Below are 72,089 nucleotides of genomic sequence, written 5' to 3'. Positions count from 1 at the left end.
GAACTACTTTATTGTGTCAAGTTTCAAAGAGCTAGCACAAATCGTCTTTGATTTAGAGTTCCATCTACATATACCCATACAGGAGAAAACAGAGTGAAACCTAAAAATTAAATCTGTTACTGCCAACGTAAGGTTTAACCTAGAAGAACCAAATTTGGTGAGCCAAGTGGGATTGGGGTACTGATCATTACCTGAAAGTGTCATCAAGATTGGGTGAAAAAACGTGTGCTGAGATTTCAGGAAACTCCTAGTTTTTTGGAAGCTTGGCAACCCCTTTCCATGAAAGTGATTTGCGCCAGTCTCTGCTTAGGGCTACATCAATAGGAAACAAACCATAGAGATAGAACTTGGAACTACTTTATTGTGTCAAGTTTCAAAGAGCTAGCACAAACCGTGTTTGATTTAGAGTTCCAACTACATGTATCCATATAGGAGAAAACAGAGTGAAAGCTAAAAATTAAAACTGTTACTGCCACCGAACTGTTTAACCTAGAAGAACGAAATTTGGTGTGCCAAGTGGGATTGGGGTACTCATCGTTACGTGAAAGTGTCATCAAGATTGCGTGAAAAAATTTGTGCTAAGATTTCAGGAAACTCGTAGTTTTTTGGAAGCTGGGCAACCCCTTTCCATGAAAGTGATTTGTGCCAGTCTCTGCTTAGGGCTACATCAATAGGAAAACACCATAGAAATAGAACGTGGAACTACTTGGTTTTGTCAAGTTTCAAAGAGCTAGAACAAACCGTGTTTGATTTAGAGTTCCAACTACATGTATCCATATATGAGAAAACAGAGTGAAACCTAAAAATTAAAACTGTTACTGCCAACGAACGGCTTAACCTAGAAGAACGAAATTTGGTGAGCCACGTGGGACTGGGGTACTGTTCATTACCTGAAAGTGTCATAAAGATTGGGTTAAAAAATGTGTGCTGATATTTCAGGAAACTCGTAGTTTTTTGGAAGCTGGGCAACCCCTTTCATTGAAATTGATTTGCGCCAGTCTCTGCTTAGGGCTACATCAATAGGAAACAAACCATAGAGATAGAACTTGGAACTACTTGATTGTGTCAAGTTTCAAAGAGCTAGCACAAACCGTGTTTGATTTAGAGTTCCAACTACATGTATCCATATATGAGAAGCAGAGTAAAAACTAAAAATTAAAAGTGTTACTGCCAACGAACGGTTTAACCTAGAAGAACGAAATTTGGTGAGCCAAGTGGGATTGGGGTACTGATCATTACCTGAAAGTGTCATCAAGATTGGGTGAAAAAATGTGTGCTGAGATTTCAGGAATTCGTAGTATTTTGGAAGCTTGGCAACCCCTTTCCATGAAAGTGATTTGCGCCAGTCTCTGCTTAGGGCTACATCAATAGGAAACAAACCATACATATAGAACTTGGAACTACTTTATTGTGTCAAGTTTCAAATGGCTAGCACAAACAGTCTTTGATTTAGAGTTCCAACTACATATACCCATACAAGAGAAAACAGAGTGAAACCTAAAATTTAGACAGTTACTGCCAACCAATGGTTTAACATACAAGAACGAAATTTGGTGAGCCAAGTGGGATTGGTGTACTCATCATTACGTGAAAGTGTCATCAAGATTTGGTGAAAAAACGTGTGCTGAGGTTTCAGGAAACTTGTAGTTTTTTGGAAGCTTGGCAACCCCTTTCAATGAAAGTGATTTGCCCCAGTCTCTACTTAGGGCTACATCAATAGGAAACAAACCTAGAGATAGAACTGGGAACTTCTTTATTGTGTCAATTTGCAAAGAGCTAGCACAAACCTTGTTTGATTTAGAGTTCCAAATACATGTATCCATATAGGAGAAAACAGAGTGAAACCTAAAAATAAAAACTGATACTGCCAACGAACGGTTTAACCTAGAAGAATGAAATTTGGTGAGCCAAATTGTATTGGGGTACTGATCATTACCTGAAAGTGTCATCAAGATTGGGTGAAAAAATGTGTGCTGAGATTTCAGGAATTCGTAGTTTTTTGGAAGCTTGGCAACCCCTTTCCATGACAGTGATTTGCGCCAGTCTCTGCTTAGGGCTACATCAATAGGAAACAAACCATATAGATAGAACTTGGAACTACTTTATTGTGTCAAGTTTCAAAAAGCTAGCACAAACCGTGTTTGATTTAGAGTTCCAACTACATGTATCCATTTAGGAGAAAACAGAGTGAAACCGAAAAATTAAAACTGTTACTTCCAACGAATGGTTTAACCTAGAATAACCAAATTTGTTGAGCCAAGTGGGATTGGGGTACTGATCATTACCTGAAAGTGTCATCAAGATTTGGTGAAAAAATGTGTGCTAAGATTTCAGGAAACTCGTAGTTTTTGGAAGCTTGGCAACCCCTTTCCATGAAAGTGATTTGCGCCAGTCTCTGCTTAGGGCTACATCAATAGGAAAAAAACCATAGTGATAGAACTGGGAACTTCTTTATTGTGTCAAGTTTCAAAAAGCTAGCACAAACCGTGTTTGATTTAGAGTTCCAACTACATGTATCCATGTAGGAGAAAACAGAGTGAAACCTAAAAATTAAAACTGTTACTGCCAACGTACGGTTTAACCTAGAAGCATGAAAATTGGTGAGCCAAATGGGATTGGGGTTCTGATCATGACCTGAAAGTGTCATCAAGATTGGGTGAAAAAACGTGTGCTGAGATTTCAGGAAACTCGTAGTTTTTTGGAAGCTTGGCAACCACTTTCCATATAAGTGATTTGCGCCAGTCTCTGCTTAGGGCTACATCAATAGCAAACAAACCATATACATAGAACTTGGAACTACTTTATTGTGTCAAGTTTCAAAGAGCTAGCACAAATCGTCTTTGATTTAGAGTTCCATCTACATATACCCATACAGGAGAAAACAGAGTGAAACCTAAAAATTAAATCTGTTACTGCCAACGTAAGGTTTAACCTAGAAGAACGAAATTTGGTGAGCCAAGTGGGATTGGGGTACTGATCATTACCGGAAAGTGTCATCAAGATTGGGTGAAAAAATGTATGCTGAGATTTCAGGAACCTCATTGTTTTTTGGAAGCTTGGCAACCCCTTTCCATGAAAGTGATTTGCGCCAGACTCTGCTTAGGGCTACATCAATAGGAAACAAACCATAAGGATAGAACTTGGAACTACTTGATTGTGTCAAGTTTCAAAGAGCTAGCACAAACCGTGTTTGATTTAGAGTTCCAACTACATGTATCCATATAGGAGAAAACAGAGTGAAACCTAAAAATTAAAACTGTTACTTCCAACGAATGGCTTAACCTACAAGAACGAAATTTGGTGAGCCAAGTGGGATTGGGGTACTGATCATGACCTGAAAGTGTCATCAAGATTTGGTGAAAAAATGTGTGCTGAGATTTCAGGAAACTCGTAGTTTTTTGGAAGCTTGACAACCCCTTTCCATGAAAGTGATTTGCGCCAGTCTCTGCTTAGGGCTACATCAATAGGAAACAAACCATAGAGATAGAACTTGGAACTACTTTATTGTGTCAAGTTTCAAAGAGCTAGCACAAACCGTTTTTGATTTAGACTTCCAACTACATGTATCCTTATAGGAGAAACAGAGTGAAAACTAAAAATTAAACTGTTACTGCCAACGAACAGTTTAACCTAGAAGAACGAAATTTGGTAGCCAAGTTGTATTGGGGTACTAATCATTACTTGATAGTGTCATCAAGATTGGGTGAAAAAATGTCTGCTGAGATGTCAGGAAACTCGTAGTTTTTTGGAAGCTTGGCAAACCCTTTCCATGAAAGTGATTTGCGCCAGTCTCTTCTTAGTGCTACATCAATAGAAAACAAACCATAGAGATAGAAGTTGGAACTACTTTATATTGTCAAGTTTCAAAGAGCTAGCACAAACCGTGTTTGATTTAGACTTCCAACTACATGTATCCATATAGGAGAAAACAGATTGAAACCTAAAAATTAAAACTGTTACTTTCAACGAACGGTTTAACCTAGAAAAACGAAATTTGGTGAGCCAAGTGGGATTGGGGTACTTATCATTACCTGAAAGTGTCATCAAGATTGGGTGAAAAAATGTGTGCTGAGATTTCAGGAAACTCGTAGTTTTTTGGTAGCTGGGCAACCCCTTTCCATGAAAGTGATTTGTGCCAGTCTCTGCTTAGGGCTACATCAATAGGAAAAAAACCATAGAGATAGAACTTGGAACTACTTGGTTGTGTCAAGTTTCAAAGAGCTAGCACAAACCGTGTTTGATTTAGAGTTCCAACTACATGTATCCATATAGGAGAAAACAGAGTGAAACCTAAAAATTAAAACTGTTACTGCCAACGAACGGTTTAACCTAGAAGAACGAAATTTGGTGAGCCAAGTTGTATTGGGGTACTGATCATTACGTGAAAGTGTCATCAAGATTTGCTGAAAAAATGTGTGCTGAGATTTCAGGAAACTCCTAGTTTTTTGGAAGCTTGGCAAACACTTTCCATGAAAGTGATTTGCGCCAGTCTCTGCTTAGGGCTACAACAATAGGAAACAAACCATAGAGATCGAACTTGGAACTACATTATTGTGTCAAGTTACAAAGAGCTAGCACAAACCGTGTTTGATTTAGAGTTCCAACTACATGTATCCATATAGCAGAAAACGGAGTGACACCTAAAAATTAAAACTGTTACTTCCAACGAACGGCTTAACCTAGAAGAATGAAATTGGGTGAGCCACGTGGGACTGGGGTACTGTTCATTACCTGAAAGTGTCATAAAGATTGGGTTAAAAAATGTGTGCTGATATTTCAGGAAACTCATAGTTTTTTGGAAGCTGGGCAACCCCTTTCCATGAAAGTGATTTCCGCCAGTCTCTGCTTAGGGATACATCAATAGGAAACAAACCATAGAGATAGAACTGTGAACTTCATATTGTGTCAAGATTCAAAGAGCTAGCACAAACCGCGTTTTATTTAGAGTTCCAACTACATTTATCCATATTGTAGAACACAGAGTGAAACCTAAAAATTAAAACTGTTACTGCCAACGAATTGTTTAACCTAGAAGAACGAAATTGGGTGAGCCAAGTGAAATTGGGGTACTGATCATTACCTGAAAGTGTCATCAAGATTGGGTGAAAAATATGTGCTGAGATTTCAGAAATCTCGTAGTTTTGGAAGCTTGGCAAACCCTTTCCATGACAGTGATTTGTGCCAGTCTCTGCTTAGGGCTACATCAATAGGAAACAAACCATAGAGATAGAACTTGGAACTACTTTATTGTGTCAAGTTTCAAAAAGCTAGCACAAACCGTGTTTGATTTAGAGTTCCAACTACATGTATCCATTTAGGAGAAAACAGAGTGAAACCTAAAATTAAAACTGTTACTGCCAACGAACGGTTTAACCTAGAAGAACCAAATTTGGTGAGCCAAGTGGGATTGGGGTACTGATCATTACCTGAAAGTGTCATCCAGATTGGGTGAAAAAATGTGTGCTGAGATTTCAGGATACTCGTAGTTTTTTGGAAGCTTGGCAACCCCTTTCCATGAAAGTGATTTGCCTCAGTCTCTGCTTAGGGCTACATCAATAGGAAACAAACCATAGACATAGAACATGGAACTACCTTATTGTGTCAAGTTTCAAGGAGCTAGCACATACCGTGTTTGATTTAGCGTTCCAACTACATGTATCCATATGGGAGAAAATATAGTGAAACCTAAAAGTTAAAACTGTTACTGCCATTGAACGCTTTAACCTAGAAGAACGAAATTTGGGAGCCAAGTGGGAATGGGGTACTGATCATTACCTGAAAGTGTCATCAACATTGGGTGAAAAAACGTCTGCTGAGATTTCAGGAAACTCGCAGTTTTTTGGAAATTTGGCAACCCATTTCCATGAATTTGATTTGCGCCAGTCTCTGCTTAGGGCTACGTCAATAGGAAACAAAACATAGAGATAGAACTTGGAACTACTTTATTGTGTCAAGTTTCAAAGAGCTAGCACAAACCGTGTTTGATTTAGAGTTCCAACTACATGTATCCATTTAGGAGAAAACAGAGTGAAACCTAAAAATTAAAACTTTTACTGCTAACGAACGGTGTAACCTAGAAGAACCAAATTTGGTGAGCCAAGTGGGACTGGGGTACTGATCATTACCTGAAAGTGTCATCAAGTTTGGGTGAAAACATGTGTGCTGAGATTTCAGGAAACTCGTAGTTTTTTGGAAGCTGGCAACCCCTCCATGAAAGTGATTTGTGCCAGTCTCTGCTTAGGGCTACATCAATAGGAAACAAACCATAGACATAGAACATGGAACTACTTGATTGTGTCAAGTTTCAAAGAGCTAGCACAAACCGTGTTTGATTTAGCGTTCCAACTACATGTATCCATATGGGAGAAAATATAGTGAAACCTAAAAATGAAAACTGTTACTGCCAACTAACGCTTTAACCTAGAAGAACGAAATTTGGGAGCCAAGTGGGATTGGGGTACTGATCCTTACCTGAAAGTGTCATCAAGACTGGGTGAAAAAATGTGTGCTGAGATTTCAGGAAACTCGTAGATTTTTGGAAGCTGGCAACCCCTTTCCATGAAAGTGATTTGTGCCAGTCTCTGCTTAGGGCTACATCAATAGGAAACAAATCCAAGAGATAGAACTTGGAACTACTTTATTGTGTCAAGTTTCAAAGAGCTAGCACAAACCGTCTTTGATTTATACTTACAACTACATGTATCCATTTAGGAGAAAACAGAGTGAAACCTAAAAATTAAAACTTTTACTGCCAACGAACGGTGTAACCTAGAAGAACCAAATTTGGTGAGCCAAGTGGGACTGGGGTACTGATCATTACCTGAAAGTGTCATCAAGTTTGGGTGAAAAAATGTGGGCTGAGATTTCAGGAAACTCGTAGTTTTTTAGAAGCTTAGCAACCCCTTTCCATGACAGTGATTTGCGCCAGTCTCTGTTTAGGGCTACATCAATCGGAAACAAACCATAGAGATAGAACTTGGAACTACTTTATTGTATCCAGTTTCAAAGAGCTTGCACAAACCGTGTTTGATTTAGAGTTCCAACTACATGTATCCAATTAGGAGAAAACAGAGTGAAACCTAAAAATAAGAACTGTTACTGCCAACATACGGTTTAACCTTGAAGAACCAAATTTGGTGAGCCAAGTGGGATTGGGGTACTGATCATTACCTGAAAGTGTCATCAAGATTGGGTGAAAAAATGTGGGCTGAGATTTCAGGAAACTCGTAGTTTTTTAGAAGCTTGGCAACAACTTTCCATGACAGTGATTTGCGCCAGTCTCTGTTTAGGGCTACATCAATAGGAAAAAAACCATAGAGATGGAACTTGGAACTACTAGGTTGTCTCAAGTTTCAAAGAGCTAGCACAAACCGTGTTTGATTTAGAGTTCCAACTACATGTATCCATATAGGAGAAAACAGAGTGAAACCTAAAAATTAAAACTGTTACTTCCAACGAATGGCTTAACCTAGAAGAACGAAATTTGGTGAGCCAAGTGGGATTGGGGTACTGATCATTACGTGAAAGTGTCATCAAGATTGGGTGAAAAAATGTGTGCTGACATTTCATGAAACTCGTCGTTTTTTGGAAGCTTGGCAACCCGTTTCCATGAAAGTGATTTGTGCCAGTCTCCTCTTAGGGCTACATAAATAGGAAACAAACCGTAGAGATAGAACATGGAACTACTTGATTGTGTCAAGTTTCAAAGAGCTAGCACAAACCGTGTTTGATTTAGAGTTCCAACTACATGTATCCATATATGAGAAACAGAGTGAAAACTAAAAATTAAAAGTGTTACTGCCAACGAACGGTTTAACCTAAAAGAACGAAATTTGGTGAGCCAAGTTGTATTGGGGTACTGATCATTACCTGAAAGTGTCATCAAGATTGGGTGAAAAAATGTGTGCTGAGATTTCAGGAAACTCGTAGTTTTTAGGAAGCTTGGCAACCCCTTTCCATGTAAGTGATTTGCGCCAGTCTCTGCTTAGTGCTACATCAATAGGAAACAAACCATAGAGATAGAACTTGGAACTACTTTATATTGTCAAGTTTCAAAGAGCTAGCACAAACCGTGTTTGATTTAGAGTTCCAAATACATGTATCCATATAGGAGAAAATAGAATGAAACCTAAAAATTAAAACTGTTACTTCCAACGAACGGTTTAACCTAGAAGAACGAAATTAGGTGAGCCACGTGGGATTGCGGTAATGTTCATTTCCTGAAAGTGTCATCAATTTTGGGTGAAAAAATGTGTGCTGACATTTCATGAAACTCGTAGTTTTTTGGAAGCTTGGCAACCCCTTTCCATGAAAGTGATTTTTGCGAGTCTCTGCTTAGGGCTACATCAATAGGAAACAAACCATAGAGATAGAACATGGAACTACTTGATTGTGTCAAGTTTCAAAGAGCTAGCACAAACCGTGTTTGATTTAGAGTTCCAACTACATGTATCCATATAGGAGAAAACAGAGTGAAACCTAAAAATTAAAACTGTTACTTCCAATGAACGGTTTAACCTAGAAGAACGAAACTTGGTGAGCCACGTGGGACTGGGGTACTGTTCATTACCTGAAAGTGTCATCAAGATTGGGTGAAAAAATGTGTGCTGAGATTTCAGGAAACTCGTAGTTTTTTGGAAGCTTGGCAACCCCTTTCCATTAAAGTGATTTGCGCCAGTCTCTGATTAGGGCTACATCAATAGGAAACAAACCATAGAGATAGAACATGGAACTACTTTATTGTGTCAAATTTCAAAGAGCTAGCACTAACCGTGTTTGATTTAGAGTTCCAACTACAAGTATCCATATAGGAGAAAACAGAGTGAAACCTAAAAATTAAAACTGTTACTGCCAACGAACGGTTTAACCTAGAAGAATGAAATTTGGTGAGCCAAGTGGGATTGGGGTACTGATCATGACCTGAAAGTTTCATCAAGATTGGGTGAAAAAATGTGTGCTCATATTTCAGGAAACATGTAGTTTTATAGAAGCTGGGCAACCCCTTTCCATGAAAGTTATTTGCGCCAGTCTCTGCTTAGGGCTACATCAATAGGAAACAAACCATAGAGATAGAACTTGGAACTACTTGGTTGTGTCAAGTTTCAAAGAGCTAGCACAAACCGTGTTTGATTTAGAGTTCCAACTACATGTATCCATATAGGAGAAAACAGAGTGAAGTCTAAAAATTAAAACTGTTACTGCCAACGAACGGTTTAATCTAGAACAACGAAATTTGGTGAGCCAAGTGGGATTGGGGTACTGATCGTTACCTGAAAGTGTCATCAAGATTGGGTGAAAAAATGTGTGCTGAGAATTCAGGAAACTCATAGTTTTTTGGAAGCTTGGCAACCCCTTTCCATGAAAGTGATTTCCGCCAGTCTCTGCTTAGGGATACATCAATAGGAAACAAACCATAGAGATAGAACTGTGAACTTCTTTATTGTGTCAAGTTTCAAAGAGCTAGCACAAACCGCGTTTTATTTAGAGTTCCAACTACATGTATCCATATTGTAGAACACAGAGTGAAACCTAAAATTTAAAACTGTTACTGCCAACGAACTGTTTAACCTAGAAGAACGAAATTGGGTGAGCCAAGTGAAATTGGGGTACTGATCATTACCTGAAAGTGTCATCAAGATTGGGTGAAAAATATGTGCTGAGATTTCAGAAATCTCGTAGTTTTGGAAGCTTGGCAAACCCTTTCCATGACAGTGATTTGTGCCAGTCTCTGCTTAGGGCTACATCAATAGGAAACAAACCATAGAGATAGAACTTGGAACTACTTTATTGTGTCAAGTTTCAAAAAGCTAGCACAAACCGTGTTTGATTTAGAGTTCCAACTACATGTATCCATTAGGAGAAAACAGAGTGAAACCTAAAATTAAAACTGTTACTGCCAACGAACGGTTTAACCTAGAAGAACCAAATTTGGTGAGCCAAGTGGGATTGGGGTACTGATCATTACCTGAAAGTGTCATCGAGATTGGGTGAAAAAATGTGTGCTGAGATTTCAGGAAACTCGTAGTTTTTTGGAAGCTTGGCAACCCCTTTCCATGAAAGTGATTTGCGTCAGTCTCTGCTTAGGGCTACATCAATAGGAAACAAACCATAGACATAGAACATGGAACTACCTTATTGTGTCAAGTTTCAAGGAGCTAGCACATACCTTGTTTGATTTAGCGTTCCAACTACATGTATCCATATGGGAGAAAATATAGTGAAACCTAAAAATTAAAACTGTTACTGCCAACGAACGCTTTAACCTAGAAGAACGAAATTTGGGAGCCAAGTGGGAATGGGGTACTGATCATTACCTGAAAGTGTCATCAACATTGGGTGAAAAAACGTCTGCTGAGATTTCAGGAAACTCGCAGTTTTTTGGAAATTTGGCAACCCCTTTCCATGAATTTGATTTGCGCCAGTCTCTGCTTAGGGCTACGTCAATAGGAAACAAAACATAGAGATAGAACTTGGAACTACTTTATTGTGTCAAGTTTCAAAGAGCTAGCACAAACCGTGTTTGATTTAGAGTTAAAACTACATGTATCCATTTAGGAGAAAACAGAGTGAAACCTAAAAATTAAAACTGTTACTGCCAACGAACGGTTTAACCTAGAAGAACCAAATTTGGTGAGCCAAGTGGGATTGGGGTAATGATCATTACCTGAAAGTGTCATCCAGATTGGGTGAAAAAATGTGTGCTGAGATTTCAGGAAACTCGTAGTTTTTTGGAAGCTTGGCAACCCCTCCATGAAAGTGATTTGCGCCAGTCTCTGCTTAGGGCTACATCAATAGGAAACAAACCATAGACATAGAACATGGAACTACTTGATTGTGTCAAGTTTCAAAGAGCTAGCACAAACCGTGTTTGATTTAGCGTTCCAACTACATGTATCCATATGGGAGAAAATATAGTGAAACCTAAAAATTAAAACTGTTACTGCCAACGAACGCTTTAACCTAGAAGAACGAAATTTGGGAGCCAAGTGGGATTGGGGTACTGATCCTTACCTGAAAGTGTCATCCAGACTGGGTGAAAAAATGTGTGCTGAGATTTCAGGAAACTCATAGATTTTTGGAAGCTGGCAACCCCTGTCCATGAAAGTGATTTGTGCCAGTCTCTGCTTAGGGCTACATCAATAGGAAACAAATCCAAGAGATAGAACTGGGAACTACTTTATTGTGTCAAGTTTCAAAGAGCTAGCACAAACCGTCTTTGATTTATAGTTACAACTACATGTATCCATTTAGGAGAAAACAGAGTGAAACCTAAAAATTAAAACTTTTACTGCCAACGAACGGTGTAACCTAGAAGAACCAAATTTGGTGAGCCAAGTGGGACTCGGGTACTGATCATTACCGGAAAGTGTCATCAAGATTGGGTGAAAAAATGTGGGCCGAGATTTCAGGAAACTCGTAGTTTTTTAGAAGCTTGGCAACCCCTTTCCATGACAGTGATTTGCGCCAGTCTCTGTTTAGGGCTACATCAATCGGAAGCAAACCATAGAGATAGAACTTGGAACTACTTTATTGTGTCCAGTTTCAAAGAGCTTGCACAAACCGTGTTTGATTTAGAGTTCCAACTACATGTATCCAATTAGGAGAAAACAGAGTGAAACCTAAAAATAAGAACTGTTACTGCCAACGTACGGTTTAACCTTGAAGAACCAAATTTGGTGAGCCAAGTGGGATTGGGGTACTGATCATTACCTGAAAGTGTCATCAAGATTGGGTGAAAAAATGTGGGCTGAGATTTCAGGAAACTCGTAGTTTTTTAGAAGCTTGGCAACCCCTTTCCATGTCAGTGATTTGCGCCAGTCTCTGTTTAGGGCTACATCAATAGGAAAAAAACCATAGAGATGGAACTTGGAACTACTAGGTTGTATCAAGTTTCAAAGAGCTAGCACAAACCGTGTTTGATTTAGAGTTCCAACTACATGTATCCATATAGGAGAAAACAGAGTGAAACCTAAAAATTAAAACTGTTACTTCCAACGAATGGCTTAACCTAGAAGAACGAAATTTGGTGAGCCAAGTGGGATTGGGGTACTGTTCATTTCCTGAAAGTGTCATCAAGTTTGGGTGAAAAAATGTGTGCTGACATTTCATGAAACTCGTAGTTTTTTGGAAGCTTGGCAACCCCTTTCCATGAAAGTGATTTGTGCGAGTCTCTGCTTAGGGCTACATCAATAGGAAACAAACCATAGAGATAGAACATGGAACTACTTGATTGTGTCAAGTTTCAAAGAGCTAGCACAAACCGTGTTTGATTTAGAGTTCAAACTACATGTATCCATATAGGAGAAAACAGAGTGAAACCTAAAAATTAAAACTGTTACTTCCAATGAACGGTTTAACCTAGAAGAACGAAACTTGGTTAGCCACGTGGGACTGGGGTACTGTTCATTACCTGAAAGTGTCATCAAGATTGGGTGAAAAAATGTGTGCTGAGATTTCAGGAAACTCGTAGTTTTTTGGAAGCTTGGCAACCCCTTTCCATGAAAGTGATTTGCGCCAGTCTCTGATTAGGGCTACATCAATAGGAAACAAACCATAGAGATAGAACATGGAACTACTTTATTGTGTCAAGTTTCAAAGAGCTAGCACTAACCGTGTTTGATTTAGAGTTCCAACTACAAGTGTCCATATAGGAGAAAACAGAGTGAAACCTAAAAATTAAAACTGTTACTGCCAGCGAACGGTTTAACCTAGAAGAATGAAATTTGGTGAGCCAAGTTGGATTGGGGTACTGATCATGACCTGAAAGTTTCATCAAGATTGGGTGAAAAAATGTGTGCTCAGATTTCAGGAAACTTGTAGTTTTATGGAAGCTGGGCAACCCCTTTCCATGAAAGTGATTTGCGCCAGTCTCTGCTTAGGGCTACATCAATAGGAAACAAACCATAGAGATAGAACTTGGAACTACTTGGTTGTGTCAAGATTCAAAGAGCTAGCACAAACCGTGTTTGATTTAGAGTTCCAACTACATGTATCCATATAGGAGAAAACAGAGTGAAACCTAAAAATGAAAACTGTTACTTCCAACGAACAGTTTAACCTAGAACAAAGAAATCTGGTGAGCCACGTGGGATTGGGGTACTGATCATGACCTGAACGTATCATCAAGTTTGGGTGAAAAAATGTGTGCTGAGATTTCAGGAAACTCATAGTTTTTTGGAAGCTGGGCAACCCCTTTCCATGAAAATGATTTGCACCAGTCTCTGCTTAGGGCTACATCAATAGGAAACAAACCATAGAGACAGAACTTGGAACTACTTTATTGTGTCAAGTTTCAAAGAGCTAGCACAAACCGTGTTTGATTTAGAGTTCCAACTACATGTATCCTTATAGGAGAAACAGAGTGAAAACTAAAAATTAAACTGTTACTGCCAACGAACGGTTTAACATAGAAGAACGAAATTTGGTGAGCTAAGTTGTATTGGGGTACTAATCATTACTTGATAGGGTCATCAAGATTGGGTGAAAAAATGTGTGCTGAGATGTCAGGAAACTCGTAGTTTTTTGGAAGCTTGGCAAACCCTTTCCATGAAAGTGATTTGCGCCAGTCTCTGCTTAGTGCTACATCAATAGGAAACGAACCATAGAGATAGAAGTTGGAACTACTTTATATTGTCAAGTTTCAAAGAGCTAGCACAAACCGTGTTTGATTTAGAGTTCCAACTACATGTATCCATATAGGAGAAAACAGATTGAAACCTAAAAATTAAAACTGTTACTGCCAACGAACGGTTTAACCTAGAAGAACGGAATTTGGTGAGCCAAGTGGGATTGGGGTACTTATCATTACCTGAAGGTGTCATCAAGTTTGGGTGAAAAAATGTGTGCTGAGTTTTCAGGAAACTCGTAGTTTTTTGGAATCTTGGCAACCCCTTTCCATGAAAGTGATTTGCGCCAGTCTCTGCTTAGAACTACATCAATAGGAAACAAACCATAGAGATAGAACTTGGAACTACTTGGTTGTGTCCAGTTACAAAGAGCTAGCACAAACCGTGTTTGATTTAGAGTTCCAACTACATGTATCCATATATGAGAAACAGAGTGAAAACTAAAAATTAAAAGTGTTACTGCCAACCAACGGTTTAACCTAAAAGAACGAAATTTGGTGAGCCAAGTTGTATTGGGGTACTGATCATTACCTGAAAGGTTCATCAAGATTGGGTGAAAAAATGTGTGCTGAGATTTCAGGAAACTCGTAGTTTTTTGGAAGCTTGGCAACCCCTTTCCATGAAAGTGATTTGCGCCAGTCTCTGCTTAGTGCTACATCAATAGGAAACAAACCATAGAGATAGAACTTGGAACTACTTGGTTGTGTCCAGTTACAAAGAGCTAGCACAAACCGTGTTTGATTTAGAGTTCCAACTACATGTATCCATATATGAGAAACAGAGTGAAAACTAAAAATTAAAAGTGTTACTGCCAACCAACGGTTTAACCTAAAAGAACGAAATTTGGTGAGCCAAGTTGTATTGGGGTACTGATCATTACCTGAAAGGTTCATCAAGATTGGGTGAAAAAATGTGTGCTGAGATTTCAGGAAACTCGTAGTTTTTTGGAAGCTTGGCAACCCCATTCCATGAAAGTGATTAGCGCCGCTCTCTGCTTAGGGCTACATCAATAGGAAACAATCCATAGAGATAGAACTTGGAACTACTTTATTGTGTCAAGTTTCAAAGAGCTAGCACAAACTGAGGTTGATTTAGAGTTCCAACTACATGTATCCATATAGGAGAAAACAGAGTGAAACCTAAAAATTAAAACTGTTACTGCCAACGAACGGTTTAACCTAGAAGAATGAAATTTGGTGAGCCAAGTGGGATTGGGGTACTGATCATTACCTGAAAGTGTCATCAAGATTGGGTGAAAAAATGTGGGCTGAGATTTGAGGAAACTCGTAGTTTTTTGGAAGCTTGGCAACCATTTTCCATGAAAGTGATTTGCGTCAGCCTGTGCTTAGGGCTACATCAATAGGAAACAAACCATAGAGATCGAACTTGGAACTACTTTATTGTGTCAAGTTACAAAGAGCTAGCACAAACCGTGTTTGATTTAGAGTTCCAACTACATGTATCCATATAGGAGAAAAGAGAGTGAAACCTAAAAATTCAAACTGTTACTTCCAAGAACGGTTTAACCTAGAAGAACGAAATTTGGTGAGCCACGTGGGATTGGGGTACTGTTCATTTCCTGAAAGTGTCATCAAGATTGGGTGAAAAAATGTGTGCTGACATTTCATGAAACTCGTAGTTTTTTGGAAGCTTGGCAACCCCTTTCCATGAAAGTGATTTTCGCCAGTCTCTGATTAGGGCTGCATCAATAGGAAACAAACCATAGAGATAGAATTTGGAACTACTTTATATTGTCAAGTTTCAAAGAGCTAGCACAAACCGTGTTGATTTAGAGTTCCAACTACATGTATCCATATAGGAGAAAACAGAGTGAAACCTAAAAATTAAAACTGTTACTTCCAACGAACGGTTTAACCTAGAAGAACGAAATTTGGTGAGCCACGTTGGACTGGGGTACTGTTCATTACCTGAAAGTGTCACCAAGATTGTGTGAAAAAATGTGTGCTGAGATTTCAGGAAACTCGTAGTTTTTTGGAAGCTTGGCAACCCCTTTCCTTGAAAGTGATTTGCGCCAGTCTCTGCTTAGGGCTACATCAATAGGAAACAAACCATAGAGATCGAACTTGGAACTACTTTATTGTGTCACGTTACAAAGAGCTAGCACAAACCGTGTTTGATTTAGAGTTCCAAATACATGTATCCATATAGGATAAAACAGATTGAAACCTAAAAATTTAAACTGTTACTTCCAACGAACGGCTTAACCTAGATGAACGAAATATGGTGAGCCACGTGGGACTGTGGTACTGTTCATTACCTGAAAGTGTCATCAAGATAGGGTGAAAAGATGTGTGCTGAGATTTCAGGAAACTCGTAGTTTTTTGGAAGCTTGGCAACCCCTTTCCCTGAACGTGATTTGCGCCAGTCTCTGCTTAGGGCTACATCAATAGGAAACAATCCATAGAGATAGAACTAGGAACTACTGGGTTGTGTAAAGTTTCAAAGAGCTAGCACAAACCGTGTTTGATTTAGTGTTCCAACTACATGTATCCATATAGGAGAAACAGAGTGAAAAGTAAAAATTAAAACTGTTACTGCCAACGAACGGTTTAACCTAGAAGAACGAAATTTGGTGAGCCAAGTTGTATTGGGGTACTGATCATTACCTGAAAGTGTCATCAAGATTGGGTGAAAAAATGTGTGCTGAGATTTCAGGAAACACATATTTTTTGGAAGCTTGGCAACCCCTTTCCATGAAAGTGATTTGTTCCAGTCTCTGCTTAGGGCTACATCAATAGGAAACAAACCATAGAGATAGAACTTGGAACATGTTTATTTTGTCAAGTTAAAAAAGCTAGCACAAACCGTGTTTGATTTAGAGCTCCAACTACATGTATCAAAATAGGAGAAAACAGAGTGAAACCTAAAAATTAAAACTGTTAATGCCAACGAACTGTTTAACCTAGAAGAATGAAATTTGGTGAGAAAAGTGGTATTGGGGTTCTGATCATGACCTGAAAGTGTCATCAAGATTGGGTGAAAAAATATGAGCTGATATTTCAGGAAACTCGTAGTTTTATGGAAGCTGGGCAACCCCTTTCCATGAAAGAGATTTGCGCCAGTCTCTGCTTAGGGCTACATCAATAGGAAACAAACCATAGAGATAGAACTTGGAACTACTTGGTTGTGTCAAGTTTCAAAGACTAGCACAAACCGTGTTTGATTTAGAGTTCCAACTACATGTATCCATATAGGAGAAAACAGAGTGAAACCTAAAAATTAAAATTGTTACTGCCCACGAACTGTTTAACCTAGAAGAACGAAATTTGGTGGGCCAAGTGGCATTGGGGTACTGATCATTACATGAAAGTGTCATCAAGATTTGGTGAAAAAATTTGTGCTGAGATTTCAGGAAGCTCATAGTTTTTTGGAAGATTGACAACCCCTTTCCATGAAAGTGATTCGCTCCAGTCTCTGCTTAGGGCTACATCAATAGGAAACAAACCATAGACATAGAACTTGGAACTACTTTATTGTGTCAAGTTTCAAAGAGCTAGCACAAACCGTTTTTGATTTAGAGTTCCAAATACATGTATCCTTAAAAAAGAAACAGCGTGAAAACTAAAAATTAAACTGTTACTACCAACGAACGGTTTAACCTAGAAGAACGAAATTTGGTGAGCCATGTTGTATTGGGGTAGTAATCATTACTTGATAGTGTCATCAAGATTGGGTGAAAAAATGTGTGCTGAGATGTCAGGAAACTCGTAGTTTTTTGGAAGCTTGGCAACACCTTTCCATGAAAGTGATTTGCGCCAGTCTCTGCTTAGGGCTACATCAATAGGAAACAAACCATAGAGATAGAACTTGGAACTACTTTATATTGTCAAGTTTCAAAGACTAGCACAAACCGTGTTTGATTTAGAGTTCCAACTACATGTATCCATATAGGAGAAAACAGAGTGAAACCTAAAAATTAAAATTGTTACTGCCAACGAACTGTTTAACCTAGAAGAACGAAATTTGGTGGGCCAAGTGGCATTGGGGTACTGATCATTACATGAAAGTGTCATCAAGATTTGGTGAAAAAATGTGTGCTGAGATTTCAGGAAACTCGTAGTTTTTTGGAAGCTTGACAACCCCTTTCCATGAAAGTGATTCGCACCAGTCTCTGCTTAGGGCTACATCAATAGGAAACAAACCATAGACATAGAACTTGGAACTACTTTATTGTGTCAAGTTACAAAGAGCTAGCACCAACCGTGTTTGATTTAGAGTTGCAACTACATGTATCCATATAGGAGAAAACAGAGTGAAACCTAAAAATTAAAACTGTTACTGCCAACGAACGCTTTAACCTAGAAGAACGAAATTTGGTGAGCCAAGTTGGATTGGGGTACTGATCATTACCTGAAAGTGTCATCAAGATTGGGTGAAAAAATGTGTGCTGAAATTTCAGGAAACTCGTAGTTTTTTGAAAGCTTGGCAACCCCTTTCCATGAAAGTGAATTGCGCCAGTCTCTGCTTAGGGCTACATCAATAGGAAACAAACCATAGACATAGAACTTGGAAGTACTGTATTGTATTAAGTTTCAAGGAGCTAGCACAAACCATGTTTGATTTAGAGTTCCAACTACATGTATGCATATAGGAGAAAACAGAGTGAAACCTAAAAATTAAAACTGTTACTGCCAAGGAATGGTTTAACCCAGAAGAACGAAATTTGGTGAGCCAAGTGGGATTGGGGTACTGAAAATGACTTGAAAGTGTCATCAAGATTGGGTGAAAAAACTTGTGCTGAAATTTCAGGAAACTCGTAGAGTTTTTGGAAGCTTGGCAACCCCTTTCCATCAAAGTGATTTGTTGCAGTGTCTGCTTAGGGCTACATCAATAGGAAAGAAACTATAGAGATAGAACTTGGAACTTCTTTATTGTGTCAAGTTTCAAAGAGCTAGCACAAACCGTCTTTGATTTAGAGTTCCAACTACATGTATACATATAGGAGAAAACAGAGTGAAATCTAAAAATTAAAACTGTTACTTCCAAGGAACGGTTTAACCCAGAAGAACGAAATTTGGTGAGCCAAGTGGGATTGGGGTACTTATCATTACCTAAAAGTGTCATCAAGATTGGGTGAAAAAATGTGTGATGAGATTTCAGGACACTCGGAGTTTTTTGGAAGCTTGGCAACCCCATTCCATGAAAGTGATTTGCGCCAGTCTCTGCTTCAGGCTACATCAATAGGAAACAGACCATAGAGATAGAACTTGGAACTACTTTTTTGTGTCAAGTTTCAAAGAGATATCACAAACCGTGGTTGATTTAGAGGTCCAAAAACACGTATGCATATAGGAGAAAACAGAGTGAAACCTAAAAATTTAAACTTTCACTTCCAACGGACAGTTTAACCTAGAAGAACAAAATTTGGTTAGCCATGTGGGATTGCGGTACTGTTCATTACCTGAAAGTGTCATCAAGTTTGGGTGAAAAAATGTGTGCTGAGATTTCAGGAAACTCGTAATTTTGTGGAAGCTTGGCAACCCCTTTCCATGAAAGTGATTTGTGCCAGTCTCTGCTTAGGGCTACATCAATAGGAAACAAACCATAGAGATAGAACTTGGAACTACTTTATATTGTCAAGTTTCAAAGAGCTAGCACAAACCGTGTTTGATTTAGAGTTCCAACTACATGTATCCATATAGGAGAAAACAGAGTGAAACCTAAAAATTAAAACTGTTACTTCCATCGAACGGTTTAACATAGAAGAACGAAATTTGGTGAGCCACGTGGGACTGGGGTACTGTTCATTACCTGAAAGTGTAATCAAAATTGGGTGAAAATATGTGTGCTGAGATTTCAGGAAATTCGTAGTTTTTTGGAAGCTTGCCAACCCCTTTCCATGAAAGTGATTTGCGCCAGTCTCTGCTTAGGGCTACATCAATAGGAAACAAACCATAGAGATAGAACTTGGAACTACTTGATTGTGTGAAGTTTCAAAGAGCTAGCACAAACCGTGTTTGATTTAGAGTTCCAACTACATGTATCCATATATGAGAAACAGAGTGAAAACTAAAAATTAAAAGTGTTACTGCCAACGAACGGTTTAACCTAGAAGAACGAAATTTGGTGAGCCAAGTTGTATTGGGGTACTGATCATTACCTGAAAGTGTCATCAAGATTGGGTGAAAAAATGTGTGCTGAGATGTCAGGAAACTTCGAGTTTTTAGGAAGCTTGGCAAACCCTTTCCATGAAAGTGATTTGCGCCAGTCTCTGCTTAGTGCTACATCAATAGGAAACAAACCATAGAGATAGACCTTGGAACTCCTTTATTGTGTCACGTTTCAAAGAGCTAGCACAAACTGTGTTTGATTTAGAGTTCCAAATACATGTATCCATATAGGAGAAAACAGAGTGAAACCTAAAAATTAAAACTGTTACTTCCAACGAATGGTTTAACCTAGAAGAACGAAATTTGATGAGCCACGTGAGATTGGGGTACTGTTCATTTCCTGAAAGTGTCATCAAGATTGGGTGAAAAAATGTGTAGTGACATTTCATGAAACTCGTAGTTTTTTGGAAGCTTGGCAACCCCTTTCCATGAAAGTGATTTGCGCCAGTCTCTGGTTAGCGCTACATCAATAGGAAACAAACCATAGAGATAGAAATTGGAACTACTTTATTGTGTCAAGTTACAAAGAGCTAGCACAAACAGTGTTTGATTTAGAGTTCCAACTACATGTATCCATATAGGAGAAAACAGAGTGAAACCTAAAAATTAAAACTGTTACAGCCAATGATGGGTTTAACCTAGCAGAATGAAATTTGGTGATCAAGTTGTATTGTGGTACTGATCATTACCTAAAGTGTCATCAAGATTTGGTGAATAAATGTGTGCTGAGATTTCAGGAAACTCGTAGTTTTTTGAAAGCTTGGCAAACCCTTTCCATGAAAGTGATTTGTGCCAGTCTCTGCTTAGGGCTACATCAATAGGAAACAAACCAAAGTGATAGAACTTGGCACTACTTGATTGTGTCAAGTTTCAAAGAGGTAGCCCAAACCGTGTTTGATTAGAGTTCGAAATACATGTATCCATATAGGAGAAAAAAGAGTGAATCCTAAAATTTAAAACTGTTACTTCCAACAAACGGTTTTAACCTAGAAGAACGAAATTTGGTGAGCCACGTGGGATTGGGGTACTGTTCATTACTTGAAAGTGTCATCAAGATTGGGTGAAAAAATGTGTGCTGAGATTTCAGGAAACTCGTAGTTTTTTGGAAGCTTGGCAAACACTTTCCATGAAAGTGATTTGCACCAGTCTCTGCTTAGGGCTACATCAATAGGAAACAAACCATAGAGGTAGAAATTGGAACTACTTTATTGTGTCAAGTTACAAAGAGCTAGCACAAACCGTGTTTGATTTAGAGTTCCAACTACATGTATCCATATAGGAGAAAACAGAGTGAAACCTAAAAATTAAAACTCTTACTGCCAAAGAACGGTTTAATCTAGAAGAACGAAATTTAGTGAGCCAAGTTGTATTGGGGTACTGATCATTACCTGAAAGTGTCATCAAGATTAGGTGAAAAAATGTGTGCTGAGATTTCAGGAAACTCGTAGTTTTTAGGAAGCTTGACAAACCCTTTCCATGAAAGTGATTTGTGCCAGTCTCTGCTTAGGGCTACATCAATAGGAAACAAACCATAGAGATAGAACTTGGAACTACTTGGTTGTGTCAAGCTTCAAAAACTAGTACAAACCGTGTTTGATTTAGAGTTCCAACTACATGTATCCATATAGGAGAAAACAGAGTGAAACCTAAAAATTAAAACTGTTACTGTCAACGAACGGTTTAACCTAGAAGAACGAAATTTGGTGAGCCAAGTTGTATTGGGTTACTGATCATTACCTGAAAGTGTCATCAAGATTGGGTGAAAAAATTTGTGCTGAGATTTCACGAAACTCGTAGTTTTTTGGAAGCTTCGCAAACCGTTTCCAAGAAAGTGATTTGTGCCAGTCTCTGCTTAGGGCTACATCAATAGGAAACAAACCATAGAGATAGAACTTGGATCTACTTGATTGTGTCGAGTTTCAAAGAGCTAGCACAAACCGTGTTTGATTTAGAATTCCAACTACAATTATCCATATAGGATAACAGAGTGAAAACTAAAAATTAAGACTGTTACTGCCAACGAACGGTTTAACCTAGAAGAACGAAATTTTCTGAGCCAAGTTGTATTGGGGTACTGATCATTACCTGAAAGTGTCATCAAGATTGGGTGAAAAAATGTGGGAAGAGATGTCAGGAAACTCCGAGTTTTTTGGAAGCTTGGCAAACCCTTTCCATGAAACTGATTTGCGCCAGTCTCTGCCTAGGGCTACATCAATAGGAAACAAAGCATAGAGATCGAACTTGGAACTACTTTATTGTGTCAAGTTACAAAGAGCTAGCACAAACCATCTTTGATTTAGAGTTCCAAAGACATGTATCCATATAGGAGAAAACAGAGTGAAACCTAAAAATTAAAACTGTTACTTCCAACGAACGGTTTAACCTAGAAGAACGAAATTTGGTGAGCCACGTTGGACTTGGGTACTGTTCATTACCTGAAAGTGTCATCAAGATTGGTGAAAAGATGTGTGCTGAGATTTCAGGAAACTCGTAGTTTTTTTGGAAGCTTGGCAACCCCTATCCATGAAAGAGATTTGCGGCAGTCTCTGCTTAGGGCTACATCAATAGGAAACAAACCATAGAGATAGATCTTGGAACTACTATATTGTGTCAAGTTACAAAGAGCTAGCTCAAACCGTGTGTGATTTAGGGTTCCAAATACATGTATCCATATAGGAGAAAACAGAGTGAAACCTAAAAATTAAAACTGTTACTTCCAATGAACAGTTTAACCTAGAAGAACGAAATTTGGTGAGCCAAGTTGTATTGGGGTACTGATCATTACCTGAAAGTGTCATCAAGATTGGGTGAAAAAATGTGTGCTGAGATTTTAGGAAACTAGTAGTTTTTTGGAAGCTTGGCAAACCCTTTCCATGTAAGTGATTTGCGCCAGTCTCTGCTTAGGGCTACATCAATAGGAAACAAACCATAGAGATAGAACTTGTAACTACTTCATTTTGTCAAGTTTCAAAGATCTAGCACAAACCGTGTTTGATTTAGAGTTTCAACTACACGTATCAATATAGGAGAAAAGAGAGTGAAACCTAAAAATTAAAACTGTTACTTGCAACGAACGGTTTAACCTAGAAGAACAAAATTTGGTGAGCCACGTGGGATTGGGGTACTGTTCATTACTTGAAAGTGTCATCAAGATTGGGTGAAAAAATGTGTGCTGAGATTTCAGGAAACTCGTAGTTTTTTGGAAGCTTGGCAACCCCTTTCCATGAAAGTGATTTGCGCCAGTCTCTGCTTAGGGCTACATCAATAGGAAAAAAACCATACAGATAGAAATTGGAACTACTTTATTGTGTCAAGTTACAAAGAGCTAGCACAAACCGTGTTTGATTTAGAGTTCCAAATACATGTATCCATATAGGAGAAAACAGAGTGAAACCTAAAAATTAAAACTGTTACTTCCAACGAACGGCTTAACCTAGAAGAACGAAATTTGGTGAGCCACGCGGGACTGGGGTACTGTTCATTACCTGAAAGTGTCATCAAGATTGGGTGAAAAGATGTGTGCTGAGATTTCAGGAAACTCGTAGTTTTTTGGAAGCTTGGCAACCCCTTTCCATGCAAGTGATTTGTGCCAGTCTCTGCTTAGGGCTACATCAATAGGAAACAAACCATAGAGATAGAACATGGAACTACTATATTGTGTCAAGTTTCAAAGAGCTAGCACAAACCGTGTTTGATTTAGAGTTCCAACTACATGTATCCATATAGGAGAAAACAGAGTGAAACCTAAAAATTAAAACTGTTACTTCCAACGAACGGTTTAACATAGAAGAACCAAATTTTTCGAGCCACGTGGGACTGGGGTACTGTTCATTACCTGAAAGTGTCATCAAGATTGGGTGAAAAAATGTGTGCTGAGATTTCAGAAAACTCGTACTTTTTTGGAAGCTTGGCAAACCCTTTCCATGAAAGTGATTTGCGCCAGTCTCTGCTTAGGGCTACATCAATAGGAAACAAACCATAGAGATAGAACTTGGAACCACTTTATTGTGTCAAGTTACAAAGCGCTAGCACAAACCGTGTTTGATTTAGAGTTCCAAATACATGTATCTATATAGGAGAAAACAGAGTGAGACCTAAAAATTAAAACTGTTACTTCCAATGAATGGTTGAACCTAGAAGAACGAAATTTTGTGAGCCAAGTTGTATTGGGGTACTGATCATTACCTGAAAGTGTCATCAAGATTGGGTGAAAAAATGTGTGCTGAGATTTCAGGAAACTCGTAGTTTTTTGGAAGTTTGGCAACTCCATTCCATGAAAGTGATTTGCGCCAGTCTCTGCTTAGGGCTACATCAATATGAAACAAACCATAGAGATAGAACGTGGAACTACTTGATTGTGTCAAGTTTCAAAGAGCTAGCACAAACCGTGTTTGATTTAGAGTTCCAACTACATGTATCCACATATGAGAAACAGAGTGAAAACTAAAAATTAAAAATGTTACTACCAATGAACGGTTTAACCTAGAATAATGAAATTTGGTGATCAAGTTGTATTGTGGTACTGATCATTACCTAAAGTGTCATCAAGATTTGGTGAATAAATGTGTGCTGAGATTTCAGGAAACTCGTAGTTTTTTGGAAGCTTGGCAAACCCTTTCCATGTAAGTGATTTGCGCCAGTCTCTGCTTAGGGCTACATCAATAGGAAACAAACCATAGAGATAGAACTTGGAACTACTTTATTGTGTCAAGTTTCAAAGAGCTAGCACAAACCGTGTTTGATTTAGAGTTCCAACTACATGTATCCATATAGGAGAAAACAGAGTGAAACCTAAAAATTAAAACTGTTACTTCCAACGAACGGTTTAACCTAGAAGAACGAAATTTGGTGAGCCAAGTTGTATTGGGGTACTGATCATTACCTGAAAGTGTCATCAAGATTGGGTGAAAAAATGTGTGCTGAGATTTTAGGAAACTCGTAGTTTTTTGGAAGCTTGGCAAAACCTTTCCATGTAAGTGATTTGTGCCAGTCTCTGCTTAGGGCTACATCAATAGGAAACAAACCATAGAGATAGAACTTGTAACTACTTCATTTTGTCAAGTTTCAAAGATCTAGCACAAACCGTGTTTGATTTAGAGTTCCAACTACAAGTATCAATATAGGAGAAAAGAGAGTGAAACCTAAAAATTAAAACTGTTACTTCCAACGAACGGTTTAACCTAGAAGAACAAAATTTGGTGAGCCACGTGGGATTGGGGTACTGTTCATTACTTGAAAGTGTCATCAAGATTGGGTGAAAAAATGTGTGCTGAGATTTCAGGAAACTCGTAGTTTATTGGAAGCTTGGCAACCCCTTTCCATGAAAGTGATTTGCGCCAGTCTCTGCTTAGGGCTACATCAATATGAAACAAACCATACAGATAGAAATTGGAACTACTATATTGTGTCAAGTAACAAAGAGCTAGCATAAACCGTGTTTGATTTAGAGTTCCAACTACATGTATCCATATAGGAGAAAACAGAGTGAAACCTAAAAATTAAAACTGTTACTGCCCATGAACGGTTTAACCTAGAAGAATGAAATTTGGTGATCAAGTTGTATTGTGGTACTGATCATTACCTAAAGTGTCATCAAGATTTGGTGAATAAATGTGTGCTGAGATTTCAGGAAACTCGTAGTTTTTTGGAAGCTTGGCATTCCAAAAATTAAAGTGGTTTGGCCAGTCTCTGCTTAGGGCTACATCAATAGGAAACAAACCATAGAGATAGAACTTGGAACTACTTTATTGTGTCAAGTTTCAAAGAGCTAGCACAAACCGTGTTTGATTTAGAGTTCCAACTACATGTATCCATATAGGAGAAAACAGAGTGAAACCTAAAAATTAAAACTGTTACTGCCAACGAACGGTTTAAACTAGAAGAACGAAATTTGGTGAGCCAAGTGGTATTTGGGTACTGATCATTACCTGAAAGTGTCATCAAGATTGGGTGAAAAACTGTGTGCTGAGATTTCAGGAATTCGTAGTTTTTTGGAAGCTCGGCAACCCCTTTCCATGACAGTGATTTGCGCCAGTCTCTGCTTAGGGCTACATCAATAGGAAACAAACCATAGAGATAGAACTTGGAACTACTTGATTGTGTCAAGTTTCAAAGAGCTAGCACAACCGTGTTTGATTTAGAGTTCCAACTACATATACCCATACAGGAGAAAACAGAGTGAAACCTAAAAATTTTAACTGTTACTGCCAACGAACGGTTTAACCTAGAAGAACGAAATTTGGTGAGCCAAGTGGGATTGGGGTACTGATCATGACCTGAAAGTGTCATCCAGATTGGGTGAAAAAATGTGTGCTGAGATTTCAGAAAACTTGTTTTTTTTTGGAAGCTGGAAACCCCTTTCCATAAAAGAGATGTGCGCAAGACTGTGCTTAGGGCTACATGAATAGGAAACAAACCATAGAGATAGAACTTGGAACTACTTTATTGTGTCAATTTTCAAAGGGCTAGCACAAACCGTCTTTGATTTAGAGTTCCAACTACATATACCCATACAGGAGAAAACAGAGTGAAACCTAAAAATTTAAACAGTTACTGCCAACGAACGGTTTAACCTAGAAGAACGAAATTTGGTGAGCCAAGTGGGATTGGGGTACTGATCATTACCTGAAAGTGTCATCAAGATTTGGTGAAAAAATGTGTGCTAAGATTTCAGGAAACTCGTAGTATTTTGGAAGCTTGGCAACCCCTTTCCATGAAAGTGATTTGCGCCAGGCTCTGCTTAGGGCTACATCAATAGGAAACAAACCATAGAGATAGAAATGGGAACTTCTTTATTGTGTCAAGTTTCAAAGAGCTAGCACAAACCATGTTTGATTTAGAGTTCCAACTACATGTATCCATATAAGAAAACAGAGTGAAACCTAAAAATTAAAACTGTAACTGCCAACGAACCTTTTAACCTAGAAAAACGAAATTTGGAGAGCCAAGTGGGATTGGGGTATTGATCATGACCTGAAAGTGTCATCAAGATTGGGTGAAAAAACGTGTGCTGAGATTTCAGGATACTCGTAGTTTTTTGGAAAGTTGACAACCCCTTTCCATTAAAGTGAGTTGCGCCAGTCTCTGCTTAGGGCTACATCAATAGGAAACAAACCATAGTGATAGAATTTGGAACTACTTTACTGTGTCAAGTTTCAAAGAACTAGCACAAACCGTGTTTGAATTAGAGTTCCAACTACATGTATCCATATGGGAGAAAACAGAGTGAAACCTAAAAATTTAAACTGTTACTGCCAACGAACGGTTTAACCTAGAAGAACCAAATTTGGTGAGCCAAGTGGGATTGGTATACTGATCATTACCTGAAAGTTTCATCAAGGTTGGGTGAAAAAACTTGTGCTGAGATTTCAGGAAACTCGTAGTTTTTTGGAAGCATGGCAACCCCTTTCCATTAAAGTGATTTGCGCCAGTCTCTGCTTAGTGCTACATCAATAGGAAACAAACCATACAGTTAGAACTTGTAACTACTTGGTTGTGTCAAGTTTCAAAGAGCTAGCACAAACCGTGTTTGATTTAGAGTTCCAACTACATGTATCCATATAGGAGAAAACAGAGTGAAACCTAAAAATTAAAACTGTGACTGCCAACGAACGGTTTAACCTAGAAGAACGAAATTTTCTGAGCCAAGTTGTATTGGGGTACTGATCATTACCTGAAAGTGTCATCAAGATTGGGTGAAAAAATGTGTGCTGAGATGTCAGGAAACTCGTAGTTTTTTGGATCTTGGCAAACCCTTTCCATGAAAGTGATTTGCGCCAGTCTCTGCATAGGGCTACATCAATAAGAAACAAACCATAGAGATAGAACTTGGAACTACTTTATTGTGTCAAGTTTCAAAGAGCTAGCACAAACAGTCTTTGATTTAGAGTTCCAACTACATATACCCATACAGGAGAAAACAGAGTGAAACCTAAAAATTAAAACTCTTATTGCCAACGATTATTTTAAACTAGAAGAACGAAATTTGGTGAGCCAAGTTGTATTAGGGTACTGATCATTACCTGAAAGTGTCATCAAGACTGGGTGAAAAAATGTGTGCTGAGATATCAGGAAACTCGTAGTTTTTTGGAGCTTCGGAAACCCTTTCCATGAAAGTGATTTGCGTCAGTCTCTGCTTAGGGCTACATCAATAGTAAACAAACCATAGAAATAGAACTTGGAACTACTTGATTGTGTCAAGTTTCAAAGAGCTAGCACAAACCGTGTTTGATTTAGAGTTCGAAATACATGTATCCATATAGGAGAAAAGAGAGAAAACCTAAAAATTAAAACTGTTACTTCCAACGAACGGTTTAACCTAGAAGAACAAAATTTGGTGAGCCACGTGGGATTTGGGTACTGTTCATTACCTGAAAGTGTCATCAAGGTTGGGTGAAAAAATGTGTGCTGAGATTTCACGAAACTCGTAGTTTTTTCGAAGCTTGGCAACCCCTTTCCATGAAAGTGATTTCCGCCAGTCTCTTCTTAGGGCTACATCAATATGAAACAAACCATAGAGATAGAACTTGGAACTACTTTATTGTGTCAAGTTACAAAGAGCTAGCACAAACCGTGTTTGATTTAGAGTTCCAACTACATGTATCCATATAGGAGAAAACAGAGTGAAACCTAAAAATTAAAACTCTAACTGCCAACGAACGGTTTAATCTCGAAGAACGAAATTTGGTGAGCCAAGTGGGATTGGGGTACTGATCATTACCTGAAAGTGTCATCAAGATTTGGTGAAAAAATGTGTGCTGAGATTTCAGGAAACTCGTAGTTTTTTGGAAGCTTGGCAAACCCTTTCCATGAAAGTGATTTGCACCAGTCTCTTCTTAGGACTACATCAATATGAAACAAACCAAGAGAAGAACTTGTAACTACTTTATTGTGTCAAGTTACAAAGAGCTAGCACAAACCGTTTTTGATTTAGAGTTCCAACTACATGTATCCATATAGAAGAAAACAGAGTGAAACCTAAAAATTAAAACTGTTACTGCCAACGAACGGTTTAACCTAGAAGAAGGAAATTTGGTGAGCCAAGTTTTATTGGGGTACTGATCATTACCTGAAAGTGTCATCAAATTGGGTGAAAAAATGTGTGCTGAGATTTCAGGAAACTCGTAGTTTTTTGGAAGCTTGGCAAACCCTTTCCATGAAAGTGATTTGCGCCAGTCTCTGCTTAGGGCTACATCAATAGGAAACAAACCATAGAGATAGAACTTGGAACTACTTATATTGTCAAGTTTCAAAGAGCTAGCACAAACCGTGTTTGATTTAGAGTTCCAAATAAATGTATCCATATAGGAGAAAACAGAGTGAAACCTAAAAATGAAAACTGTCACTTCCAACGAACGGTTTAACCTAGAAGAACGAAATTTGGTGAGCCAAGTGGGATTGGGGTACTGATCATTACCTGAAAGCGTCATCAAGATTGGGTGAAAAAATGTGTGCTGAGATTTCAGGAAACTCGTAGTTTTTTGGAGCTTGGCAAACCCTTTCCATGAAAGTGATTTGCGCCAGTCTCTGCTTAGGGCTACATCAATAGGAAACAAACCATAGAGAAAAAAACTTGGAACTACTTGATTGTGTCAAGTTTCAAAGAGCTAGCACAAACCGTGTTTGATTTAGAGTTCAAAATACATGTATCCATATAGGAGAAAACAGAGTGAAAACTAAAAATTAAATCTGTTACTTCCAACGAACGGTTTAACCTAGAAGAACGAAACTTGGTGAGCCACGTGGGACTGGGATACTGTTCATTACCTGAAAGTGTCATCAAGATTGGGTGAAAAAATGTGTGCTGAGATTTCACGAAACTCGTAGTTTTTTCGAAGCTTGGCAACCCCTTTCCATGAAAGTGATTTGCGCCAGTCTCTGCTTAGGGCTACATCAATAGGAAACAAACCATAGAGATAGAACTTGGAACTACTTGATTGTGTCAAGTTTCAAAGAGCTCGCACAAACCGTGTTTGATTTAGAGTTCCAACTACATGTATCCATATAGGAGAAAACAGAGTGAAACCTAAAAATTAAAACTGTTACTGCCAACTAACTGTTTAACCTAGAAGAACGAAATTTGGTTAGCCAAGTTGTATTGGGGTACTGATCATTACCTGAAAGTGTCATCAAATTGGGTGAAAAAACGTGTGCTGAGATTTCAGGAAACACGTAGTTTTTTGTAAGCTTGGCAACCCCTTTCCATGAAAGTGATTTGCGCCAGTCTCTGCTTAGGGCTACATGAATAGGAAACAAACCATAGAGATAGAACTTGGAACTACTTGATTGTGTCAAGTTTCAAAGAGCTAGCACAAACCGTGTTTGATTTAGAGTTCCAACTACATGTATCCATATAGGAGAAAACATAGTGAAACCTCAAAATTAAAACTGTTACTTCCAACGAACGGTTCAACCTAGAAGAACGAAATTTGGTGAGCCACTTGGGAGTGGGGTACTTTTCATTACCTGAAAGTGTCATCAAGATTGAGTGAAAAAATGTGTGCTGAGATTTCAGGAAACTCGTAGTTTTTTGAAAGCTTGGCAACCCCTTTCCATAAAAGTGATTTGCGCCAGTCTCTGCTTAGGTCTACATCAATAGGAAACAAACCATAGAGATAGAACTTGGAACTACATTACTGTGTCAATTTTCAAAGAGCTACCACAAACGGTGTTTTATTTAGAGTTCCAACTACATGTATCCATATGGGAGAAAACAGAGTGAAACCTAAAAATTTAAACTGTTACTGCCAACGAACGGTTTAACCTAGAAGAACCAAATTTGGTGAGCCAAGTGGGATTGGTATACTGATCATTACCTGAAAGTTTCATCAAGGTTGGGTGAAAAAACTTGTGCTGAGATTTCAGGAAACTCGTAGTTTTTTGGAAGCATGGCAACCCCTTTCCATTAAAGTGATTTGCGCCAGTCTCTGCTTAGTGCTACATCAATAGGAAACAAACCATACAGTTAGAACTTGTAACTACTTGGTTGTGTCAAGTTTCAAAGAGCTAGCACAAACCGTGTTTGATTTAGAGTTCCAACTACATGTATCCATATAGGAGAAAACAGAGTGAAACCTAAAAATTAAAACTGTGACTGCCAACGAACGGTTTAACCTAGAAGAACGAAATTTGGTGAGCCAAGTGGGATTGGGGTACTGATCATTACCTGAAAGTGTCATCAAGATTGGGTGAACAAATGTGTGCTGAGATTTCAGGAAACTCGTAGTTTTTTGGAATCTTGGCAAACCCTTTCCATGAAAGTGATTTGCGCCAGTCTCTGCTTAGGGCTACATCAATAGGAAACAAACCATAGAGATAGAACTTGGAACTACTTGATTGTGTCGAATTTCAAAGAGCTAGCACAAACCGTGTTTGATTTAGAGTTCCAACTACATGTATCCATATAGGAGAAACAGACTTAAAACTAAAAATTAAGACTGTTACTGCCAACGAACGGTTTAACCTAGAAGAACGAAATTTTCTGAGCCAAGTTGTATTGGGGTACTGATCATTACCTGAAAGTGTCATCAAGATTGGGTGAAAAAATGTGTGCTGAGATGTCAGGAAACTCGTAGTTTTTTGGATCTTGGCAAACCCTTTCTATGAAAGTGATTTGCGCCAGTCTCTGCATAGGGCTACATCAATAAGAAACAAACCATAGAGATAGAACTTGGAACTACTTTATTGTGTCAAGTTTCAAAGAGCTAGCACAAACAGTCTTTGATTTAGAGTTCCAACTACATATACCCATACAGGAGAAAACAGAGTGAAACCTAAAAATTAAAACTCTTATTGCCAACGATTATTTTAAACTAGAAGAACGAAATTTGGTGAGCCAAGTTGTATTAGGGTACTGATCATTACCTGAAAGTGTCATCAAGACTGGGTGAAAAAATGTGTGCTGAGATATCAGGAAACTCGTAGTTTTTTGGAGCTTCGGAAACCCTTTCCATGAAAGTGATTTGCGTCAGTCTCTGCTTAGGGCTACATCAATAGTAAACAAACCATAGAAATAGAACTTGGAACTACTTGATTGTGTCAAGTTTCAAAGAGCTAGCACAAACCGTGTTTGATTTAGAGTTCGAAATACATGTATCCATATAGGAGAAAAGAGAGAAAACCTAAAAATTAAAACTGTTACTTCCAACGAACGGTTTAACCTAGAAGAACAAAATTTGGTGAGCCACGTGGGATTTGGGTACTGTTCATTACCTGAAAGTGTCATCAAGGTTGGGTGAAAAAATGTGTGCTGAGATTTCACGAAACTCGTAGTTTTTTCGAAGTTTGGCAACCCCTTTCCAGGAAAGTGATTTGCGCCAGTCTCTTCTTAGGGCTACATCAATATGAAACAAACCATAGAGATAGAACTTGGAACTACTTTATTGTGTCAAGTTACAAAGAGCTAGCACAAACCGTGTTTGATTTAGAGTTCCAACTACATGTATCCATATAGGAGAAAACAGAGTGAAACCTAAAAATTAAAACTCTAACTGCCAACGAACGGTTTAATCTCGAAGAACGAAATTTGGTGAGCCAAGTGGGATTGGGGTACTGATCATTACCTGAAAGTGTCATCAAGATTTGGTGAAAAAATGTGTGCTGAGATTTCAGGAAACTCGTAGTTTTTTGGAGCTTGGCAAACCCTTTCCATGAAAGTGATCTGCGCCAGTCTCTGCTTAGGGCTACATCAATAGGAAACAAACCATAGAGATAGAACTTGGAACTACTTGATTGTGTCAAGTTTCAAAGAGCTAGCACAAACCGTGTTTGATTTAGAGTTCTAAATACATGTATCCATATAGGAGAAAAGAGAGAAAACCTTAAAAATAAAACTGTTACTTCCAACGAACGGTTTAACCTAGAAGAACAAAATTTGGTGAGCCACGTGGGATTTGGGTACTGTTCATTACCTGAAAGTGTCATCAAGATTGGGTGAAAAAATGTGTGCTGAGATTTCACGAATCTCGTAGTTTTTTGGAAGCTTGGCAACCCCTTTCCATGAAAGTGATTTGCACCAGTCTCTTCTTAGGACTACATCAATATGAAACAAACCAAGAGAAGAACTTGTAACTACTTTATTGTGTCAAGTTACAAAGAGCTAGCACAAACCGTTTTTGATTTAGAGTTCCAACTACATGTATCCATATAGAAGAAAACAGAGTGAAACCTAAAAATTAAAACTGTTACTGCCAACGAACGGTTTAACCTAGAAGAAGGAAATTTGGTGAGCCAAGTTTTATTGGGGTACTGATCATTACCTGAAAGTGTCATCAAATTGGGTGAAAAAATGTGTGCTGAGATTTCAGGAAACTCGTAGTTTTTTGGAAGCTTGGCAAACCCTTTCCATGAAAGTGATTTGCGCCAGTCTCTGCTTAGGGCTACATCAATAGGAAACAAACCATAGAGATAGAACTTGGAACTACTTATATTGTCAAGTTTCAAAGAGCTAGCACAAACCGTGTTTGATTTAGAGTTCCAAATAAATGTATCCATATAGGAGAAAACAGAGTGAAACCTAAAAATGAAAACTGTCACTTCCAACGAACGGTTTAACCTAGAAGAACGAAATTTGGTGAGCCAAGTGGGATTGGGGTACTGATCATTACCTGAAAGCGTCATCAAGATTGGGTGAAAAAATGTGTGCTGAGATTTCAGGAAACTCGTAGTTTTTTGGAGCTTGGCAAACCCTTTCCATGAAAGTGATTTGCGCCAGTCTCTGCTTAGGGCTACATCAATAGGAAACAAACCATAGAGATAGAACTTGGAACTACTTGATTGTGTCAAGTTTCAAAGAGCTAGCACAAACCGTGTTTGATTTAGAGTTCAAAATACATGTATCCATATAGGAGAAAACAGAGTGAAAACTAAAAATTAAATCTGTTACTTCCAACGAACGGTTTAACCTAGAAGAACGAAACTTGGTGAGCCACGTGGGACTGGGATACTGTTCATTACCTGAAAGTGTCATCAAGATTGGGTGAAAAAATGTGTGCTGAGATTTCACGAAACTCGTAGTTTTTTCGAAGCTTGGCAACCCCTTTCCATGAAAGTGATTTGCGCCAGTCTCTGCTTAGGGCTACATCAATAGGAAACAAACCATAGAGATAGAACTTGGAACTACTTGATTGTGTCAAGTTTCAAAGAGCTCGCACAAACCGTGTTTGATTTAGAGTTCCAACTACATGTATCCATATAGGAGAAAACATAGTGAAACCTCAAAATTAAAACTGTTACTTCCAACGAACGGTTCAACCTAGAAGAACGAAATTTGGTGAGCCACTTGGGAGTGGGGTACTTTTCATTACCTGAAAGTGTCATCAAGATTGAGTGAAAAAATGTGTGCTGAGATTTCAGGAAACTCGTAGTTTTTTGAAAGCTTGGCAACCCCTTTCCATAAAAGTGATTTGCGCCAGTCTCTGCTTAGGTCTACATCAATAGGAAACAAACCATAGAGATAGAACTTGGAACTACATTACTGTGTCAATTTTCCAAGAGCTACCACAAACGGTGTTTTATTTAGAGTTCCAACTACATGTATCCATATAGGAGAAAACAGGGTGAAACCTAAAAATTAAAACTGTTACTTCCAAAGAACGGATTAACCTAGAAGAACGAAATTTGGTGAGCCACGTGGGATTGGGGTACTGTTCATTACCTGAAAGTGTCATCAAGATTGGGTGAAAAAATGTGTGCTGAGATTTCAGGAAACTCGTAGTTTTTTGGAAGCTTGGAAACCCCTTTCCATGAAAGTGATTTGCGCCAGTCTCTGCTTAGTGCTACATCAATAGGAAAAAAACCATAGAGATAGAACTTGGAACTACTTTATTGTGTTAAGTTACAAAGAGCTAGCACAAACCGTGTTTGATTTAGAGTTCCATCTACATGTATCCATATAGGAGAAAACAGAGTGAAACCTAAAAATTAAAACTCTTAGTGCCAACGAACGGTTTAACCTAGAAGAAAGAAATTTGGTGAGCCAAGTTGTATTGGCTACTGATATTTACCTGAAAGTGTCATCAAGATTAGGTGAAAAAATGTGTGCTGAGATTTCAGGAAACTCGTAGTGTTTTGGAAGCTTGGCAACCCTTTCCATGAAAGTGATTTGCGCCAGTCTCTGCTTAGGGCTACATCAATAGGAAACAAACCATAGAGATCGAACTTGGAACTATTTCATTGTGTCAAGTTTCAAAGAGCTAGCACAAACCGTGTTTCATTTAGAGTTCCAACTACATGTATCCATATAGGAGAAAACAGAGTGAAACCTAAAAATTAAAACTCTTATTGCCAACGAACGGTTTAACCTAGAAGAAAGAAATTTGGTGAGCCAAGTTGTATTGGCTACTGATATTTACCTGAAAGTGTCATCAAGATTAGGTGAAAAAATGTGTGCTGAGATTTCAGGAAACTCGTAGTTTTTTGGAAGCTGGGCAACCCCTTTACATGAAAGTGATTTTCGCCAGTCTGTGCTTTGGGCTACATCAATAGGAAACAAACCATAGAGATAGAACTTGGAACTACTTGGTTGTGTCTAGTTTCAAAGACTAGCACAAACCGTGTTTGATTTAGAGTTTCAACTATATGTATCCATATAGGAGAAAACAGAGTGAACCTAAAAAATAAAACTGTTAATGTCAACGAATGGTTTAACCTAGAAGAACGAAATTTGGTGAGCCAAGTGGGATTGGGGTACTGATCATTACGTGAAAGTGTCATCAAGATTGGGTGAAAAAATGTGTGCTGAGATTTCAGGAAACTCGTAGTTTTTTGGAAGCTTGGCAACCCCTTTCCATGAAAGTGATTTGTGCCAGTCTCTGCTAAGGTCTACATCAATAGGAAACAAACCATAGAGATAGAACTCGGAACTACTTTATTGTGTCAAGTTACAAAGAGCTAGCACAAACCGTGTTTGATTTAGAGTTCCAACTCCAAGTATCCATATAGGAGAAAACAGCGTGAAACCTCAAAATTAAAACTGTTACTGCCAACGAACGGTTTAACCCAGAAGAAAGAAATTTGGTGAGCCAAGTGGGATTGGGGTACTGATCATGACCTGAAAGTGTCATCAAGATTGGGTGAAAAAATGTGTGCTTAGATTTCAGGAAACTCGTAGTTTTTTGGAAGCTAGGCAACCTCTTTCCATGAAAGTGATTTGTGCCAGTCTCTGCTTAGGGCTACATCAATAGGAAACAAACCATAGTGATAGAACTTGGAACTACTTGGTTGTGTCAAGTTTCAAAGAGCTAGCACAAACCGTGTTTGATTTAGAGTTCCAACTACATATATCCATATAGGAGAAAACAGAGTGAAACCTAAAAATTAAAACTGTTACTGCCAACGAACGGTTTAACCTAGAAGAACGAAATTTGGTGAGCCAAGTTGTATTGGGGTACTGATCATTACCTGAAAGTGTCATCAAGATGGGGTGACAAAATGTGTGCTGAAATTTCAGGATACTCGTAGTTTTTTGGAAGCTTGGCAACCCCTTTCCATGAAAGGGATTTGCGCCAGTCTCTGTTTAGGGCTACATCAATAGGAAACAAACCATAGAGATAGAACATGGAACTACTTTATATTGACAAGTTTCAAAGAGCTAGCAAAAACCGTGTTTGATTTAGAGTTCCAACTACATGTATCCATTTAGGAGAAAACAGAGTGAAACCTAAAAATTAAAACTGGTATTGCCAACGAACGGTTTAACCTAGAAGAAAGAAATTTTGTGAGCCAAGTTGTATTGGCTACTGATATTTACCTCAAAGTGTCATCAAGATTGGGTGAAAAAATGTGTGCTGAGATGTCAGGAAACTCGTAGTTTTTTGGAAGCTTGGCAACCCTTTCCATGAAAGTGATTTACGCCAGTCTCTGCTTAGGGCTACATCAATAGGAAACAAACCATAGAGATAGAACTTGGAACTACTTCATTGTGTCAAGTTTCAAAGAGCTAGCACAAACCGTGTTTGATTTAGAGTTCCAACTACATGTATCAATATAGGAGAAAACAGAGTGAAACCTAAAAATTAAAACTGTTACTGCCAACGAACTGTTTAACCTAGAAGAACGAAATTTGGTGAGCCAGGTGGGATTGGGGTACTGATCATGACCTGAAAGTGTCATCAAGATTGGGTGATAAAATATGTGCTGAGATTTCAGGAAACTCGTAGTTTTTTGGATGCTTGGCAACCCCTTTCCATGAAAGTGATTTGCGCCAGTCTCTGCTTAGGGCTACATCAATAGGAAACAAACCATAGAGATAGAACTTGGAACTACTTTATATTGTCAAGTTTCAAAGAGCTAGCACAAACCGTGTTTAAATTAGAGTTCCAAATACATGTATCCACATAGGAGAAAGCAGAGTGAAACCTAAAAATTAAAACTGTTACTTCCAACGAACGGTTTAACCTAGAAGAACGAAATTTGGTGAGCCACGTGGGATTGGGGTAATGTTCATTAACTGAAAGTGTCATCAAGATTGGGTGAAAAAATGTGTGCTGAGATTTCAGGAAACTCATAGTTTTTTGGAAGCTTGGCAACCCCTTTCCATGAAAGTGATTTGCGCCAGTCTCTGCTTAGGGCTACATCAATAGGAAATAAACAATAGAGATAGAACTTGGAACTACTTGGTTGTGTCAAGTTTCTAAGACTAGCACAAACCGTGTTTGATTTAGAGTTGCAACTACATGTATGCGTATAGGAGAAAACAGAGTGAAACCTAAAAATTAAAACTGTTACTGTCAACGAACATTTTAACCTAGAAGAACAAAATTTGGATAGCCAAATTGTATTGGGGTACTGATCATTACCTGAAAGTGTCATCAAGATTGGGTGAAAAAATGTGTGCTGAGATTTCAGGAAACTCGTAGTTTTTTGGAAGCTTGGCAAACCCTTTCCATGAAAGTGATTTGCGCCAGTCTCTGCTTAGGGCTACATCAATAGGAAACAACCCATAGAGATAGAACTTGGAACTACTTGATTGTGTCAAGTTTCAAAGAGCTAGCACAAACCGTGTTTGATTTAGAGTTCCAACTACATGTATCCATATAGGAGAAAACAGAGTGAAAACTAAAAATTAAAACTGTTACTTCCAATGAACGGTATAACCAGGAAGAACGAAATTTGGTGAGCCAAGTGGGATTGGGGTACTGATCATGACCTGAAATTGTCATCAAGATTGGGTGAAAAAATGTGTGCTGAGATTTCAGGAAACTCGTAGTTTTTGGAAGCTGGGCACCCCCTTTCCATGTAAGTGATTTGCACCAGTCTCTGCTTAGGGCTACATCAATAGGAAACAAACCATAGAGATAGAACTTGGAACTACTTGATTGTGTCAAGTTTCAAAGAGCTAGCACAAACCGTGTTTGATTTAGAGTTCCAACTACATGTATCCATATGGGAGGAAACAGAGTGAAACCTAAAAATTAAAACTGTTACTGCCAACAAACGGTTTAACCTAGAAGAACGAAATTTGGTGAGCCAAGTTTTATTGGGGTACTGATCATTACCTGAAAGTGTCATCAAATTGGGTGAAAAAATGTGTGCTGAGATTTCAGGAAATTCATAGTTTTTTGGAAGCTTGGCAAACCCTTTCTATGAAAGTGATTTGCGCCAGTCTCCGCTTAGGGCTACATCAATAGGAATCAAACAATAGAGATAGAACTTGGAACTACTTGGTTGTGTCAAGTTTCTAAGACTAGCACAAACCGTGTTTGATTTAGAGTTGCAAATACATGTATCCGTATAGGAGAAAACAGAGTGAAACCTAAAAATTAAAACTGTTACTTCCAATGAACGGTTTAACCTAGAAGAACGAAATTTGGTGAGCCACTTGGGATTGGGGTACTGTTCATTACCTGAAAGTGTCATCAAATTGGGTGAAAAAATGTGTGCTGAGATTTCAGGAAACTCGTAGTTTTTTGGAAGCTTGGCATCCCCTTTCCATGAAAGTGATTTGCGCCAGTCTCTGCTTAGGGCTACATCAATAGGAAACAACCCATAGAGATAGAACTTGGAACTACTTGATTGTGTCAAGTTTTAAAGAGCTAGCACAAACCGTGTTTGATTTAGAGTTCCAACTATATGTATCCATATAGGAGAAAAGAGAGAAAACCTAAAAATTAAAACTGTTACTTCCAATGAACGGTTTAACCTAGAAGAACAAAATTCGGTGAGCCACTTGGGATTGGGGTACTGTTCATTACATGAAAGTGTCATCAAATTGGGTGAAAAAATGTGTGTTGAGATTTCAGGAAAATCGTAGTTCTTTGGAAACTTGGCAACCCCTTTTCATGAAAGTGATTTGCGCCAGTCTCTTCTTAGGGCTACATCAATATGAAACAAACCATAGAGATAGAACTTGGAACTACTTGATTGTGTCAAGTTACAAAGAGCTAGCACAAACCGTGTTTGATTTACAGTTCCAACTACATGTATCCATATAGGAGAAAACAGAGTGAAACCTAAAAATTAAAACTGTTACTGCCAACAAACGGTTTAACCTGGAAGAACGAAATTTGGTGAGCCAAGTTGTATTGGGGTACTAATCATTACCTGAAAGTGTCATCAAATTGGGTGAAAAAATGTATGCTGAGATTTCAGGAAACTCGTTGTTTTTTGGAAGCTTGGCAACCCCATTCCATGAAAGTGATTTGCATCAGTCTCTGCTTAGGGCTATATCAAAGGGAAACAACCCATAGAGATAGAACTTGGAACTACTTGATTGTGTCAAGTTTCAAAGAGCTAGCACAAACCTTGTTTGATTTAGAGTTCGAAATACAGGTATCCATATAGGAGAAAAGAGAGAAAACCTAAAAATTAAAACTGTTACTTCCAACGAACGGTTTAACCTAGAAGAACGAAATTTGGTGAGCCAAGTGGGATTGGGGTACTGATCATTACCTGAAAGTGTCATCAAGATTTGGTGAAAAAATGTGTGATGAGATTTCAGAAAACTCGGAGTTTTTTGGAAGCTTGGCAACCCGTTTCCATGAAAGTGATTTGCGCCAGTCTCTGCTTAGGGCTACATCAATAGGAAACAAACCATAGAGATAGAACTTGGAACTAGTTTATATTGTCAAGTTTCAAAGAGCTAGCACAAACCGTGTTTGATTTAGAGTACCAACTACATGTATCCATATAGGAGAAAACAGAGTGAAACCTCAAAATTAAAACTGCTACTGCCAACGAACGGTTTAACCTAGAGGAACGAAATTTGGTGAGCCAAGTGGGATTGGCGTACTGATCATTACCTGAAAGTGTCATCAAGATTGGGTGAAAAAATGTGTGCTGAGATTTCAGGAAACTCGTAGTTTTTTGGAAGCTGGGCAAAATCTTTCCATGAAAGTGATTTGTGCCAGTCTCTGCTTAGGGCTACATCAATAGGAAAAAAACCATAGAGATAGAAGTTGGAACTACTTTATTTTGTTAAGTTACAAAGAGCTAGCACAAACCGTGTTTGATTTAGAGTTCCAACTACATGTATCCATATAGGAGAAAACAGAGTGAAACCAAAAATTAAAACTGTTATTGCCAACGAACGGTTTTACCTATAAGAAAGAAATTTTGTGAGCAAAGTTGTATTGGCTACTGATATTTACCTGAAAGTGTCATCAAGATTGGGTGAAAAAATGTGTGCTGAGATTTCAGGAAACTCGTAGTTTTTTGGAAGCTTGGCAACCATTTCCATGAAAGTGATTTACGCCAGTCTCTGCTTAGGGCTACATCAATAGGAAACAAACCATAGAGACAGAACTTGGAACAACTTTATATTGTCAAGTTTCAAAGAGCTAGCACAAACTGTGTTTGATTTAGACTACCAACTACATGTATCCATATAGGAGAAAACAGAGTGAAACCTCAAAATTTAAACTGTTACTGCCAACGAACGGTTTAACCTAGAAGAACGAAATTTGGTGAGCCACGTGGGACTGGGGTACTGTTCATTACCTGAAAGTGTCATCAAGATTGGGTGAAAAAATGTGTGCTGAGATTTCAGGAAACTAGTAGTTTTTTGGAAGTTTGGCAACCCCTTTCCATGAAACTGATTTGTGCCAGTCTCTCCTTAGGGCTACCTCAATAGGAAACAAACCATAGAGATAGAACTTGGAACTACTTGATTGTGTCAAGTTACTAAGAGCTAGCACAAACCGTGTTTGATTTACAGTTCCAACTACATGTATCCATATAGGAGAAAACAGAGTGAAACCTAAAAATTAAAACTGTTACTGCCAACAGACGGTTTAACCTAGAAGAATGAAATTTGGTGAGCCAAGTGGGATTAAGGTACTGATCATGACCTGAAAGTGTAATCAAGATTGGGTGAAAAAATGTGTGCTGAGATTTCAGGAAACTCATAGTTTTTTGGAAGCTTGACAACCCCTTTCCATGAAAGTGATTTGCACCAGTCTCTGCTTAGGGCTACATCAATAGGAAACAAACCATAGAGATAGAACTTGGAACTACTTGGTTCTGTCAAGTTTCTAAGACTAGCACAAACCGTGTTTGATTTAGAGTTGCAACTACATGTATCCATATAGGAGAAATCAGAGTGAAACCTAAAAATTAAAACTGTTACTGTCAACGAACGTTTTAACCTAGAAGAACGAAATTTGGTGAGCCAAATTGTATTGGGGTACTGATCATTACCTGAAAGTGTCATCAAGATTGGGTGAAAAAATTTGTGCTGAGATTTCAGGAAACTCGTATTTTTTTGGAAGCTTGGCAAACCCTTTCCATGAAAGTGATTTGCGCCAGTCTCTGCTTAGGGCTACATCAATAGGAAACAAACCATAGAGATAGAACTTGGAACTACTTGATTGTGTCAAGTTTCAAAGAGCTAGCACAAACCGTGTTTGATTTTGAGTTCCAACTACATGTATCCATATGGGAGAAAAGAGAGTGAAACCTAAAAATTAAAACTGTTACTGCCAACGAATGGTTTAACCTAGAAGAACAAAATTTGGTGAGCCAAGTGGGATTGGGGTACTGATCATGACCTGAAAGTGTCATGAAGAATGGGTGAAAAAATGTGTGCTGAGATGTCAGGAAACTCGTAGATTTTTGGAAGCTTGGCAACCCCTTTCCATGAAAGTGATTTGCGCCAGTCTCCGCTTAGGGCTACATCAATAGGAAACAAACCATAGAGATAGAACTTGGAACTAATTTATATTGTCAAGTTTCAAAGAGCTAGCACAAACCGTGTTTGATTTAGAGTTCCAAATACATGTATCCATATAGGAGAAAACAGAGTGAAACCTAAAAATTAAAACTGTTACTGCCAACGAACGGTTTAACCTAGAAGAACGAAATTTGGTGAGCCAAGTTGTATTGGGGTACTGATCATTACCTGAAAGTGTCATCAAATTGGGTGAAAAAATGTGTGCTGAGATTTCAGGAAACTCGTAGTTTTTTGGAAGCTTGGCAAACCCTTTCCATGAAAGTGATTTGCGCCAGTCTCTGCTTAGGGCTACATCAATAGGAAACAAACCATAGAGATAGAACTTGGAACTACTTGATTGTGTCAAGTTTCAAAGAGCTAGCACAAACCGTGTTTGATTTAGAGTTCCAACTACATGTATCCATATAGGAGCAACAGAGTGAAAACTAAAAATTAAAACTGTTACTGCCAACGAACGGTTTAACCTAGAAGAACGAAATTTGGTGAGCCAAGTTGTATTGGGGTACTGATCATTACCTGAAAGTGTCATCAAGATTGGATGAAAAAATTTGTGCTGAGATTTCAGGAAACTCGTAGTTTTTTGGAGCTTGGCAAACCCTTTCCATGAAAGTGATTTGCGCCAGTCTCTGCTTAGGGCTACATCAATAGGAAACAAACCATAGAGATAGAACTTGGAACTACTTGATTGTGTCAAGTTTCAAAGAGCTATCACAAACGGTGTTTGATTTAGAGTTCCAAATACATGTATCCATATAGAAGAAAACAGAATGAAACCTGAAAATTAAAACTGTTACTTCCAACGAACGGTTTAACCTAGAAGAATGAAATTTGGAGAGCCAAGATGTATTGGGGTACTGATTATTACCTGAAAGTGTCATCAAGATTGGGTGAAAAAATGTGTGCTGAGATTTCAGGAAACTCGTAGTTTTTTGGAAGCTTGGCAAACCCTTTGCATGAATGTGATTTGCGCCAGTCTCTGCTTAGGGCTACATCAATAGGAAACAAACCATAGAGATAGAACTTGGAACTACTTGATTGTGTCAAGTTTCAAAGAGCTAGCACAAACCGTGTTTGATTTAGAGTTCCAACTACATGAATCCATATGGGAGAAAACAGAGTGAAACCTAAAAATTAAAACTGTTACTGCCAACAAACCGTTTAACCTAGAAGAACGAAATTTGGTGAGCCAAGTTTTATTGGGGTACTGATCATTACCTGAAAGTGTCATCAAATTGGGTGAAAAAATATGTGCTGAGATTTCAGGAAACTCGTAGTTTTTTGGAAGCTTGGCAAACCCTTTCCATGAAAGTGATTTGCGCCAGTCTCTGCTTAGGGCTACATCAATAGGAAACAACCCATAGAGATAGAACTTGGAACTACTTGATTGTGTCAAGTTTCAAAGAGCTAGCACAAACCGTGTTTGATTTAGAGTTTGAAATACAGGTATCCATATAGGAGAAAAGAGAGAAAACCTAAAAATTAAAACTGTTACTTCCAATGAACGGTTTAACCTAGAAGAACAAAATTTGGTGAGCCACTTGGGATTGGGGTACTGTTCATTACCTGAAAGTGTCATCAAGATTGGGTGAAAAAATATGTGCTGAGATTTCACGAAACTCGTAGTTTTTTGGAAACTTGGCAACCCCTTTCCATGAAAGTGATTTGCGCCAGTCTCTTCTTAGGGCTACATCAATATGAAACAAACCATAGAGATAGAACTTGGAACTACTTTATAGTGTCAAGTTACAAAGAGCTAGCACAAACCGTCTTTGATTTAGAGTTCCAAATATATGTATCCATATAGGAGAAAACAGAGTGAAACCTAAAAATTAAAACTGTTACTGCCAACGAACGGTTTAACCTAGAATAACGAAATTTGGTGAGCCAAGTTGTATTGGGGTACTAATCATTACCTGAAAGTGTCATCAAATTGGGTGAAAAAAATGTGTGCTGAGATTTCAGGAAACTCGTAGTTTTTTGGAAGCTTGGCAAACCCTTTCCATGAACGTGATTTGCGCCAGTCTCTGCTTAGGGCTACATCAATAGGAAACAAACCATAGAGATAGAACTTGGAACTACTTGATTGTGTCAAGTTTCAAAGAGCTAGCACAAACCGTGTTTGATTTAGAGTTCCAACTACATGTATCCATATAGGAGCAACAGAGTGAAAACTAAAAATTAAAACTGTTACTGCCAACGAACGCTTTAACCTAGAAGAACGAAATTTGGAGAGCCAAGTGGGATTGGAGTACTGATCATTACCTGAAAGTGTCATCAAGATTGGATGAAAAAATGTGTGCTGAGATTTCAGGAAACTCGTAGTTTTTTGGAGCTTGGCAAACCCTTTCCATGAAAGTGATTTGCGCCAGACTCTGCTTAGTGCTACATCAATAGGAAACAAACCATAGAAATAGAACTTGGAAATACTTGATTGTGTCAAGTTTCAAAGAGCTAGCAGAAACCGTGTTTGATTTAGAGTTCCAACTACATGTATCCATATAGGAGAAAACAGAGTGAAACCTAAAAATTAAAACTGTTACTTCCAACGAACGGTTTAACCTAGAAGAACGAAATTAGGTGAGCCACGTGGGATTGCGGTACTGTTCATTTCCTGAAAGTGTCATCAAGATTGGATGAAAAAATGTGTGCTGAGATTTCAGGAAACTCGTAGTTTTTTGGAAGCTTGGCAACCCCTTTCCATGAAAGTGATTTGCGCCAGTCTCTTCTTAGGGCTACATCAATATGAAACAAACCATAGAGATAGAACTTGGAACTACTTTATTGTGTCAAGATACAATGAGCTAGCACAAACCTTCTTTGATTTAGAGTTCCAACTATATGTATCCATATAGGAGAAAACAGAGTGAAACCTAAAAATTAAAACTGTTACTGCCAACGAACGGTTTAACCTAGAAGAATGAAATTTGGTGAGCCAAGTTGTATTGGGGTACTGATCATTACCTGAAAGTGTCATCAAATTGGGTGAAAAAATGTGTGCTGAGATTTCATGAAACTCATAGTTTTTTGGAAGCTTGGCAAACCCTTTCCATGAACGTGATTTGCGCCAGTCTCTGCTTAGGGCTACATCAATAGGAAACAAACCATAGAGATAGAACTTGGAACTACTTGATTGTGTCAAGTTTCAAAGAGCTAGCACAAACCATGTTTGATTTAGAGTTACAACTACATGTATCCATATAGGAGCAACAGAGTGAAAACTAAAAATTAAAACTGTTACTGCCAACGAACGCTTTAACCTAGAAGAACGAAATTTGGTGAGCCAAGTGGGATTGGGGTACTGATCATTACCTGAAAGTGTCATCAAGATTGGATGAAAAAATGTGTGCTGAGATTTCAGGAAACTCGTAGTTTTTTGGAGCTTGGCAAACCCTTTCCATGAAAGTGATTTGCGCCAGTCTCTGCTTAGGGCTACATCAATAGGAAAGAAACCATAGAGATAGAACTTGGAACTACTTGATTGTATCAAGTTTCAAAGAGCTACCACAAACGGTGTTTGATTTAGAGTTCTAACTGCATGTATCCATATAGGAGAAAACAGATTGAAACCTAAAAATTAAAACTGTTACTTTCAACGAATGGTTTAACCTAGAAGAACGAAATTTGGTGAGCCAAGTTGTATTGGGGTACTGATCATTACCTGAAAGTGCCATCAAGGTTGGGTGAAAAAATGTGTGCTGAGATTCCAGGAAACTCGTAGTTTTTTGGAAGCTTGGCAAACCCTTTCCATGAAAGTGATTTGCGCCAGTCTCTGCTTAGGGCTACATCAATAGGAAACAAACCATAGAGATAGAACTTGGAACTACTCATTTTGTCAAGTTACAAAGAGCTAGCACAAACCGTGTTTGATATAGATTTCCAACTACATGTATCCATATAGGAGAAACAGAGTGAAAACTAAAAATTAAAACTCTTACTTCCAACGAACGGTTTAACCTAGAAGAACGAAATTTGGTGAGCCAAGTTGCATTGGGGTACTGATCATTACCTGAAAGTGTCATCAAGATTGGGTGAAAAAATGTGTGCTGAGATGTCAGGAAACTCGTAGTTTTTTGGAAGCTTGCAAAACCCTTTCCATGAACGTGATTTGCGCCAGTCTCTGCTTAGGGCTACATCAATAGGAAACAAACCATAGAGATAGAACTTGGAACTACTTGATTGTGTCAAGTTTCAAAGAGCTAGCACAAACCGTGTTTTATTTAGAGTTCCAACTACATGTATCCATATAGGAGAAAACAGAGTGAAACCTAAAAATTAAAACTGTTACTTCCAACGAACGGTTTAACCTAGAAGAACGAAATTTGGTGAGCCACGTGGGACTAAGGTACTGTTCCTTACCTCAAAGTGTCATCAAGATTGGGTGAAAAAATATGTGCTGAGATTTCAGGAAACTCGTAGTTTTTTGGAAGTTTGGCAACCCATTTCCATGAAAGTGATTTGTGCCAGTCTCTGCTTAGGGCTACATCAATAGGAAACAAACCATAGAGACAGAACTTGGAACTACTTGATTGTGTCAAGTTACAAAGAGTTAACACAAACCGTGTTTGATTTAGAGTTCAAATTACATGTATCCATATAGGAGAAAACAGAGTGAAACCTAAAAATTAAATCTGTTACTGCCAACAAACGGTTTAAACTAGAAGAACGAAATTTGGTGAGCCAAGTGGGATTGGGGTACTGATCATGACCTGAAACTGTCATCAAGATTGGGTGAAAAAATGTGTGCTGAGATTTCAAGAAAATCGTTGTTTTTTGGAAGCTTGGCAAACCTTTTCCATGAAAGTGATTTGCGCCAGTCTCTGCTTAGGGCTACATCAATAGGAAACAAACCATAGAGATAGAACTTGGAACTACATTATATTGTCAAGTTTCAAAGAGCTAGCACAAACCGTGTTTGATTTAGAGTTCCAACTACATGTATCCATATAGGAGAAAACAGAGTGAAACCTAAAAATTAAAACTGTTACTTCCAAGGAACGGTTTAACCCAGAAGAACGAAATTTGGTGAGCCAAGTGGGATTGGGGTACTTATCATTACCTAAAAGTGTCATCAAGATTGGGTGAAAAAATGTGTGATGAGATTTCAGGACACTCGGAGTTTTTTGGAAGCTTGGCAACCCCTTTCCATGAAAGTTTTTTTTTTTTTGCGCCAGTCTCTGCTTAGGGCTACATCAATAGGAAACAAACCATAGAGATAGAACTTGGAACTACTTGATTGTGTCAATTTTCAAAGAGCTACCACAAACCGTGTTTGGTTTAGAGTTCCAACTACATGTATCCATATAGGAGAAAACAGAGTGAAACCTCAATATTAAAACTGTTACTTCCAACGAACGGTTTAACCTAGAAGAACGAAATTTGGTGACCCACGTGGGACTGGGGTACTGTTCATTACCTGAAAATGTCATCAAGATTGGGTGAAAAAAGGTGTGGTGAGATTTCAGGAATCTCGTAGTTTTTTGGAAGCTTGGCAACCCCTTTCCATGAAAGTGATTTGCGCCAGTCTCCGCTTAGGGCTACATCAATAGGAAACAAACCATAGAGATAGAACTTGGAACTACTTGATTGTGTCAAGTTTCAAAGAGCTAGCAGAAACCGTGTTTGATTTAGAGTTCCAACTACATGTATCCATATAGGAGAAAACAGAGTGAAACCTAAAAATTAAAACTGTTACTGCCAACGAACGGTTTAACCTAGAAGAACGAAATTTGGTGAGCCAAGTTGTATTGGGGTACTGATCATTACCTGAAAGTGTCATCAAATTGGGTGAAAAAATGTGTGCTGAGATTTCAGGAAACTCGTAGTTTTTTGGAAGCTTGGCAAACCCTTTCCATGAAAGTGATTTGCGCCAGTCTCTGCTTAGGGCTACATCAATAGGAAACAAACCATAGAGATAGAACTTGGAACTACTTGATTGTGTCAAGTTTCAAAGAGCTAGCACAAACCGTGTTTGATTTAGAGTTCCAACTACATGTATCCATATAGGAGCAACAGAGTGAAAACTAAAAATTAAAACTGTTACTGCCAACGAACGGTTTAACCTAGAAGAACGAAATTTGGTGAGCCAAGTTGTATTGGGGTACTGATCATTACCTGAAAGTGTCATCAAGATTGGATGAAAAAATTTGTGCTGAGATTTCAGGAAACTCGTAGTTTTTTGGAGCTTGGCAAACCCTTTCCATGAAAGTGATTTGCGCCAGTCTCTGCTTAGGGCTACATCAATAGGAAACAAACCATAGAGATAGAACTTGGAACTACTTGATTGTGTCAAGTTTCAAAGAGCTATCACAAACGGTGTTTGATTTAGAGTTCCAAATACATGTATCCATATAGAAGAAAACAGAGTGAAACCTAAAAATTAAAACTGTTACTTCCAACGAACGGTTTAACCTAGAAGAATGAAATTTGGAGAGCCAAGATGTATTGGGGTACTGATTATTACCTGAAAGTGTCATCAAGATTGGGTGAAAAAATGTGTGCTGAGATTTCAGGAAACTCGTAGTTTTTTGGAAGCTTGGCAAACCCTTTGCATGAATGTGATTTGCGCCAGTCTCTGCTTAGGGCTACATCAATAGGAAACAAACCATAGAGATAGAACTTGGAACTACTTGATTGTGTCAAGTTTCAAAGAGCTAGCACAAACCGTGTTTGATTTAGAGTTCCAACTACATGAATCCATATGGGAGAAAACAGAGTGAAACCTAAAAATTAAAACTGTTACTGCCAACAAACCGTTTAACCTAGAAGAACGAAATTTGGTGAGCCAAGTTTTATTGGGGTACTGATCATTACCTGAAAGTGTCATCAAATTGGGTGAAAAAATATGTGCTGAGATTTCAGGAAACTCGTAGTTTTTTGGAAGCTTGGCAAACCCTTTCCATTAAAGTGATTTGCGCCAGTCTCTGCTTAGGGCTACATCAATAGGAAAGAAACCATAGAGATAGAACTTGGAACTACTTGATTGTGTCAAGTTTCAAAGAGCTAGCACAAACCGTGTTTGATTTAGAGTTTGAAATACAGGTATCCATATAGGAGAAAAGAGAGAAAACCTAAAAATTAAAACTGTTACTTCCAATGAACGGTTTAACCTAGAAGAACAAAATTTGGTGAGCCACTTGGGATTGGGGTACTGTTCATTACCTGAAAGTGTCATCAAGATTGGGTGAAAAAATATGTGCTGAGATTTCACGAAACTCGTAGTTTTTTGGAAACTTGGCAACCCCTTTCCATGAAAGTGATTTGCGCCAGTCTCTTCTTAGGGCTACATCAATATGAAACAAACCATAGAGATAGAACTTGGAACTACTTTATAGTGTCAAGTTACAAAGAGCTAGCACAAACCGTCTTTGATTTAGAGTTCCAAATATATGTATCCATATAGGAGAAAACAGAGTGAAACCTAAAAATTAAAACTGTTACTGCCAACGAACGGTTTAACCTAGAATAACGAAATTTGGTGAGCCAAATTGTATTGGGGTACTAATCATTACCTGAAAGTGTCATCAAATTGGGTGAAAAAAATGTGTGCTGAGATTTCAGGAAACTCGTAGTTTTTTGGAAGCTTGGCAAACCCTTTCCATGAACGTGATTTGCGCCAGTCTCTGCTTAGGGCTACATCAATAGGAAACAAACCATAGAGATAGAACTTGGAACTACTTGATTGTGTCAAGTTTCAAAGAGCTAGCACAAACCGTGTTTGATTTAGAGTTCCAACTACATGTATCCATATAGGAGCAACAGAGTGAAAACTAAAAATTAAAACTGTTACTGCCAACGAACGCTTTAACCTAGAAGAACGAAATTTGGAGAGCCAAGTGGGATTGGAGTACTGATCATTACCTGAAAGTGTCATCAAGATTGGATGAAAAAATGTGTGCTGAGATTTCAGGAAACTCGTAGTTTTTTGGAGCTTGGCAAACCCTTTCCATGAAAGTGATTTGCGCCAGACTCTGCTTAGTGCTACATCAATAGGAAACAAACCATAGAAATAGAACTTGGAAATACTTGATTGTGTCAAGTTTCAAAGAGCTAGCAGAAACCGTGTTTGATTTAGAGTTCCAACTACATGTATCCATATAGGAGAAAACAGAGTGAAACCTAAAAATTAAAACTGTTACTTCCAACGAACGGTTTAACCTAGAAGAATGAAATTTGGTGAGCCAAGTTGTATTGGGGTACTGATCATTACCTGAAAGTGTCATCAAATTGGGTGAAAAAATGTGTGCTGAGATTTCATGAAACTCATAGTTTTTTGGAAGCTTGGCAAACCCTTTCCATGAACGTGATTTGCGCCAGTCTCTGCTTAGGGCTACATCAATAGGAAACAAACCATAGAGATAGAACTTGGAACTACTTGATTGTGTCAAGTTTCAAAGAGCTAGCACAAACCATGTTTGATTTAGAGTTACAACTACATGTATCCATATAGGAGCAACAGAGTGAAAACTAAAAATTAAAACTGTTACTGCCAACGAACGCTTTAACCTAGAAGAACGAAATTTGGTGAGCCAAGTGGGATTGGGGTACTGATCATTACCTGAAAGTGTCATCAAGATTGGATGAAAAAATGTGTGCTGAGATTTCAGGAAACTCGTAGTTTTTTGGAGCTTGGCAAACCCTTTCCATGAAAGTGATTTGCGCCAGTCTCTGCTTAGGGCTACATCAATAGGAAAGAAACCATAGAGATAGAACTTGGAACTACTTGATTGTATCAAGTTTCAAAGAGCTACCACAAACGGTGTTTGATTTAGAGTTCTAACTGCATGTATCCATATAGGAGAAAACAGATTGAAACCTAAAAATTAAAACTGTTACTTTCAACGAATGGTTTAACCTAGAAGAACGAAATTTGGTGAGCCAAGTTGTATTGGGGTACTGATCATTACCTGAAAGTGCCATCAAGGTTGGGTGAAAAAATGTGTGCTGAGATTCCAGGAAACTCGTAGTTTTTTGGAAGCTTGGCAAACCCTTTCCATGAAAGTGATTTGCGCCAGTCTCTGCTTAGGGCTACATCAATAGGAAACAAACCATAGAGATAGAACTTGGAACTACTCATTTTGTCAAGTTACAAAGAGCTAGCACAAACCGTGTTTGATATAGATTTCCAACTACATGTATCCATATAGGAGAAACAGGGTGAAAACTAAAAATTAAAACTCTTACTTCCAACGAACGGTTTAACCTAGAAGAACGAAATTTGGTGAGCCAAGTTGCATTGGGGTACTGATCATTACCTGAAAGTGTCATCAAGATTGGGTGAAAAAATGTGTGCTGAGATGTCAGGAAACTCGTAGTTTTTTGGAAGCTTGCAAAACCCTTTCCATGAACGTGATTTGCGCCAGTCTCTGCTTAGGGCTACATCAATAGGAAACAAACCATAGAGATAGAACTTGGAACTACTTGATTGTGTCAAGTTTCAAAGAGCTAGCACAAACCGTGTTTTATTTAGAGTTCCAACTACATGTATCCATATAGGAGAAAACAGAGTGAAACCTAAAAATTAAAACTGTTACTTCCAACGAACGGTTTAACCTAGAAGAACGAAATTTGGTGAGCCACGTGGGACTAAGGTACTGTTCATTACCTCAAAGTGTCATCAAGATTGGGTGAAAAAATATGTGCTGAGATTTCAGGAAACTCGTAGTTTTTTGGAAGTTTGGCAACCCATTTCCATGAAAGTGATTTGTGCCAGTCTCTGCTTAGGGCTACATCAATAGGAAACAAACCATAGAGACAGAACTTGGAACTACTTGATTGTGTCAAGTTACAAAGAGTTAACACAAACCGTGTTTGATTTAGAGTTCAAATTACATGTATCCATATAGGAGAAAACAGAGTGAAACCTAAAAATTAAATCTGTTACTGCCAACAAACGGTTTAAACTAGAAGAACGAAATTTGGTGAGCCAAGTGGGATTGGGGTACTGATCATGACCTGAAACTGTCATCAAGATTGGGTGAAAAAATGTGTGCTGAGATTTCAAGAAAATCGTTGTTTTTTGGAAGCTTGGCAAACCTTTTCCATGAAAGTGATTTGCGCCAGTCTCTGCTTAGGGCTACATCAATAGGAAACAAACCATAGAGATAGAACTTGGAACTACATTATATTGTCAAGTTTCAAAGAGCTAGCACAAACCGTGTTTGATTTAGAGTTCCAACTACATGTATCCATATAGGAGAAAACAGAGTGAAACCTAAAAATTAAAACTGTTACTTCCAAGGAACGGTTTAACCCAGAAGAACGAAATTTGGTGAGCCAAGTGGGATTGCGGTACTTATCATTACCTAAAAGTGTCATCAAGATTGGGTGAAAAAATGTGTGATGAGATTTCAGGACACTCGGAGTTTTTTGGAAGCTTGGCAACCCCTTTCCAAGAAAGTTTTTTTTTGCGCCAGTCTCTGCTTAGGGCTACATCAATAGGAAACAAACCATAGAGATAGAACTTGGAACTACTTGATTGTGTCAATTTTCAAAGAGCTACCACAAACCGTGTTTGGTTTAGAGTTCCAACTACATGTACCCATATAGGAGAAAACAGAGTGAAACCTCAATATTAAAACTGTTACTTCCAACGAACGGTTTAACCTAGAAGAACGAAATTTGGTGACCCACGTGGGACTGGGGTACTGTTCATTACCTGAAAATGTCATCAAGATTGGGTGAAAAAAGGTGTGCTGAGATTTCAGGAATCTCGTAGTTTTTTGGAAGCTTGGCAACCCCTTTCCATGAAAGTGATTTGCGCCAGTCTCCGCTTAGGGCTACATCAATAGGAAACAAACCATAGAGATAGAACTTGGAACTACTTGATTGTGTCAAGTTTCAAAGAGCTAGCACAAACCGTGTTTGATTTAGAGTTCCAAATACATGTATCCATATAGGAGAAAACAGAGTGAAACCTAAAAATTAAAACTGTTACTGCCAACGAACGGTTTAACCTAGAAGAACGAAATTTGGTGAGCCAAGTTGCATTGGGGTACTGATCATTACCTGAAAGTGTCATCAAAATTGGGTGAAAACATGTGTGCTGAGATGTCAGGAAACTCGTAGTTTTTTGGAAGCTTGCAAAACCCTTTCCATGAACGTGATTTGCGCCAGTCTCTGCTTAGGGCTACATCAATAGGAAACAAACCATAGAGATAGAACTTGGAACTACTTGATTGTGTCAAGTTTCAAAGAGCTAGCACAAACCGTGTTTTATTTAGAGTTCCAACTACATGTATCCATATAGGAGAAAACAGAGTGAAACCTAAAAATTAAAACTGTTACTTCCAACGAACGGTTTAACCTAGAAGAACGAAATTTGGTGAGCCACGTGGGACTAAGGTACTGTTCATTACCTCAAAGTGTCATCAAGATTGGGTGAAAAAATATGTGCTGAGATTTCAGGAAACTCGTAGTTTTTTGGAAGTTTGGCAACCCATTTCCATGAAAGTGATTTGTGCCAGTCTCTGCTTAGGGCTACATCAATAGGAAACAAACCATAGAGACAGAACTTGGAACTACTTGATTGTGTCAAGTTACAAAGAGTTAACACAAACCGTGTTTGATTTAGAGTTCAAATTACATGTATCCATATAGGAGAAAACAGAGTGAAACCTAAAAATTAAATCTGTTACTGCCAACAAACGGTTTAAACTAGAAGAACGAAATTTGGTGAGCCAAGTGGGATTGGGGTACTGATCATGACCTGAAACTGTCATCAAGATTGGGTGAAAAAATGTGTGCTGAGATTTCAAGAAAATCGTTGTTTTTTGGAAGCTTGGCAAACCTTTTCCATGAAAGTGATTTGCGCCAGTCTCTGCTTAGGGCTACATCAATAGGAAACAAACCATAGAGATAGAACTTGGAACTACATTATATTGTCAAGTTTCAAAGAGCTAGCACAAACCGTGTTTGATTTAGAGTTCCAACTACATGTATCCATATAGGAGAAAACAGAGTGAAACCTAAAAATTAAAACTGTTACTTCCAAGGAACGGTTTAACCCAGAAGAACGAAATTTGGTGAGCCAAGTGGGATTGCGGTACTTATCATTACCTAAAAGTGTCATCAAGATTGGGTGAAAAAATGTGTGATGAGATTTCAGGACACTCGGAGTTTTTTGGAAGCTTGGCAACCCCTTTCCATGAAAGTTTTTTTTTGTGCCAGTCTCTGCTTAGGGCTACATCAATAGGAAACAAACCATAGAGATAGAACTTGGAACTACTTGATTGTGTCAATTTTCAAAGAGCTACCACAAACCGTGTTTGGTTTAGAGTTCCAACTACATGTATCCATATAGGAGAAAACAGAGTGAAACCTCAATATTAAAACTGTTACTTCCAACGAACGGTTTAACCTAGAAGAACGAAATTTGGTGACCCACGTGGGACTGGGGTACTGTTCATTACCTGAAAATGTCATCAAGATTGGGTGAAAAAAGGTGTGCTGAGATTTCAGGAATCTCGTAGTTTTTTGGAAGCTTGGCAACCCCTTTCCATGAAAGTGATTTGCGCCAGTCTCCGCTTAGGGCTACATCAATAGGAAACAAACCATAGAGATAGAACTTGGAACTACTTGGTTGTGTCAAATTTCTAAGACTATCACAAACCGTGTTTGATTTAGAGTTGCAACTACATGTATCCATATAGGAGAAAACAGAGTGAAACCTAAAAATTAAAACTGTTACTGTCAACGAACATTTTAACCTAGAAGAACAAAATTTGGTGAGCCACGTGGGATTGGGGTACTTCTCATTACTTGAAAGTGTCATCAAGATTGGGTGAAAAAATGTGTGCTGAGATGTCAGGAAACTCGTAGTTTTTTGGAAGCTTGGCAAACCCTTTTAGTTAAAGTGATTTGCGCCAGTCTCTGCTTAGGGCTACATCAATAGGAAACAAACCATAGAGATAGAACTTGGAACTACTTGATTGTGTCAAGTTACAAAGAGCTAGCACAAACCGTTTTTGATTTAGAGTTCCAACTACATGTATCCATATAGGAGAAAACAAAGTGAAACCTAAAAATTAAAACTATTACTTCCAACGAACGGTTTAACCAGGAGAACGAAATTTGGTGAGCCAAGTGGGATTGGGGTACTGATCATGACCTGAAATTGTCATCAAGATTGGGTGAAAAAATGTGTGCTGAGATTTCAGGAAACTCGTAGTTTTTGGAAGCTAGGCACCCCCTTTCCATGTAAGTGATTTGCGCCAGTCTCTGCTTAGGGCTACATCAATAGGAAACAAACCATAGAGAAAGAACTTGGAACTATTTGATTGTGTCAACTTTCAAAGAGCTAGCACAAACCGTGTTTGATTTAGAGTTCCAGCTACATGTATCCATATAGGAGAAACAGAGTGAAACCTAAAAATTAAAACTGTTACTGCCAACGAACGGTTTAACCTAGAAGAACAAAATTTGGTGAGCCAAGTTGTATTGGGGTACTGATCATTACCTGAAAATGTCATTACGATTGGTCAAAAAAATGTGTGCTGACATTTCAGGAAACTCGTAGTTTTCTGGAGCTTGGCAAACCCTTTCCATGAAAGTGATTTGTGCCAGTCTCTGCTTAGGGCTACATCAATAGGAAACAAACCATAGAGATAGAACTTTGAACTACTTGATTGTGTCAAGTTTCAAAGAGCTAGCACAAACCGTGTTTGATTTAGAGTTGAACTACATGTATCCATATAGGAGAAACAGAGTGAAAACTAAAAATTAAAACTCTTACTTCCAACGAACGGTTTAACCTAGAAGAACGAAATTTGGTGAGCCACGTGGGATTGGGGTACTGTTCATTACCTGAAAGTCTCATCAAGATTGGGTGAAAAAATGTGTGCTGAGATTTCAGGAAACACGTAGTTTTTTGGAAGCTTGGCAAACCCTTTCCATGAAAGTTTTTTTGCGCCAGTCTCTGCTTAGTTCTACATCAATAGGAAACAAACCATAGAGATAGAACTTGGAACTACTTGATTGTGTCAAGTTTCAAAGAGCTAGCACAAACCGTGTTTGATTTAGAGTTCCAACTACATGTATCCATATAGGAGAAAACAGAGTGAAACCTCAAAATTAAAACTGTTACTTCAAACGAACGGTTAAACCTAGAAGAACGAAATTTGGTGACCCACGTGGGACTGGGGTACTGTTCAGTACCTGAAAGTGTCATCAAGATTGGGTGAAAAAATGTGTGCTGAGATTTCAGGAATCTCGTAGTTTTTTGGAAGCTTGGCAACCCCTTTCCATGAAAGTGATTTGCGCCAGTCTCTGCTTAGGGCTACATCAATAGGAAACAAACCATAGAGATACAACTTGGAACTACTTGGTTGTGTCAAGTTTCTAAGACTATCACAAACGGTGTTTGATTTAGAGTTGCAACTACATGTATCCATATAGGAGAAAACAGAGTGAAACCTAAAAATTAAAACTGTTACTTCCAACGAACGGTTTAACCTAGAAGAACGAAATTTGGTGAGCCACGTGGGATTGGGGTACAGTTCATTACCTGAAAGTGTCATCAAGATTGGGTGAAAAAATGTGTGCTGAGATTTCAGGAAACTCGTAGTTTTTTGGATGCTGGGCAACCCCTTCCATGAAAGAAATTTGCGCCAGAATCTGCTTAGGGCTACAACAATAGGAAACAATCCATAGAGATAGAACTTGGAACTACTTGGTTGAGTCAAGTTTCAAAGACTAGCACAAACCGTGTTTGATTTAGAGTTCCAACTACATGTATCCATATAGGAGAAAACAGAGTGAAACCTAAAAATTAAAACTGTTACTGTCAACGAACAGTTTAACCTAGAAGAACGAAATTTGGTGAGCCAAGTTGTATTGGGGTACTGATCATGACCTGAAAGTGTCATCAAGATTTGGTGAAAAAATGAGTGCTGAGATTCCACGAAACTCGTAATTTTTTGGAAGCTTGGCAAACCCTTTCCATGAAAGTGATTGGTGCCAGTCTCTGCTTAGGGCTACATCAATAGGAAACAAGCCATACAGATTGAACTTGGAACTCCTTTATTGTGTCAAGTTTCAAAGAGCTAGCACAAACCGTGTTTGATTTAGAGTTCCAACTACATGTATCCATATAGGAGAAAACAGAGTGAAACCTAAAAATTAAAAGTGTTACTCTCAACGAACACTTTAACCTAGAAGAACGAAATTTGGTGAACCAAGTTGTATTGGCATACTGATCATTACCTGAAAGTGTCATCAAGATTGGGTGAAAAAATGTGTGCTGAGTTTTCACGAAACTCGTAGTTTTTTGGAAGATTGGCAAACCCTTTCCATGGAAGTGATTTGCGCCAGTCTCTGCTTAGGGCTACATCAATAAGAAACAAACCATAGAGATACAACTTGGAACTACTTTATTGTGTCAAGTTTCAAAGAGCTAGCACCAACCGTGTTTGATTTAGAGTTCCAAATACATGTATCCATATAGGAGAAAACTGAGTGAAACCTAAAAATTAAAACTGTTACTTCCAACAAACGATTTAACCTAGAAGAACGAAATTTGGTGAGCCACGTGGGATTGGGGTACTGTTCATTTCCTGAAAGTGTCATCAAGTTTGGGTGAAAAAATGTGTGCTGAGATTTCACGAAACTCGTAGTTTTTTCGAAGCTTGGCAACCCCTTTCCATGAAAGGGAATTGCGCCAGTCTCTGCTTAGGGCTACATCAATAGGAATCAAACCATAGAGATAGAACTTGGAACTACTTTATTTTGTCAAGTTTCAAAGAGCTAGCACAAACCGTGTTTGATTTAGAGTTCGAAATACATGTATCCATATAGGAGAAAACAGAGTGAAACCTAAAAATTAAAACTGTTACTTCCAACGAACGGTTTAACCTAGAAGAACGAAATTTGGTGAGCCACGTGGGATTGGGGTACAGTTCATTACCTGAAAGTGTCATCAAGATTGGGTGAAAAAATGTGTGCTGAGATTTCAGGAAACTCGTAGTTTTTTGGAAGCTTGGCAACCCCTTCCATGAAAGAAATTTGCGCCAGAATCTGCTTAGGGCTAAAACAATAGGAAACAATCCATAGAGATAGAACTTGGAACTACTTGGTTGAGTCAAGTTTCAAAGACTAGCACAAACCGTGTTTGATTTAGAGTTCCAACTACATGTATCCATATAGGAGAAAACAGAGTGAAACCTAAAAATTAAAACTGTTACTGTCAACGAACAGTTTAACCTAGAAGAACGAAATTTGGTGAGCCAAGTTGTATTGGGGTACTGATCATGACCTGAAAGTGTCATCAAGATTTGGTGAAAAAATGAGTGCTGAGATTCCACGAAACTCGTAATTTTTTGGAAGCTTGGCAAACCCTTTCCATGAAAGTGATTGGTGCCAGTCTCTGCTTAGGGCTACATCAATAGTAAACAAGCCATACAGATTGAACTTGGAACTACTTTATTGTGTCAAGTTTCAAAGAGCTAGCACAAACCGTGTTTGATTTAGAGTTCCAACTACATGTATCCATATAGGAGAAAACAGAGTGAAACCTAAAAATTAAAAGTGTTACTCTCAACGAACACTTTAACCTAGAAGAACGAAATTTGGTGAACCAAGTTGTATTGGCATACTGATCATTACCTGAAAGTGTCATCAAGATTGGGTGAAAAAATGTGTGCTGAGTTTTCACGAAACTCGTAGGTTTTTGGAAGATTGGCAAACCCTTTCCATGGAAGTGATTTGCGCCAGTCTCTGCTTAGGGCTACATCAATAAGAAACAAACCATAGAGATACAACTTGGAACTACTTTATTGTGTCAAGTTTCAAAGAGCTAGCACCAACCGTGTTTGATTTAGAGTTCCAAATACATGTATCCATATAGGAGAAAACTGAGTGAAACCTAAAAATTAAAACTGTTACTTCCAACAAACGATTTAACCTAGAAGAACGAAATTTGGTGAGCCACGTGGGATTGGGGTACTGTTCATTTCCTGAAAGTGTCATCAAGTTTGGGTGAAAAAATGTGTGCTGAGATTTCACGAAACTCGTAGTTTTTTCGAAGCTTGGCAACCCCTTTCCATTAAAGTGATTTGCGCCAGTCTATGCTTAGGGCAACATCAATAGGAAACAAACCATAGAGATAGAACTTGGAACTACTTGATTGTTTCAAGTTTCAAAGAGCTAGCACAAACCGTGTTTGATTTAGAGTTCCAACTACATGTATCCATATAGGAGAAACAGAGTGAAAACTAAAAATTTAGACTGTTACTGCCAACGAACGGTTTAACCTAGAAGAATGAAATTTGGTGAGCCAAGTTGTATTGGGGTACTGATCATTACCTGAAAGTGTCATCAAGATTGGGTGAAAAAATGTGTGCTGAGATTTCAGGAAACTCGTAGTTTTTTGGAAGCTTGGCAACACCTTTCCATGAAAGTGATTTGCGCCAGTTTCTGCTTAGGGCTACATTTATAGAAAACAAACCATAGAGATAGAACTGGAACTACTTGGTTGTGTCAAGTTTGAAAGAGCTAGCACAAACCGTCTTTGATTTAGAGTTCCAACTACATGTATCCATATAGGAGAAAACAGAGTGAAACCTAAAAATTAAAACTGTTACTGCCAACGAACGGTTTAACCTAGAAGAACGAAATTTGGTGAGCCAAGTTGTATTGGGGTACTCATCATTACCTGAAAGTGTCATCAAGATTGGGTAAAAAAATGTGTGCTGAGATTTCAGGAAACTCGTAGTTTTTTGGAAGCTTGGCAAACTCTTTCCATGAAAGTGATTTGCGCCAGTCTCTGCTTAGGGCTACATCAATAGGAAACAAGCCATAGAGATAGAACTTGGAACTACTTGATTGTGTCAAATTTCAAAGAGCTAGCACAAACCGTGTTTGATTTAGAGTTCCAACTACATGTATCAATATAGGAGGAAACAGAGTGAAACCTAAGAATTGAAACTGTTACTGCCAACGAACGGTTTAACCTAGAAGAACGAAATTTGGTGAGCCAAGTGGGATTAAGGTACTGATCATGACCTGAAAGTGTCATCAAGATTGGGTGAAAAAATGTGTGCTGAGATTTCAGGAAACTCGTAGTTTTTTGGAAGATTGGCAACCCCTTTCCATGAAAGTGATTTGCGCCAGTCTCTGCTTAGGGCTACATCAATAGAAAACAAACTATAGAGATAGAACTTGGAACTACTTGATTGTGTCAAGTTTCAAAGAGCTAGCACAAACCGAGTTTGATTTAGAGTTCCAACTACATGTGTCCATATAGGAGAAAACAGAGTGAAACCTAAAAATTAAAACTGTTACTGTCAACGAACGGATTAACCTAGAAGAACTGAATTTGGTCAGCCAAGTGGGATTGGGGTACTGATCATTACCTGAAAGTGTGTTCAAGATTGGGTGAAAAAATGTGTGCTGAGATTTCAGGAAACTCGTAGTTTTTTGGAAGCTTGGCAACTTCTTTCTATGAAAGTGATTTGCGCCAGTCTCTGCTTAGGGCTACATCAATAGGAAACAAGCCATAGAGATAGAACTTGGAACTACTTTATTGTGTCAAGTTTCAAAGAGCTAGCACAAACCGTGTTTGATTTAGAGTTCCAACTATATGTATCAATATAGGAGAAAACAGAGTGAAACCTAAAAATTGAAACTGTTACTGCCAACGAATGGTTTAAACTAGAAGAACGAAATTTGGTGAGCCAAGTGGGATTGGGGTACTGATCATGACCTGAAAGTATCATCAAGATTGGGTGAAAACATGTGTGCTGACATTTCAGGAAACTCGTAGTTTTTTGGAAGCTTGGCAAACCCTTTCCATGAAAGTGATTTGCGCCAGTCTCTGCTTAGGGCTACATCAATAGGAAATAAACCATAGAGATAGAACTTGGAACTACTTGATTATTTCAAGTTTCAAAGAGCTAGCACAAACCGTGATTGATTTAGAGTTCCAACTACCTGTATCCATATAGGAGAAACAGAGTGAAAACTAAAAATTAAGACTGTTACTGCCAACGAATGGTTTAACCTAGAAGAACGAAATTTGATGAGCCAAGTTGTATTGGGGTACTGATCATTACCTGAAAGTGTCATCAAGATTGGGTGAAAAAATGTGTGCTGAGATGTCAGGAAACTCGTAGTTTTTTGGAAGCTTGGCAACCCCTTTCCATGAAAGTGATTTGTGCCAGTCTCTGCTTAGGGCTACATCAATAGGAAACAAACCATAGAGATGGATCTTGGAACTACTTTATTGTGTCAAGTATCAAAGAGCTAGCACAAACCATGTTTGATTTAGAGTTCGAAATACATGTATCCATATAGGAGAAAACAGATTGAAACCTACAAATTAAAACTGTTACTGCCAACAAACTGTTTAACCCAGAAGAACGAAATTTGGTGAGCCACCTGGGATTGGGGTACTGTTCATTACCTGAAAGTGTCATCAAGATTGGGTGAAAAAATGTGTGCTGAGATTTCACGAAACTCGTAGTTTTTTCGAAGCTTGGCAACCCTTTTCTTTGAAAGTGATTTGCGCCAGTCTTTGCTTAGGGCTACATCAATAGGAAACAAACCATAGAGACAGAACTTGGAACTACTTGATTGTGTCAAGTTACAAAGAGCTAGCACAAACCGTGATTGATTTAGAGTTCCAACTACATGTATCCATTTAGGAGAAAACAGAGTGAAACCTAAAAATTAAAACTGTTACTGCCAACGAACGGTTTAACCTAGAAGAACGAAATTTGGTGAGCCAAGTGGGATTGGGGTACTGATCATTACCTGAAAGTGTCATCAAGATTGGGTGAAAAAATGTGTGCTGCGATTTCACGAAACTCGTAGTTTTTTAAAAGCTTGGCAACCCCTTTCCATGAAAGTGATTTTCGCCAGTCTCTGCTTAGGGCTACATCAATAGGAAATAAACCATAGAGATAGAACTTGGAACTACTTGATTGTGTCAAGTTTCAAAGAGCTAGCACAAACCGTCTTTGATTTAGAGTTCCAACTACATGTATCCATATAGGAGAAAACAGAGTGAAACGTAAAAATTAAAACTGTTACTGTCAACGAACGGATTAACCTAGAAGAACTGAATTTGGTCAGCCAAGTGGGATTGGTGTACTGATCATTACCTGAAAGTGTGATCAAGATTGGATGCAAAAATGTGTGCTGAGATTTCAGGAAACTCGTAGTTTTTTGGAAGCTGGGCAACCCCTTTCCATGAAGGTGATTTGCGCCAGTCTCTGCTTATGGCTACATCAATAAAAAACAAACCATAGAGATAGAACTTGGAACTACTTGGTTGTGTCAAGTTTCAAAGACTAGCACAAACGCTGTTTGATTTAGAGTTCCAAATACATGTATCCATATAGGAGAAAACAGAGTGAAACCTAAAAATTAAAAGTGTTACTCTCAACGAACACTTTAACCTAGAAGAACGAAATTTGGTGAACCAAGTTGTATTGGCATAGTGATCATTACCTGAAAGTGTCATCAAGGTTGGGTGAAAAAATGTGTGCTGAGTTTTCACGATACTCGTAGTTTTTTGGAAGTTTGACAAACCCTTTCCATGGAAGTGATTTGCGCCAGTCTCTGCTTAGGGCTACATCAATAGGAAACAAACCATAGAGATACAACTTGGAACTACTTGATTGTGTCAAGTTTCAAAGAGCTAGCACAAACCGTCTTTGATTTAGAGTTCCAACTACATGTATCCATATAGGAGAAAAGAGAGTGAAACCTAAAAATTAAAACTGTTACTGCAAACGAACGGTTTAACCTAGAAGAACGAAATTTGGTGAGCCAAGTGGGATTGGGGTACTGATCATTACCTGAAAGTGTCATCAAGATTGGGTGAAAAAATGAGTGCTGAGATGTCAGGAAACTCGTAGTTTTTTCTAAGCTTAGCAAACCCTTTCCATGAAGGTGATTTGCGCCAGTCTCTGCTTAGGGCTACATCAATAGGAAACAAACCATAGAGGTAGAACTTGGAACTACATTATTGTGTCAAGTATCAAAGAGCTAGCACAAACCGTGTTTGATTTAGAGTTTGAAATACATGTATCCATATAGGAGGAAACAGAGTGAAAGCTAAAAATTAAAACTCTTACTTCCAACAAACGATTTAACCTAGAAGAACGAAATTTGGTGAGCCACGTGGGATTGGGGTACTGTTCATTTCCTGAAAGTGTCATCAAGATTGGGTGAAAAAATGTGTGCTGAGATTTCAGGAAACTCGTAGTTTTTTCGAAGCTTGGCAACCCCTTTCCATTAAAGTGATTTGCGCCAGTCTATGCTTAAGGCAACATCAATAGGAAACAAACCATAGAGATAGAACTTGGAACTACTTGATTGTTTCAAGTTTCAAAGAGCTAGCACAAACCATGTTTGATTTAGAGTTCCAACTACATGTATCCATATAGGAGAAACAGAGTGAAAACTAAAAATTAAGACTGTTACTGCCAACGAACGGTTTAACCTAGAAGAATGAATATTGGTGAGCCAAGTTGTATTGGGGTACTGATCATTACCTGAAAGTGTCATCAAGATTGGGTGAAAAAATGTGTGCTGAGATGTCAGGAAACTCGTAGTTTTTTGGAAGCTTGGCAAACCCTTTCCATGAAAGTGATTTGCGCCAGTCTCTGCTTAGGGCTACATCAATAGGAAACAAACCATGCAGATAGAACTTGGAACTACTTTATTGTGTCAACTTTCAAAGAGCTAACAGAAACCGTGTTTGATTTAGAGTTCGAAATACATGTATCCATATAGGAGAAAAGAGAGTGAAACCTAAAAATTAAAACTGTTACTTCCAACGAACGGTTTAACCTAGAAGAACGAAATTTGGTGAGCCACGTGGGATTGGGGTACTGCTCTTTACCTGAAAGTGTCATCAAGATTGGGTGAAAAAATGTGTGATGAGATTTCACGAAACTCGTAGTTTTTTCGAAGCTTGGCAACCCCTTTCCATGAAACTGATTTGCGCCAGTCTCTGCTTAGGGCTACATCAATAGGAAACAAACCATAGAGAGAGAACTGGGAACTACTTGATTGTGTCAAGTTTCAAAGAGCTAGCACAAACCGTGTTTGATATAGAGTTCCAACTACATGTATCCATATAGGAGAAAACAGAGTGAAACCTAAAAATTAAAACTGTTACTGACAACGAACGGTTTAACCTAGAAGAACGAATTTGGTGAGCCAAGTGGGATTGGGGTACTGATCATTACCTGAAAGTGTCATCAAGATTGGGTGAAAAAATTTGTGCTGAGATTTCTGGAAACTCGTAGTTTTTTGGAAGCTTGGCAACCCCTTTCCATGAAGGTGATTTGTGCCAGTCTCTGCTTAGGGCTACATCAATAGAAACAAACCACAGAGATAGAACTGGAACTACTTGGTTGTGTCAAGTTTGAAAGAGCTAGCACAAACCGTCTTTGATTTAGAGTTCCAACTACATGTATCCATATAGGAGAAAACAGAGTGAAACCTAAAAATTAAAACTGTTCCTGCCAACGAACGGTTTAACCTAGAAGAACGAAATTTGGTGAGCCAAGTTGTATTGGGGTACTGATCATTACCTGAAAGTGTCATCAAGATTGGCTGACAAAATATGTGCTAAGATTTCAGGAAACTCGTAGTTCTTTGGAATCTTGGCAAACCCTTTCCATGTAAGTTATTTGCGCCAGTCTCTGCTTAGGGCTACATCAATAAAAAACAAACCATAGAGATAAAACTTGGAACTACTTGGTTGTGTCAAGTTTCAAAAACTAGCACAAACCTTGTTTGATTTAGAGTTCCAACTACATGTATCCATATAGGAGAAAACAGAGTGAAACCTAAAAATTAAAACTGTTATTCTCAACGAACATTTTAACCTAGGAGAACGAAATTTGGTGAACAAAGTTGTATTGGCATACTGATCATTACCTGAAAGTGTCATCAAGATTGGGTGAAAAAATGTGTGCTGAGTTTTCACGAAACTCGTAGTTTTTTAAAAGCTTGGCAAACCCTTTTCATGGAAGTGATTTGCGCCAGTCTCTGCTTAGGGCTACATCAATAAAAAACAAACCATAGAGGTAGACCTTGGAACTACGTGATTGTGTCAATTTTCAAAGAGCTAGCACAAACCGTGTTTGACTTAGAGTTCCAACTACATGTATCCATATAGGAGAAAACAGAGTGAAACCTAAAAATTAAAACTGTTACTGCCAACGAACGGTTTAACCTAGAAGAACGAAATTTGGTGAGCCAAGTGGGATCGGGGTACTGATCATTACCTGAAAGTGTCATCAAGATTGGGTGAAAAAATGTGTGCTGAGATTTCAGGAAACTCGTAGTTTTTTAAACGCTTGGCAACCCCTTTCCATCAAAGTGATTAGCGCCAGTCTCTGCTTAGGGCTACATCAATAGGAAACAAACCATAGAGATAGAACTTGGAATACGTGATTGTGTCAAGTTTCAAAGAGCTAGCTCAAACCGTGTTTGATTTAGAGTTCCAACTACATGTATCCATATAGGAGAAAACAGAGTGAAACCTAAAAATTAAAACTGTTACTGTCAACGAACGGATTAACCTAGAAGAACTGAATTTGGTCAGCCAAGTGGGATTGGGGTACTGATCATTACCTGAAAGAGTGATCAAGATTGGGTGAAAAAATGTGTGGTGAGATTTCACGAAACTCGTAGTTTTTTGGAAGCTTGGCAACCCCTTTCCATGAAAGTGATTAGCGCCAGTCTCTGCTTAGGGCTACATCATTAGAAAACAAACCATAGAGATAGAACTGGAACTACTTGGTTGTGTCAAGTTTGAAAGACCTATCACAAACCGTCTTTGATTTAGGCTTCCAACTACATGTATCCATATAGGAGAAAACAGAGAGAAACCTAAAAATTAAAACTGTTACTGCCAACGAACGGTTTAACCTAGAAGAACGAAATTTGGTGAGCCAAGTTGTATTGGGGTACTGATCATTACCTGTAAGTGTCATCAAGTTTGGGTGAAAAAATGTGTGCTGATATTTCAGGAAACTCGTAGTTTTTTGGAAGCTTGGCAAACCCTTTCCATGAAAGTGATTTTCGCTGGTTTCTGCTTAAGACTACATAAATAGGAAACAAGCCATGGAGCTAGAACTTGGAACTACTTGATTGTGTCAAGTTTCAAAGAGCTAGCACAAACCGTGTTTGATTTAGAGTTCCAACTACATGTATCAATATAGGAGAAAACAGAGAGAAACCTAAAAATTAAAACTGTTACTGCCAACGAACGGTTTAACCTAGAAGAACGAAATTTGGTGAGCCAAGTGGGATTGGGGTGCTGATCATTACCTGAAAGTGTCATAAAGATTGGGTGAAAAAATGTGTGCTGAGATTTCACGAAACTCGTAGTTTTTTCGAAGATTGGCAACCCCTTTCCATGAAAGTGATTTGCGCCAGTCTCTGCTTAGGGCTACATCAATAGGAAACAAACCATAAAAATAGAACTTGGAACTACTTGATTGTGTCAAGTTTCAAAGAGCTAGCACAAACCGTGTTTAATATAGAGTTCCAACTACATGTATCCATATAGGAGAAAACAGAGTGAAACCTAAAAATTAAAACTGTTACTGCCAACGAACGGTTTAACCTAGAAGAACGAAATTTGGTGAGCCAAGTGGGATTGGAGTACTGATCATTACCTGAAAGAGTGATCAAGATTGGGTGAAAAAATGTGTGGTGAGATTTCACGAAACTCGTAGTTATTTGGAAGCTTGGCAACCCCTTTCCATGAAAGTGATTAGCGCCAGTCTCTGCTTAGGGCTACATCATTAGAAAACAAACCATAGAGATAGAACTGGAACTACTTGGTTGTGTCAAGTTTGAAAGACCTATCACAAACCGTCTTTGATTTAGGGTTCCAACTACATGTATCCATATAGGAGAAAACAGAGGGAAACCTAAAAATTAAAACTGTTACTGCCAACGAACGGTTTAACCTAGAAGAACGAAATTTGGTTAGCCCACTTGTATTGGGGTACTGATCACTACCTGAAAGTGTCATCAAGATTGGGTGAAAAAATGTGTGCTGAGATTTCAGGAAACTCATAGTTTTTTGGAAGCTTGGCAAAACCTTTCCATGAAAGTGATTTGCACCAGTCTCTGCTTAGGGCTACATCAATAAGAAACAAACCATAGAGATAGAACTTGGAACTACTTTATTGTGTCAAGTCAAAGAGCTAGCACAAACCGTGTTTGATTTAGAGTTCCAACTACATGTATCCATATAGGAGAAAACAGAGTGAAATCTAAAAATTAAAACTGTTACTTCCAACGAATGGTTTAATCAAGAAGAACGAAATTTGGTGAGCCATGTGGGATTGGGGTACTGTTCATTACCTGAAAGTGTCATCAATATTGGGTGAAAAAATGAGTGCTGAGATTTTACGAAACTCGTAGTTTTTTGGAAGCTTGGCAACCCCTTTCAATGAAAGGGATTTGCGCCAGTCTCTGCTTAGGGCTACATCAATAGGAAACAAACCATAGAGATAGAACATGGAACTACTTGATTGTGTCAAGTTTCAAAGAGCTAGCACAAACCGTGTTTCAATTAGAGTTCCAACTACATGTATCCATATAGGAGAAAACAGAGTGAAACCTAAAAATTAAAACTGTTACTGCCAACGAACGGTTTAACCTAGAAGAACGAAATTTGGTGAGCCAAGTGGGATTGGGGTGCTGATCATTACCTGAAAGTGTCATAAATATTGGGTGAAAAAATGTGTGCTGAGATTTCAGGAAACTCGTAGTTCTTTGGAAGCTTGGCAACCCCTTTCCATGTAAGTGATTTGCGCCAGTCTCTGCTTAGGGCTACATCAATAGGAAACAAACCATAGAGATTGAACTGGAACTACTTGGTTGTGTCAAGTTTGAAAGAGCTCGCACAAACCGTGTTTGATTTAGAGTTCCAACTACATGTATCCATATAGGAGAAAACAGAGTGAAACCTAAAAATTAAAATTGTTACTGCCAACGAACGGTTTAACCTAGAAGAACGAAATTTGGTGAGCCACGTGGGATTGGGGTACTGTTCATTAACTGAAAGTGTCATCAAGATTGGGTGAAAAAATGTGTGCTGAGATTTCACAAAACTCGTAGTTTTTTCGAAGCTTGGAAACCCCTTTCCATTAAAGTGATATGCGCCAGTCTCTGCTTAGGGCAACATCAATAGTAAACAAACCATAGAGATAGAACTGGGAACTACTTGATTGTTTCAAGTTTCAAAGAGCTAGCACAAACCGTGTTTGATTTAGAGTTCCAACTACATGTATCAATATAGGAGAAAACAGAGTGAAACCTAAAAATTAAAACTGTTACTGCCAACGAACGGTTTAACCTAGAAGAACGAAATTTGGTGAGCCAAGTGGGATTGGGGTGCTGATCATTACCTGAAAGTGTCATAAATATTGGTTGAAAAAATGTGTGCTGAGATTTCAGGAAACTCTTAGTTTTCTGGAAGCTTGGCAACCCCTTTCCATGTAAGTAATTTGCGCCAGTCTCTGCTTAGGGCTACATCAATAGGAAACAAACCATAGAGATTGAACTGGAACTACTTGGTTGTGTCAAGTTTGAAAGAGCTCGCACAAACCGTGTTTGATTTAGAGTTCCAACTACATGTATCCATATAGGAGAAAACAGAGTGAAACCTAAAAATTAAAATTGTTACTGCCAACGAACGGTTTAACCTAGAAGAACGAAATTTGGTGAGCCAAGTGGGATTGGGGTACTGATCATTACCTGAAAGTGTCATCAAGATTGGGTGAAAAAATGTGTGCTGAGATTTCAGGAAACTCGTAGTTTTTAGGAAGCTTGGCAACCCCATTTCCATGAAAGTGATTTGCGCCAGTCTCTGCTTAGGGCTACATCAATAGGAAACAAACCATAGAGATAGAACTTGGAACTACTTGGTTGTGTCAAGTTTCAAGAGCTAGCACAAACAGTGTTTGATTTAGAGTTCCAACTACATGTATCCATTTAGGAGAAAACAGAGTGAAACCTAAAAATTAAAACTCTTACTGCCAACGAACGGTTTAACCTAGAAGAACGAAATTTGGTGAGCCCAGTTGTATTGGGGTACTGATTACTACCTGAAAGTGTCATCAAGTTTGGGTGAAAAAATGTGTGCTGAGATTTCAGGAAACTCGTAGTTTTTTGGAAGCTTGGCAAAACCTTTCCATGAATGTGATTTGCACCAGTCTCTGCTTAGGGCTACATCAATAGGAAACAAACCATAGAGATAGAACTTGGAACTACTTTATTTTGTCAAGTTTCAAAGAGCTAGCACAAACCGTGTTTGATTTAGAGTTCCAACTACATGTATACATATAGGAGAAAACAGAGTGAAATCTAAAAATTAAAACTGTTACTTCCAACGAATGGTTTAATCTAGAAGAACGAAATTTGGTGAGCCATGTGGGATTGGGGTACTGTTCATTACCTGAAAGTGTCATCAAGACTGGGTGAAAAAATGAGTGCTGAGATTTTACGAAACTCGTAGTTTTTTGGAAGCTTGGCAACCACTTTCCATGAAAGTGATTTGCGCCAGTCTCTGCTTAGGGCTACATCAGTAGGAAACAAACCATAGAGATAGAAAATGGAACTACTTTATTGTGTCAAGTTTCAAAGAGCTAGCACAAAGCGTGTTTCAATTAGAGTTCCAACTACATGTATCCATATAGGAGAAAACAGAGTGAAACCTAAAAATAAAACTGTTACTGCCAACGAACGGTTTATCCTAGAACGAAATTTGGTGAGCCAAGTCGTATTGGGGTACTGATCATTACCTGAAAGTGTCATCAAGATTAGCTAAAAAAATGTGTGCTGAGATTTCAGGAAACTCTTAGTACTTTGGAAGCTTGGCAAACACTTTCCTTGAAAGTGATTTGCGCCAGTCTCTGCTTAGGGCTACATAAATAGGAAACAAGCCATAGAGATAGAACTACTTGATTGTGTCAAGTTTCAAAGAGCTAGCACAAACCGTCTTTGATTTAGAGTTCCAACTACATGTATCCATATAGGAGAAAACAGAGTGAAACCTAAAAATTAAAACTGTTACTGCCAACGAACGGTTTAACCTAGAAGAACGAAATTTCGTGAGCCAAGTGGGATTGGGGAACTGATCATTACCTAAAATTGTCATCAAGATTGGGTGAAAAAATGTTTGCTGAGATTTCAGGAAACTCGTAGTTTTTTGGAAGCTTGGCAAACCAATTCCATGAAAGTGATTTGCGCCAGTCTCTGCTTAGGGCTACATCAATAGGAAACAAACCATAGAGATAGAACTTGGAACTACTTGATTGTATCAAGTTTCAAAGAGCTAGCCCAAACCGTCTTTGATTTAGAGTTCCAACTACATGTATCCATATAGGAGAAAACAGAGTGAAACCTAAAATTTAAAACTGTTCCTGCCAACAAACGGTTTAACCTAGAGAACGAAATTTGGTGAGCCAAGTTGGATTGGGGTACTGATCATTACCTGAAAGTGTCATCAAGATTGGCTGACAAAATATGTGCTGAGATTTCAGGAAACTCGTAGTTCTTTGGAAGCTTGGCAAACCCTTTCCATGTAAGTGATTCGCGCCAGTCTCTGCTTAGGGCTACATAAATAGGAAACAAGCCATAGAGATAGAACTTCGAAATACCTTATTGTGTCACGTTTCAAAGAGCTAGCACAAACCGTGTTTGATTTAGAGTTCCAACTACATGTATCAATATAGGAGAAAACAGAGTGAAACCTAAAAATTAAAACTGTTACTGCCAATGAACGGTTTAACCTAGAAGAACGCAATTTGGTGAGCCAAGTGCGATTGGGGTACTGATCATTACCTTAAAGTGTCATCAAGATTGGGTGAAAAAATGTTTGCTGAGATTTCAGGAAACTCGTAGTTTTTTGGAAGCTTGGCAAACCAATTCCATGAAAGTGATTTGTGCCAGTCTCTGCTTAGGGCTACATCAATAGGAAACAAACCATAGAGAAAGAACTTGGAACTACTTGATTGTGTCAAGTTTCAAAGAGCTAGCACAAACCGTCTTTGATTTAGAGTTCCAACTGCATGTATCCATATAGGAGAAAACAGAGTGAAACCTAAAAATTAAAACTGTTACTTCCAACGAACGGTTTAATCTAGAAGAACGAAATTTCGTGAGCCACGTGGGATTGCGGTACTGTTCATTACCTGAAATTGTCATCAAGATTGGGTGAAAAAATGTGTGCTGAAATTTCAGGAAACTCATAGTTTTTTGGAAGCTTGGCAACCCGTTTCCATGAAAGTGATTTGCACCAGTCTTTCCTTAGGGCTACATCAATAGGAAACAAACCATAGAGAAAGAACTTGGAACTACTTTATTGTATCAAGTTACAAAGTGCTAGCACACACCGTGTTTGGTTTAGAGTTCCAACTACATGTATCCATATAGGAGAAAACAGAGTGAAACCTAAAAATTAAATCTGTTACTGCCAATGAATGGTTTAACCTAGAAGAACGAAATTCGGTGAGCCAATGGGACTGGGGTACTGATCATTACCTGAAAGTGTCATCAAGATTGGGTGAAAAAATGTGTGCTCAGATTTCAGGAAACTCGTAGTTTTTTGGAAGCTTGGCAACCCCTTTCAATGAAAGTGATTTGCGCCAGTCTCTGCTTAGGGCTACATCAATAAGAAACAAACCATAGAGATAGAACTTGGAACTACTTTATTGTGTCAAGTTTCAAAGAGCTAGCAGAAACCGTGTTTGATTTAGAATTCGCAATACATGTATCCATATAGGAGAAAACAGAGTGAAACCTAAAAATTAAAACTGTTACTTCCAACCTACGGTTTAACCTAGAAGAACGAAATTTGGTGAGCCACGTGGGATTGGGGTACTGTTCATTACCTGAAAGTGTCATCAAGATTGGGTGAAAAAATGTGTGCTGAGATTTCACGAAATTCGTAGTTTTTTTGAAGCTTGGCAACCCCTTTCCATGAAAGTGATTTGCGCCAGTCTCTGCTTAGGGCAACATCAATAGGAAACAAACCATAGAGACAGAACTTGGAACTACTTGATTGTGTCAAGTTTCAAAGAGCTAGCACAAACCGTGTTTGATATAGAGTTCCAAAAATGTATCCATATAGGAGAAAACAGAGTGAAACCTAAAAATTAAAACTGTTCCTGCCAACGAACGGTTTAACCTAGA

The sequence above is a fragment of the Spermophilus citellus genome, assembly GCF_964194105.1.
Source record: "Spermophilus citellus genome assembly, chromosome: 15".
NCBI classification, from domain to species: Eukaryota; Metazoa; Chordata; class Mammalia; order Rodentia; family Sciuridae; genus Spermophilus; species Spermophilus citellus.
The sequence above is the reverse complement of the archived record's forward strand: the minus strand, read 5'-3'. Positions refer to the sequence as shown.